The sequence below is a fragment of the Haliotis rubra genome, unplaced genomic scaffold, assembly GCF_003918875.1.
Source record: "Haliotis rubra isolate DU_JTF1 unplaced genomic scaffold, ASM391887v1 Scf108, whole genome shotgun sequence".
In the NCBI taxonomy this organism is placed as follows: Eukaryota; Metazoa; Mollusca; class Gastropoda; order Lepetellida; family Haliotidae; genus Haliotis; species Haliotis rubra.
In genome coordinates this window covers 23,862-76,859 of record NW_025764981.1, presented here as the reverse complement: position 1 = coordinate 76,859, position 52,998 = coordinate 23,862, and the positions used below count along the sequence as shown (strand labels likewise).

Here is a 52,998-nt window from a genome sequence, read left to right as displayed (position 1 = left end):
CCACCACCATAGGTAGACACCCATTTCCTCACAGAGTTGTGCCCTCACATGTCCAGCCACATATTTAATAATTACTCACGTAAAATATACTTTTCGCAACAGTCTAAGCATCACTCATGGCACATTAAATCGTTCGTCGCCTCCATTACCCCTGCCAGCTTCCGGATCACGGCTGCCTGTGCTTGACGACATAATCACGCCATGTACTGACGTTAATCGGGAAATGAACGACAGCTGGCTTGAGATTGTTTACCTGCAACTGTCAATACTGGAGGACGATCATGTTGAACGATAAAAAATAAAGTCATGTTTACTCAGCAGCCCATACTCCATTAAACCACCACAATGTGAAATTCATTTCTTAGGTAAGGTGAGGTGAAATTGGGTTTAACGTCGTGCTTGAGAATATTTCGCTCATGTGACGACGTGCATGCGTGTGTATGTGTATGTGCGGCTGCTTGTACTAGCCCAGACTTAAGCTGTGTTTATAGTGCTAGCCCACTGAGATACCATGCCGCAGTGAAACATGAATACCCCACTCAGACACATTATACTGACACCGAGCCGACCAGTCCTTGTTATAACCTATTAATGCCGAGCGCAAGGCAGGGACAGACAAGTACCATATTTTAACGTCTTTTGGTATAACGCGGTCGGGGATCCAACCCGCGACCTTCCGCTCTCCGGGCAGACACTCTAACCACTACACCACGGAGGGGCATATGGTTTACGATAATTACATACGTAACTACAACGTAATTACAAAGAGAAGATATTTAACCCGAACGTAAACCGTGTTCAAACTGTTTATCATTTGTTTTCACGGCAACCTGCGTCTTAACGTAGGGGGCAGACACGTCACTGGAAGAGCCTGTCAGTCAGCCCTGAACGAGGATTGGCAATTTAGGTCAACGACACCGTCGTTTTTCTGTTTCTTTACTGCCTTAGATTTATCGTCGTTAAGTATTGAATTTGGCACCTCAGAAAAGAATTACAGTTCCCTCTACCACCATGTTCTCACTGGTACATGTAACAGATGGTCGCCAGCTACCGCGTGTGTCAATGTCCTCCAGTCCCTCCCTCCACCTCACCCACAAGTTGATGTATGTTCTCACTGGTACATGTAACAGACGGTCGCCAGCTACCGCGTGTGTCAATGTCTTCCAGTCCCTCCCTCCACCTCACCCACAAGTTGATGTATGTTCTCACTGGTACATGTAACAGACGGTCGCCAGCTACCGCGTTGTGTCAATATCTTCCAGTACACCCTTCCACCTCACCCACAAGTTGATGTATGTTCTCACTGGTACATGTAACAGACGGTCACCATCTACCGCGTGTGTCAATGTCTTCCAGTCCCTCCCTCCACCTCACCCACAAGTTGATGTATGTTCTCACTGGTACATGTAACAGATGGTCGCCAGCTACCGCGTGTATCAATGTCTTCCAGTCCCTACCTCCACCTCACCCACAAGTTGATGTATGTTCTCACTGGTACATGTAACAGATGGTCGCCAGCTACCGCGTGTGTCAATGTCTTCCAGTCCCTCCTCCACCTCACCCACAAGTTGATGTATGTTCTCACTGGTACATGTAACAGATGGTCGCCAGCTACCGCGTTGTGTCAATGTCTTCCAGTCCCTACCTCCACCTCACCCACAAGTTGATGTATGTTCTCACTGGTACATGTAACAGATGGTCGCCAGCTACCGCGTTGTGTCAATGTCTTCCAGTCCCTCCCTCCACCTCACCCACAAGTTGATGTATGTTCTCACTGGTACATGTAACAGACGGTCGCCAGCTACCGCGTTGTGTCAATGTCTTCCAGTACACCCTTCCACCTCACCCACAAGTTGATGTATGTTCTCACTGGTACATGTAACAGATGGTCGCCAGCTACCGCGTTGTGTCAATGTCTTCCAGTCCCTCCTTCCACCTCACCCACAAGTTGATGTATGTTCTCACTGGTACATGTAACAGATGGTCGCCAGCTACCGCGTGTGTCAATGTCTTCCAGTCCCTACCTCCACCTCACCCACCTCACTGGTAATGTAACAGATTCGCCATGTGTGTCTCTTCCACTGGTACATGTAACAGATGGTCGCCAGCTACCGCGTGTGTCAATGTCTTCCAGTCCCTCCCTCCACCTCACCCACAAGTTGATGTATGTTCTCACTGGTACATGTAACAGATGGTCGCCAGCTACCGCGTTGTGTCAATGTCTTCCAGTCCCTTTCTCCACCTCACCCACAAGTTGATGTGTGTTCTCACTGGTATATGTAACAGATGGTCGCCAGCTGCCGCGTGTGTCAATGTCTTCCAGTCCCTCCCTCCACCTCACCCACAAGTTGATGTATGTTCTCACTGGTACATGTAACAGATGGTCGCCAGCTACCGCGTGTGTCAATGTCTTCCAGTCCCTCCCTCCACCTCACCCACAAGTTGATGTGTGTTCTCACTGGTACATGTAACAGATGGTCGCCAGCTACCGCGTGTGTCAATATCCCCCGGCTCTCCCTCCACCTCACCCACAAGTTGATGTATGTCCTCACTGGTACATGTAACAGATGGTCGCCAGCTACCGCGTGTGTCAATGTCTCCACCCTCCACCTCACCCACAAGTTGATGTATGTTCTCACTGGTACATGTAACAGATGGTCGCCAGCTACCGCGTGTGTCAATGTCTTCCAGTCCCTCCTCCACCTCACCCACAAGTTGATGTGTGTTCTCACTGGTACATGTAACAGATGGTCGCCAGCTACCGCGTGTGTCAATGTCTTCCAGTCCCTCCCTCCACCTCACCCACAAGTTGATGTATGTTCTCACTGGTACATGTAACAGATGTTCGCCAGCTACCGCGTGTGTCAATGTCTTCCAGTCCCTCCCTCCACCTCACCCACAAGTTGATGTATGTTCTCACTGGTACATGTAACAGATGGTCGCCAGCTACCGCGTGTGTCAATGTATCCCCAGTCCCTCCCTCCACCTCACCCACAAGTTGATGTATGTCCTCACTGGTACATGTACGCCATGTAACAGACGGTCACCATGTAACTGGTCGCCATCTACCGGACGGTCACCATCTACCGCGTGAACAGACGGTCACCATCTACCGCGTGTGTCAATGTCTTCCAGACCCTCCCTCCATCTCACCCACAAGTTGATGTATGTTCTCACTGGTACATGTAACAGATGGTCGCCAGCTACCGCGTGTGTCAATGTCTTCCAGTCCCTCCCTCCACCTCACCCACAAGTTGATGTATTTCCTCACTGGTACATGTAACAGATGGTCGCCAGCTACCGCGTGTGTCAATGTCTTCCAGACCCTACCTCCACCTCACCCACAAGTTGATGTATGTTCTCACTGGTACGTATAACAGATGGTCCTAACATCGATTCCGTCAATACTGAGTCCATGGTAACAGATTCCTGCTTGTTGCAAATATAACAAGATGGCAAAGTCATGAACTTCTTTGAGTTACTGTAGCGTTTTAGAAACTTGGAAGTACAGTATAGATAAACCTTACGGATAACAGCTTCTTCGTGTCATGAGTGCCATTACGTTTGTCTGTGTGGCAAAGTCATTGTTATCCTCTGACCTTGAAAATAAACCGAAGGGCATAATTAAATACTCAGAATCTTTTATGATGTCATTAAAAAAAAAGAACTTTTAATCAATTTGATTATATTCGCTTTTCCATCACTCATTATCGCTACAAACACTGGGGTAAGAACCGAACCTGTAACGACATGGCCATTGACCTATTTCAAAATGTTATTAAAATTTACTGGGGGGTTTTCAAGATAAGATATATAAAATACACATCAGCAGTTATAAACTACCTGACGTTTAGAACTTTCAATGTTAATTATTTGGACATTATATCCCTAACTGTTTTCCGACGAATCACATCATGATTTCTTTTTAAGTTTGATGGATTAAGGTGACACGTGTACTGAGCTGCACGTGCACTGAAAATACTTAGCAGTAGCACCGTCATACGTAAAACATATGTTACATTAACAGACATGATTTAGTACTTTTCTCGTAAACACTAATAGCGAGGCAACATGTGAGAAAAATATGCTTGCTGATAATGCTATTATGCTATTGTATTACCTAAAAATGGCAGTTAAACCTTAATGCAAATTATGCTTCAAATACAACACTGAGCACTATAACATGATATTGACATAACCTTCGTGAGTGAACCGATACCAATATCACGTGATGCGCCACTCTTCACGCTACAAAGTTACACCTACCTTATTCGCGCTTGTTGCACTTTGATGCATTGGAGTGAAAAGGTTTTCAAATGAGGATCAATATCATAGGAATTTAATAATGTTGCATTTTGAACCCGCTCTAGGACATCGTGAACACATCACTCAAAGATGATCTTGTCCCTGAATCTTTCAACGTGGCTGCAGTCACTACATTGCTGAAAATATCACGATTAAATGAACTTAATAGGTGGTAGGTGTAGCATGGTACGTGTAGCGTGATGGGTGTAGCATGCTAGATGAGCGTGGTAGGTGTTACATGGTAGGTGTAGCGTGGTAGGTGAGCCACGCTACACCTACCATGCTACACCTACCATGCTACACCTACCACGCTACACCTACCATGCTACACCAACAATCCTACACCTACCATGCTACACCTACAACGCTACACCAACCACCCTACACCTACCATGCTACACCAACAATGCTACACCTACTATGCTACACCTACCACCCTACACCTACCACACTACACCTACCACACTACACCTACCACACTACACCTACCACACTCCACCTACCACCCTACACCTACCACACTACACCTACCACACTACACCTACCACACTACACCTACCACACTACACCGACACCTACAACACTACACCTACCGCGTTACACCTACACCTACAACACTACACCTACCACACTACACCTACCACGCTACACCTACACCTACAACACTACACCTACCACACTACTACTACCACACTACACCCACCATACTACACCTACCACACTACACCCACCACACTACACCTACAACACTACACCCACCACACTACACCTACCACACTACACCTACCACACTACACCTACCACACTACACCTACCACACTACACCTATCACACTACACCTACACCTACCACACTACACCTACCACCCTACACCTACAACACTACAACTACCACACTACACCTACCACACTACACCTACCACACTACACCTACCACACTACACCTACCACACTACACCTACCACACTACACCTACACTACACCTACCACACTACACCTACCACACTACACCTACCACTACCACTACACCTACCACACTACACCTACCACACTACACCTACACCTACACCTACTACACCTACACACCTACCACTACACCTTCACCCTACCACCCTACACCTACCACACTACACCTACACCTACAACACTACACCTACCACACTACACCTACACACTACAACACCTACCACACTACACACACTACACCTACCACTACACCTACACTCTACACACTACACCTACACACCTACAACACTACACCTACCACACTACACCTACACCTACAACACTACACCTACACACTACACCTACAACACTACACCTACCACACTACACCTACCTACACTACACCTACAACACTACACCTACACCACTACACTACACCTACACTACACTCTACACACTACACCTACCTACACTACACCTACAACACTACACCTACACACTACACACTACACCTACCACACTACACCTACACCTACAACACTACACCCACCTACAACACTACACCTACCACACTACACCTACACCTACCACTACACTCACTACACCTACCACACTACACCTACAACACTACACCTACAACACTACACCTACCACACTACACCTACAACACTACACCTACCACACTACACCTACACCTACAACACTACACCTACCACACTACACCTACACCTACAACACTACACCTACCACACTACACCTACACCTACACCTACACACTACACCTACACACACTACACCTACAACACTACACCTACAACACTACACCTACCACACTACACTCTACACCTACTACACTACACTACACTACCACACACACACTACACCCACCTACACTACACCTACACCTACCACACTACACCTACCACACTACACCTACACCTACACCTACCCACACTACACCCACACCTACAACACTACACCTACCACACTACACAACTACTACACCTACCACACTACACCTACACCTACAACACTACACCTACTACACTACACCTACACCTACCACACACACCTACACCTACAACACTACACCTACACCTACAACACTACACCTACCACACTACACCTACCACACTACACCTACACCTACAACGCTACACCTACCACTACTACACCTACCATGCTACACCTACCACGCTACACCTACCACACTACACCCCACCACGCTACACCTACCACGCTACACACCTACCACGCTACACCTACACCTACACCTACAACACTACACCTACCATGCTACACCTACCACACTACACCTACCACGCTACACCTACCACGTTACACCTACCACGCTACACCTACCACGCTACACCTACCACGATACACCTACCACGCTACACCTACCACACTACACCTACACCTACAACACTACACCTACCACACTACACCAACCACACTACACCTACACCTACAACACTACACCTACCACGCTACACCTACACCTACAACACTACACCTACAACACTACACCTACCACGCTACATCTACACTTACAACACTACACCTACCACACTACACCTACACCTACCACACTACACCTACCACACTACACCTACACTTACTACACTACACACTACACCTACAACACTACACCTACAACACTACACCTACAAATACCACACTACACCTACAACACTACACCAACCACACTACACCTACCACACTACACCTACACCTACAACACTACACCTACAACACTACACCTACAACACTACACCTACCACACTACACCTACACCTACAACACTACACCTACAACACTACACCTACCACACTACACCTACACCTACAACACTACACCTAACACACTACACCTACACCTACAACACTACACCCTCCACACTACACCTACACCTACAACACTACACCTACAACACTACACTTGCCACAGTACACCTACCACACTACACCTACACTTACAACACTACTCCTACACCTACAACACTACACCTACCACATTACTCCTACCACACTACACCTACACCTACACCTACAACACTACACCTACCACACTACACCTACACCTACAGCACTACACCTACAACAGTACACCTACCGCACTACACCTACACCTACAACACTACACCTACCACACTACACCTACCACACTACACCTACACCTACACCTACAACACTACACCTACCACGCTACACCTACCACACTACACCTACCACACTACACCTACACCTACAACACTACACGTAACACGCTACACCTACACCTACAACACTACACCTACAACACTACACCTACCACACTACACCTACCACGCTACACCTACACCTACAACACTACACCTACAACACTACACCTACCACGCTACACCTATACCTACAACACTACACCTACCACACTACACCTACACCTACAACACTACACCTACCACACTACACCTACCACGCTACACCTACACCTACAACGCTACACCTACCACCCTTCACCTACCATGCTACACCTACCACGCTACACCTACCATGCCTACACTACACCTACTACGTTACACCTGCCACGCTACACCTACCACGCTACACCTACACCTACAACGCTACACCTACAACGCTACACCTACCACGATACACCTACCACGCTACACCTACCATGCTACACCTACCACTCTACACCTACCACGCTACACCTACCACGCTACATCTACCACGCTACACCTACCACGCTACACCTACCACGCTACACCTACCACACTACACCTACACCTACAACACTACCCCTACCACACTACACCTACCACACTACACCTACACCTACAACACTACACCTACCACGCTACACCTACACCTACAACACTACTCCTACAACACTACACCTACCACGCTACACCTACACCTACAACACTACACCTACCACACTACACCTACACCTACAACACTACACCTACCACACTACACCTACCACGCTACACCTACACCTACAACGCTACACCTACCACCTTTCACCTACCATGCTACACCTACCACGCTACACCTACCACCCTTCACCTACCATGCTACACCTACAACGCTACACCTACCACGCTACACCTACCACGCTACACCTACAACGCTACACCTACCACCCTTCACCTACCATGCTACACCTACCACGCTACATCTACCATGCTACACCTACCAAGCGACACATACCACGCTACACATGCCACGCTACACCTACCACGCTACACCTTCCACACTACACTTACCATGCAACACCTACCATTCGACACCTATCATGCTACACCTAAAACGCTACACCTACCACCCTACACCTACCACGCTACACCTACCACCCTACACCTACCACGCTACACCTACCACTCTACACCTACCATGCTACACCTACCACGTTACACCTACCATGCTACACCTACCACTACACCTACCACAGTTCACCTACCACGCTACACCTACCACCCTACACCTACCATGCTACACCTACCACGCTACACCTACCACGCTACACCTACCACCCTACACCTACCACGTTACACCTACCACGCTACACCTACCACCCTACACCTACCACGCTACACCTACCACACTACACCTACCACGCTACACCTACCACGCTACACCTACCACCCTACACCTACCACGCTACACCTACCACGCTACACCTACCACCCTACAACTACCACGCTACACCTACTACGTTACACCTACCACGCTACACCTACCACCCTACACCTACCACGCTACACCTACCACACTACACCTACCATGCTACACCTACCACGTTACACCTACCACGCTACACCTACCACCCTACACCTACCATGCTACACCTACCACGTTACACCTACCATGCTACACCTACCACAGTTCACCTACCATGCTACACCTACCACGCTACACCTACCACACTACACCTACCACGCTACACCTACCATGCTACACCTACCACCCTACACCTACCACCACCTACCACGCTACACCTACCACCCTACACCTACCACGCTAAACCTACCACCCTACACCTACCACCCTACACCTACCACCCTGCACCTACCACGCTACACCTATCACGCTACACCTACCGTGCGACACCTTCCATGGGACACCTACAACTCTGATTTAACAGAAAAAACTATGTGACGTTTTACAAGTTGATCGCTGTCTGTCGATTATTCACTGTATTAAGGAATATTGTTGACGAACGCAAAATGCCACGTCTAAGTGAAGCCAACCGTCATAAAGCCATTGGTTTGCTTGAAGCTGGCCAATCTCAACGTGCACTTGCCCGACGCATGAATGTTCACCAAAGCGCCATTTCATGGCTCTTGGAGAGATATCGCCGGCAGAATGGGGTAGCAGATGCCCCTCGTAGTGGGCGACCTCGAGCGACCACTGCGGCGCAAGATCGCTACATCCGGGTACATCACCTGCGTCATCAAACAGCTGCGGCGACCAGTACCGATCGACAAATACCCGGATTGAGGAGGGTTTCTGCACAGACCGTCAGGAACAGGTTGAGAGAGGCTGGTTTACGTGCCAGAAGACCTTATTTTGGCCCTGTGCTTCGACAACAACATCGTCGACATCGAGTTCAATGGTGCACCAACGTTCAGGCCTGGAACCTACCGAATTGGCGTAGAATCTGGTTCAGTGATGAATCACGATTTCTATTGGAACGACGCGGTGGAAGAATGCGGGTGTACAGACGTCGACGTGAACGTTTCGCCGACGCTTGCGTTCCCCAGGTGGCCAGATTCGGCCGGGGACAGTGTTATGATGTGGGGAGCGATCACCTGCCGTAGGAGAAGTGATTTGGTGATGATCCAACGGTACTCTGACGAAATCCTACGCCCACACCTCTTTCCAATCATTGATCGCCAGAGGGAGTTGTTTCAACAGGACAATGCGAGGCCCCACACAGCACGTCACACTAGAGACTTCCTCCAGAACCACAACATCAATGTGCTCCCCTGGCCCCTCAAGATCACCGGACCCGATCGAACATCTGTGGGATGCCCTGGACAGACGGGTGCGACGCCGTCACCCAGGCACTACAGGCAGAGTGGGCTGCGATTGGGCAACACGAGATTCTGAGACTTATTCGTTCGATGCCGAGGCGATGCCGTGCAGTTCTGGATGCCCACGGTGGTCACACGAGGTATTGACTTCAGCGCTACCACACGTCTCCATGTGACACTCAAACGGACATTTCTCGAATTGGTGCCAAAGACGGATAAGTCTGCATTCCCAGTGTGCAATTTCGCTATATTTCATTGACTCATAAAGCCTACGAGATGTTTCAAAATGAACATAAAAATACAGTTGAAATTCCTATATGCGTTTCTTTTTTGGGAGAGTATATTTGCGCTTGTTGAGTTCAATTCTCTGGGGTGAAATATGTCAGGGGTACATTTTCAGCTGAAGATCATTATCCTTGGACAGTTGATAGGCTTGCAGTAGTTTATATTCGAACTTTAACTCACACAGCTGGTGGTGATATCAGATATATTTTAAAATCCCATAGCATCGGCGATTACTCACTGTGTCACCAAGACAACGACAAATGATCTGGACATAGTCGCCAACGTGGCTTCAATCGTTATTTGTGATGATGATGGTGTTGTGTGGAGGGGCCGGAGTTTGTGAATGATGGGGAGGGACGTGGATGGACAGGATGAAAATGAGGGGGTACCTCGACGGTGAAGTGAGAGGATAAGGAAAAGCAGGTAGACGAAAAATAGGTATAAGGTATAGGAGAGAAGGATGAAGAGGAGAACGAAGAGGGCTGGAGTGGGGCCTGAGGATAACAAAAAGAAGCAAACATGAGAATATTGGAAGAAAGAAGGGAGGATGAGAATAAAGAGAAGGAAGAAGGGAGGGTGAGAATAATGAGAATAAAGAAGGAAGCGTGAGGATAAAGAGAAGGAAGGAGGGAGGGTGAGGATAAAGAGAAGGAAGGAGGGAGGTTGAGAATAAAGAGAAGGACGAAGGGAGGGTGAGAATAATGAGAATAAAGAAGGAGCGTGAGGATAAAGAGAAGGAAGAAGGGAGGATGAGAATAAAGAGAATGAAGAAGGGAGGGTGAGGATAAAGAGAAGGAAGGAGGGAGGGTGAGGATAAAGAGAAGGAAGAAGGATGAGGATAAAGAGAAGGACGAGAGCGGGATAAAAGAGAAGGAAGAGGGAGGGAGGTTGAAGGATAAAGAGAAGGACGAAGGGAGGGTGAGAATAAAGAGAAGGAAGAGGGAGGTTGAGGATAAAGAGAAGGAAGAAGGGAGGGTGAGGATAAAGAGAAGGAAGGAGGGAGGGTGAGGATAAAGAGAAGGAAGGAGGGAGGTTGAGGATAAAGAGAAGGAAGAAGGGAGGTTGAGGATAAAGAGAAGGACGAAGGGAGCGGGAGGATAAAGAGAAGGAAGGAGGGAGGGTGAGGAAAAAGAGAAGGAAGGAGGGAGGTTGAGGATAAAGAGAAGGACGAAGGGAGGGTGAGAATAATGAGAATAAAGAAGGGAGCGGGAGGATAAAGAGAAGGAAGGAGGGAGGGTGAGGAAAAAGAGAAGGAAGAGGGAGGTTGAGGATAAAGAGAAGGACGAAGGGAGGGTGAGAATAATGAGAATAAAGAAGGGAGCGGGAGGATAAAGAGAAGGAAGAATGGAGGATGATGAAAAGGAGAAGGAAGAGGAGGGTGAAAAGATGTTTGTTGTTTAACGCCGCATTCAGCAATATTCCAGTTATATTGCGGTAGTATGTAAATAATCGAATTTTAGATCGGAAAATCTAGTGATCAACAGCATGAGCATCAATCTACGCAATTGGGATACGATGAAATGTGTCAACCAAGTCAGAGAGTCTGACCACCAGATCCCGTTAGATTTATCACAAACATGGGTTGCTGAATACCAACTCTAACCCGGATCTTCACGGGTTGGATGCGGGAAAGAAGGATGTGAAGGAAGTATTAAGTGAGGAAGAGGACAAGGATGGTGAGAGGAAGAAGGGAAGAATGGGATAATAAAGTAGATAATGAAGAAAGGACAATGTTGACAATGAGCAACAGAGAATGTGAAGATGGATGGGGAGAAGGAGAAGTGGTGGTGAACATATGAAGGAAGGGGATAGGATGCGGTGAAGAAGGAGACGGTGAAGCAAGGGAAGGGACAAAGTTAACACTCTTGGCACGGTACACAACAGCGAACAGCCGTTACCTTGACTTAACAATCCCGCTGATACTGATATATTAGTGAGGTTTGATTTTTTTTTTTTTTTAAGGTTTTTACTTATGGTCATAAATGTCAAATCATAATTAATGTTGGGTAAAATTTTGAATGCATAACCTTGGTTAATAAACAAGAAACTCCAGAACACCCATGTGTTGCACGCCATCTTCAGCATATAAGGCCATTCCCTTACCGTCACATCATTCCCGGTGGAAGACTGGACAATGAAGGTAGGTTGTCTTTACATGTTATGACGGCTAAGATTCATTCTGTAGTATCAGGAATCCCAAGCCTAAACATTAAAGGGGGGTGAGTATAGGCTGCTTGAATTCAGAAGGGATACTGGTGCAGTGTTTCTTTGAATATATTTTTTAAATACTAATTATGTATTGCATAATGTATACGTTTCTTAAAAAAATATGTTCTGGGATTTGAGGATGAGACTATGATTCCTGATACCCACGTGCTTACAATATATACGTTTGTATTAATATAATGTTTTAGTTCTTATTCACTCAAAGAAAGTTCAGATGAATTTTAGCCATGGTCTCTAGCTTCTGATATTAATACTCAACGTTTGCTTAGCTTTACGTCTTCATGATGTTCCTAAATGAACCAACACAATTGAAATACCGCGGTTCACAATTGTTTGGTGACTCCTCTATCTACTTCGTGATGAACGAAAAGAGGCCAGCAACCATGGGCACGATTTGCATATGGTGCTGAGTGAGTGAGTTGAGTATAGACTGTTTGACTTCAGAAGGGATTAACGTGTGCAGTGTTTTGTTAAATATATTTAATGTATACGTTTCTTCAGACAGAAATGCATGTATGTTCTGGAGTTTGATGATGAAACTATGATTATTGATATTCTCGCGCTTACAATATATATGTTTGCTGTAGTATTAAGTATATTTTCTTATTCACTCAAAGAAAGTGCAGATGAATGTTAGCCAAGGTCTCCAGCTTCTAAAATCAATACTCAACATTGGCTTAGGTTTAAGTCTTCATGCTATCTTCTGTTGTTGGATATGATGAACCAATACGATTGAAATACCGCGGTTAACAATTGTTTGGTGAGCCCTTTATCTTTTTCACGATTAACGGAAAGAGGCAAGCAGCCATGGGCACGATTTGCAAATGGTGCTGATATTCTTTGTATTGACGTATTGTCCACATCATTATGAAACAACGCTACTACAATTACTAGTGAGGATTGCAGCAACCGAATACACTTATACCCCTCAGCGTCAAAGATGTAGTAGGGGATGCACAGGCGTGCTTAAAACTTCGTGAACACAACATTATGTTGAAAACGTCTTTGGTGCCAGTCAAAGTGTGATCAGCAGGACATATGGAATCGATATCAGACTTTTGGATCAGCTACCTAGCGACGCGCGGGTGGTCGACAGCGTTTCACCACGCACCCGGAAGACATGCATTCAACAAGACGACTTCACTTCACTGCTGCTCCACATTCCGATATGCCTTGTGGAACCGAAGTTCCGTAACCATTTCAACTCATACATTGCGTGTGGCATGGGACTGGTCTCCGGTCACGCATTCCAATGAACCGACGTCACAGGGAGGCACGTTTAGGATGGGCCGAGTCTGTTGTTTCAACTGACTAGGACTAGAATCCAGTGCTCTCCGCTGATCGATCGATTCTCTGACTACGCTTCGATTGGAGCGTAAACAAGGAGTCGAGTTACAAGAATCGTAAGTATGACCTTGGAAAGGGATCTCAATGTAAACAAACGTATTACACGTGATGTTCGTCTTTGATCGTAGCATCGTATATCTAAAATCAATGTATGGTACTATACAAGGGTCAAATTAATCATACAAACAAACATAATTGAAATATATAATAATAATAATGGATAGCATTTATATAGCCCAAATCTCCGCAAAGGACTCTTTGCGCTTGCTTTGTTTTTCCCTCGCTCACTGGATGTCAATCTCAACGGCACATCGTATTGTCAATCTCAACTCCCTGCGGAGTATACAACTCTTGCAGCAACTAGGCGCACCGAGTTATTGTGGCATTCCCATCCTTACGAGGTACCCATTCACAGCTGGGTGGACTGGGACACATAGTCACAGTACTTTGTCCAAGTTCACTGCACGTTGCTGTACCCGCAACTGGGCGTTTGCACGTATTTATATGGCCACCATCTGGTCATATACCAACGGATTCGTGGGTTCTGTTAAGTGCACAGGGTTGTGTACTGTACACTAGGGGTTGTGACAACACTGAAAGAGTCTGCACACAAAGTTGACGAGTTGAAGATTTTTTACACCCGGTCACAGGTGGGCTCGATCCCGTCACCTCAATCTCGCTGGATCACTAGCCTGGCGCTTTAGCTTTAGCCAGTTCGCCCACCGCGCCCCCGGCTATATATGGCTATATTTTGGTTGAATATTATAGGTGTTGCGATACTTAAACACATGTGTATATCTGGTTTGTGTGTTTCATGATCTTTGCTACTGCGAATTGGATTAATGAACACAAACGTCCACGGCTGGCAATCACCGGTTTGTCTGCCTTGATTGTAAGCTTTTTTTCACAAAACGTTTCGATTTTTCGATTCTTTCAGGAAACAACAATCGTTCTGCTTCTCCTGTTATTCTGTCATTTCTGCTACAGTCAGTCTGGGGATGGGGCTCGGTCAGGCAAACTGGGTAAGTCCGTTACAGTAGTTCAAACCTATTGAACCAATTATCTCTTGACCTACTGAAAAATTGCGTTTATTTTATGAAATACGAAACAACATTATTTTCCTCCGGTCCCGCAATGCCTGCACTGCAATCTCCGGACTACCAATCGTCAGAGTTCCATTTTGCAGAAGACGTGATGGCTGAGTTGGTTACCGGCGAACAGGTGCCTCACTCTGAAGGTGTGGGTTCGAATCCCGGATCCAACTCAACCCCCCAAACACTAGAATCTGTACTTTCTTGTTAAATTGCGACCACAAATATAGTATTTGCTACATGAGTGGATTTGTGTATTCAGAAATGATTCTTTGTTTGTGAGAAACATCCTGTTAGAAAACAATACTCCTGTTTCCTTTGCCATTCGTCTCACAAGTGCAGATGGCTATTTGTCACACAGGCAGCAGCTGACTGAGTTCTTTCTGTGGACCTGGATGGAGTTTAAATACAGTTTCGAAATCAAGGACCTTTCCGCTCACATTATTCTGATATGCAATGCTGAAAATTACATATTCATAATATGCCATGCATTTACAGAGCGCAATTCGTAATCATGATGTGTTCTGTGCACCAGCAGAAAGGTTAAGGCTGGAAATTGTAGGACTGATTAACCAAGTGAGACTTTAGCTATGATTTGAGTGAATGAGTGAGTTAAAATTTATAGTCACATCGCCAATATTTCAGCCACATTGTGACTTGAAAAGTTATAAATTAACACTAAACGCAATTAAATCATAAAAACTGTCGACAAAGGACAGTAAAATAACTAGCTTATCACAGAGAATAAAAACTAACAAGCAACCTTTAAAATTAGACAAATAATACAAACAATACAATATAAACACGGACTGGATATCACCAGTAACTTGAGGTAGATCACCATGCTAATGAGCATGTAGACTTACAGAACCTTTGCCACCTGCATGGACCCTAGCTGATTCACACAAATCCTTCAGCCGCCGGTGATTAGAGACAAATATAGATGACAAATTATAAACACACATATTCTACGACGAAAAACCCCGGTAAGTTTAAACTTACTCTAAACCATCCCTTCAGCCGCTGGCGTTTGTAGGAAAAATTTAGCCGAAATTTAAAAGAACAAAAATACTACGTTTAAAAATCTGGTAAGCTTAAATTTAACTTTGAAAGTTTTTGGGACTTACGTACCCTCTCAGGAAGACAATAATTTTACGATTCTTTAAATCCCTTTGAGGATACAGCCACTAACAATCGCAGTTGCTAATTTATACTACCATTTATAAAATAACATTTAGCTATATACAAAACATATTGTTCAATTGTTCATTTATCTAATAATTATATTTCTTTAAAAAACAAATCAATTATCAAATGATAATTTACATTATAAAGATCCTTAATTGTTTTGTTATCCCTTGTGATGGAAAAATCAATTAGGACATGCTTGACTGGGATTCTTTCATCACAAGGCATACAGAACAGAACAGAACAGAACAGAATTTTATTTCAGTAACAGGCCTCCGGCCCAAAATACATGTACATAAATTGATGATAAGTAGAGCACATATATATTTCATTTAGATTTGTGTTTCTTGTCAACAAAGTATAAAAATAGACATACATCCTTGATACTATTAACATTTTTACTCTGTAATATTGATATAAAATTAATAATTGACGGACATTTACTAAAATATTTTGATATGTACTTATTTCTGACATGAGAATATGCATCACAGATATAAAACACATGCCATTCATCTTCAACAACAAAGATACCATTTAATTTACAAAAACAGGCAATGCCTTTCATTATATGCAACATCAGTGTATCTGCCCGTTTCAACTGCTAGTTTAAAATTACAGCACCGAAATCGGGCATATATAGTTTTTAAATATTGAGGGATATCATTATTTATCAAGTAGCTCTCAACATTTAACAAAGATTTGAATTGCTTATAGTAAAGACATTTACGGTTACTGTCCAAAGATGAATACATACGAAAGGCATACGAAACGGAGGATCCTCACCTTTCACAGGTTATTATGAGTGTATCTAGTATGGCCAATACGACATCGCATAATGACCTCTTCAAATCTGGACTGACAACCCGAGTAGGTGTAACCGATATAGGGTTTTATAGATGGTATTTATTTATACCTACTTGGGTGTCCCACTTCTTCTGCATCAGATCACGGATGTAAGTTCTAATGCTAGCTTTGTAATCAGAGTATGGGATCAGAAGTGGTGTCAAAGATTTGTTGAGTGCTGCCTTAGCAGCAAGATCGGCCATTGTGTTACCAGAGATTCCAACATGGCTTGGTAACCAACAGAGGACGATGTCGCATTGGCCAGTAGCAAGATCATTATATAATTCAATAATTTCTATTAAAAGTGGATGTTTGCAAGAGAGATTTTTAATAGCATGAAGTCACGAAAGAGAGTGAGAAAAGATCATGTATTGTTCATATTTGGGGTGTCTATTAATATATAAGAGCTGTTAGTATTGCGTTAGCTATGATTTAAAAGAAGGGACAGTCGTAGCTGTTTTGATGATGTCTGAAAGACAGTTCCGTTTAGACGCGCTTTGAAACAAAAACATCTTCTTCTAAAAGTAGAAGAGTCAAATCTGTGCACAGAGAAGAGCTGATCATATTGTGAACGCATAGCTCTGTGAGGACAGCAGACTAGGATGCTGATCTTGTGAGTGGAGGGTTCTATGAGGGTAGCAGACTAAGATGTTGATCTTGTGAGTGGAGGGTTCTATGAGGGCAGCAGACTAAGATGTTGATCTTGTGAGTGGAGGGTTCTATGAGGGCAGCAGACTAAGATGTTGATCTTGTGAGTGGAGGGTTCTGTAAGGACAGCTGACTAGGATGTTGATCTTGTGAGTGGAGGGTTCTGTGAGGGCAGCAGAGTAAGAGGTTGATCTTGTGAGTGGAGGGTTCTGTGAGGGCAGCAGACTAAGATGTTGATCTTGTGAGTGGAGGGTTCTATGAGGGCAGCAGACTAAGGTGTTGATCTTGTGAGTGGATGGTTCTGTGAGGGCAGCAGAGTAAGAGGTTGATCTTGTGAGTGGAGGGTTCTGTGAGGACAGCAGACTAAGATGTTGATCTTGTGAGTGGAGGGTTCTGTGAGGGCAGCAGACTAAGAGGTTGATCTTGTGAGTGGAGGTCTCTGTAAGGACAGCTGACTAAGATGTTGATCTTGTGAGTGGAGGGTTCTATGAGGGCAGTAGACTAAGATGTTGATATTGTGATTGAAGGGTTCTGTGAGGGCAGTAGACTAAGAGGTTGATCTTGTGAGTGGAGGGTTCTGTAAGGACAGCAGACTAGGATGTTGATCTTGTGAGTGGAGGGTTCTGTGAGGACAGCAGACTAAGATGTTGATCTTGTGAGTGGAGGGTTCTATGAGGGCAGCAGACTAAGATGTTGATCTTGTGCGTGGAGGGTTCTATGAGGGCAGCAGACTAAGAGGTTGATCTTGTGAATGGAGGGTTCTGTAAGGACAGCTGACTAAGATGTTGATCTTGTGAGTGGAGGGTTCTATGAGGGCAGTAGACTAAAATGTTGATATTGTGATTGAAGGGTTCTGTGAGGGCAGTAGACTAAGATGTTGATATTGTGAGTGGAGGGTTCTGTGAGGGGTAGTAGACTGGTAGGAGTCCCCTAGGTATCATTCTGCAAGATGGTTGTATGATTTGTAAGCCACGGGAAGGATCTTGAAAACCACACGTGAAGCCACACAAACCACACGTAGCTTTCCAATACTGTGGAGATTGTAATTGGCACACTGGGTCAAGTGGAGTTTCATGTTCATATGCTGGTCAAATATCACTCCCAAGTTGTTAACTTTGTGAGATGTACAAAAGTTCAGCTGAATTCTAGCCAAATGTCCAACACATGTTGTTAAAAAAAAGTATACGTGCTAATTGCAGCGTTTGTGTTTGTTGTTTTCCGCAGTATTCTACCTGTGTGACGGTAGCACATGATGTGACTGTCTGCAAATTCAAAGTACATAATATGTGTTTACCAGTTATGCAATATACAAGTATATGAGGAGACAATGTCTGAGTGCTACACATGTTACAGCAGCTAGGCCTAATCTTGACATATTGCATGGTACACAGCTCCTTTACTGCAGGGTCCACAACTACAGGTCAGACAGATCCATGTAAGAGCTACACACCGCTTAAGAACATCGAGAATCGCGACCCCAACACACCAGGATTTCCACCCTTATCGACGACTACAAACTAAGGTCTGGTTGGTATGCGGCCCCGAGAAGTGGGAACTGCTGGACCGGGCTCCAAGCTTCTTTCGGTGTGGCACCCACATCCCAGTTTACAGAATCTGTAAGATCGTCGCCCCTCACTCTTCGCAACTGCATGTAGACACAGGGCGTTGTTACATTATAAGTTGTTCACTGGTCACGAGGGGGGTATGGGTTCGGGCTCAGGGAACATAAACAAACATCGAGGGTACATCAACCCATGGGCCCCGAGGGACCAGTGAACAACGTATTTATCTTACCGAACACCTCAATGTTAATTTTGAATTGTTTGAGGCACGGGTACAAATCTTTTTGTAGCAATCGCTAGATTTTGCTGACAAGAAAAACAGATTAGAGTTACCTCCCTTCCATCAATTGGCATTCGCAAAACATCGGCAATTTCCGTACACCATACGTGATTCAATGTTATTCGAAATAAAGAATTACTATCATGAAGTACCAAATGAGTTGCCATTTACAGCGGGGTACATTGAAATGTTACTCGCTTGTAAGCGGGGTACATTGAAAATAATAGAAGAGCGCTCAGCCAATCAGAAAGCGACATTTATGTGTAAGGTAAGATAATGTGTGATGGTGTGTGATATCAGAGGGTGATATATGGTTCCATGGTGTGTTGGTGTTTGTTAAGGAGGCATGTTGTGGCATTATGTGGGTGTCTGTGATATCACAGGGTTGCATGCAGTTACATGGTGTGATGGTGTCTAAGAACATGGGAAAATGTTGTGACATTGTGTGGTGTGTGATACCACAGGGTCACATGGTGTCATGGTGTGTGATAACATGGGGTCACGTCATTGCTGCTTGGTGTTATTGCGTGTGATTGTGTGTGATAACTTAGGGTTACATTATGGTTACGTGATGTGATGACGTGTGATAACACAGGGTCACTTGTTGTTGCATGTGTTCGTACTAGTGTGTAATCAACCTTAAACGTATTGTTAGCATTATCAAAACTTATGTTAACTCGCTCACTGGATGCATCTATTTCAAGTATTGTTCATCAAAATCTCATGAATTGAAACTGAAGAGTGTGCACAATTTAATGCTCCATCTTACTGTTGTCACATGCATTTTCATTTAATATGGTTTTCTTATTTGCTTTAAGCCAAAGGGAATCAAACATCCAAGATGTGTAATAGGGTCCGGACGAGTAAATGCTACAGGCCATTTTACATCAAGACGAGGATGTGTGGCAACAGAGAGATATATTACCTCAAGACGTACTACATAAGATCAGGATTCTGCTTTTGTAAGTTTTAGACTAATATTTTATTCTACCACATGTATACTGAATGGTGCAGGCAGTAACCAGACGAAGTATTCAATTACTGATTAGACACAACAGCGGATCCGTCATTGTATTTTCCCTGTCCGCTTTTATTTTCACTTTAATGGCATCAACGCCCCGAGAAGCTACTCTTAAAAAACCCGTGGCAAATTGCCCAAATTAGAAAAATGCAATGATCTGCCCTCTAACGTCTACTTTCCTGTGTTCGATACAAAGAGAAAACCAGATTTACTTGGTGGATTGGAAATACAGGGTAACTTGGCTACCCGGTCAAGTCCTCTAATATGATAAACTATGACTGTCATTCATACATACATTCAAATGTTTTTGTAGCGCTAATATTCAGCACCAACTGCTGCTCAAAAAGCACTTCAATTACTGGTTAGTTACAGTATGCGAGTCTCTTATAATGTGTCTTTAGTGTTGATTTAAATGTCTGTGATCGAACGTCAGATAGGAGGCTGTTCCACAAGTATGGTCCGGCCTTTTCAAATGATCTGTCCTCGAACATTGTTGTGCGCGTGCGTGTCAGTCTGAGACATCACCCGGCGCTGTTCCATGAACACACTGGAACACAAGAACAAGGATCTTGAACTATATCCGATACCTTACTTTTGAAGCCATGCAGTTCACATAACGGGTGTTTTTTCTTCGAACTTTCTTGTTCTTCTGACGACTCTTGCTGCTGCGTTTTGAACTTTTTGCAGTTTGTGAAGCAATAAGTCAGTAAGTCCAAATAAGAGAGAGTTGCAATAGTCTGTGTGTGAGGTCACACAGGCTTGAACCAAATCGGAAGCTGTCCTTTGATTGGGACATCTTCTGATGAGCCCAATGTTCCTCACATGTTAATATACCCGTTTGCATACAGTATTGACGTGCTCTTCAAGGTTGAGCTGCGAGTCAACGATGACGCTCAAATTGCGTGCAGTTGATGTTGGAGGGACCACGCAGTCGCCAACCTAAAACCGAGGGACTGGATGTTTCAGATCCAGAAACAATTTAGAACATACTATCAGAAGTTCGGTTTTATCCTCATTTGAGATGACGGCCTGAACCATGTGGATAGCAGTATCTGCTGACATGATTATGCATGATTTAAAAGCAAGAAATACTTGCGCATTATCAGCATATAATGGAATCCAAATTTTAAGATCTTGCAATGTCTCCAAGTGGGTAGATGTACAGAGTAGAAAGGACTGGAGCACAGATCCTTGGGAAACACCGAACAAGAGTTGTTCAGTCGTTGACAAGTTTCCATCGATACAGACAGGTAGGTGTTTACCAGCCATGTACGACTTGATCCACATCAGTGCTGTATCGCTGAAGCAGAATCACAGATTCATTCACGCAATACATATGACAGGTCAACCAATATCAAAATAATCTGATGATCCTATACATTTGTTAAACATGATGAGAAGTACTTATATAACTGAAGAAAACATGATTTTCGGTGAACAGTAGTCATTTAAAATTTAATGGGCTACCATGGCTACTGATTAACACATAGGACACATGTAAGCTTCCATCTACTATCCCCACCCTATAACTAGTTCCCACATAAAAGACAGCATCAATACGGTATGTGTCAATGCTCTAAGCATCAGGACTGTATTAACATATCAGGTGTCAATGTTGTAAGCATAAATACTTTATTGATCAATGTTGTAAAGCATCAGGACTGTAATGAAACGTTAGCTTTCAGTGCTCTATCATTGAAAATGTATTGGCCAAAGTTGTATGCATGAGGACTGTATCAATACATTAGGGTCAATGCTGTGAACTATACTACTGTATTGACCAACGCTGTTAGTATCAGGACTGTATTAACACATTAGGTGTCAATGCTGTGAACTATACTACTGTATTGACCAACGCTGTAAGTATCAGGACTGTGTTAGGCGTAAGTACTGTGAGCATCGATACTGTATTGACCAATGCTGTAAGTATCAGGACTGAGTTGCAAGTATTGAAGCTGTTTCAATAAAATCAACATTAAATAAAATAACCTAAAACAACTACCCCAACAAAACCGTAACAAAGAACTAATACAAACATATCACTTTTTCTTATGGGCTTTAGATACACATTTATGGATCAGGATGTTGAAACTGCCAACATGATTGTGTCGTTATTGTTAAAGTACACATATTCATCCTTCAAACAACAACATTTATATATTCAAGAATATCCAGTATCTGTTACTGTAAAAGAAATGAATCTGCCAAACCATTCAGATCAGTTTATCGTGATTTAACATCCATAAAACCTGTAAAAATCTGTATAATTCAGCAATGTATGTACGTCTTGTAGTAGCAATGTTGTAGAAAATGACGCATATGTTTCCGTCAATTTTGCTTCTGCAAAGCTGATGTTTCTACTGAATTTATTTTGTTTAACTCCGTTTGTTGTTTCCATATTGGGCAATCCTTAGAGGAAGATGAATGTGCTCCAGAACAGTTTGTGCACTTTTTTGTAGTTACTGTCACAATCTTCTGTCACATGCGTCTTCTCACTGCAGTGAGTGCATGTAACAGACAATGGGCAGGACATTCCAGGTATTCATACCGTGGAACTTCTGAGACTTAAAACATCTGAGAGGGTTTGGAATATATGTGTCAACCTTGATATTGCAGTAACCAGCCTTTATAGATTTGGGAGCAATAGAAGATGAAAACGAAAAAAAATAGGTGTTTGTCGGATGGGTTTTGAGTTTTACGAGTGGCAAATCGTTTTACAAAGGTGACACCTTGTTCATTCATTTCTGAGACAATATCAATTTCTGCAATGTCAGAAAACAATCGATCCTGATCTCTCACAATAACTCTGCTGGTATTTAGTGTTCGGTGTGCAGAGACTGTAACGGGAATACCGACAAATGAATCGGTTGACAGAAGATTAGATGCTTGCTGTCTCTTGGTACATTCAGTTAACAGTGCACCTGAGCGTAAGCGTTTCATATTCTTCACATCTCCTTCGATGCCTTGAATGCCCTTACATACTGCAAAGGGATCTAATTTCAGAGGCGTTTTCTCAAGAGTTTCTATCACAATGAAAGGTGACCAGTAGTCGATAGTTTGTGAGGGTCGCTGTTCATCGTCATTCTCAAGTTGACGTTTCGGTTTTTCTGGGGAGTTTCATAAGCCATTTTGAATGTATTATTTTTCATCATCCGAGCTCCCCACCCACCACGGAGTGCCATAAAGACGATGCTACTTACAACACTAAGGATACCCAGATGATATACTCCAGTAGAAAAATTGAGAGATTAAATTTTCCACCAAATTGGCCCATGAGCCACCGCCTTCTGGGCATAAGACTCTAGGCAAATTACAAAATAGAAGGTACATATCTGAAAGTCGTCAATACCAAAATATATTCAAAAGACTTTAACCTCCAATTACCGATGTGTTGTGTAAACTCGTGTAGGCATCACATTTACCCTGTAATACCGGTCACATTTTGATGGTCACCATACAATAAGCAAAACAGAAAGAACAATCTGAATATCACTTTTCACAATGATCATCAACAATTATTATTCACCTTTAACAACTCTCATACCTTGTCACACCCTGATCGTCACCATCCACAAACTTCCATACCGGTTAGCACTGGAATAGCCTGGTGAATAAAGCTTTTCCTCGTCACGCCGAAGACCAGGGCCCGATTCACCACATGGGTACAAATAGTGAAGCTCGTTTCTGGTGTCCCCGCCATGACATTGCTGGAATATTGCTAAAATTCACTCACTCCACTTACTCAATACCGGTCATATACTAATCGTCACCTTTCAAAATATGTAACCCGTGAAGGTCCTGGTTAGAATGAACCTTCAGTAAACCAATGCTTGTCGTAAGAGGTGACTAACGGGATCAGGTGGTCAGGCTCGCTGACTTGGTTGACACATGTCATCGGTTCCCATTTGTGCAGATCGATGCTCATGTTGTTGACCACTGGATTGTCTGGTCCAGACTGGATTATTTACAGACCGCCGCCATATAGCTGGAATATTGCTGAGTGCGGCGTAAAACTGAACTCACTCACTCACTCACTCAAAATATGTAAAGCTGGTCACAACCTGTTGTCTCGTTTCCAGATCTGAAAGACTGGCCAAACCTTATTGTCATCTTTCAAAGACTGCCATACCAGTCACATTCTGATTATCATACTTCAAGAACAATACCATGAGGGTGAAGCTTTTATCATCACGCTTCTCCCTGTGTATTTGCAGCGTGACCGTGATTATTTTCGAATATGTTATCTTTGGTTGTTTTCTTTTTTTAAAAGACCCGTGAAGATCCGGGGTAGAATAGGTCTTCAGCAACCCAAGAGCTTGCCGTAAAAGGCGACTATCTTGTCGTAAGAGGCGACTAACGGGATCGGGTGGTCAGTTTCGCTGACTTGGTTGACACATGTCATCGGTTCCCAATTGCGCAGATCGAGGCTCATGCTGTTGATCACTGGATTGTCTGGTCAGACTCGATTATTTACAGACCGCCGCCATATAGCTGGAATATTGCTGAGTGTGGCGTAAAACTAAACTCACTCACTCACTCTTTTTTTAAAGACAGTTTGGGAACTAACTTTGATATTCAATTTGCAGTCAACACTGACCCTTGTGCTCGTAATCCTTCTGCTAATGGAGGCACATACAGGCCAAGAGGTGGCAGCTACAGACAGTTTGGGAACTAACCTGATGTTTCATTTTTCAGACAACACTGATCCTTGTGCTCGTAATCCTTGTGCTAATGGAGGCAGATGCGAGTCAAAGGGCAGCACCTACAACTGCAACTGTCTTCCTGGTTTCACGGGTCGGAACTGTACAGGTAAGTTTAACACTGGCAGTAATGGAACATCTCGTTTCATTTTCACTCTCACTTTAGCATGTCGGCGTGAGGTAGGAAGATACCCAAAACGATGACTTTTCTCAGTTTGGGACACATATAAGCTGAAAACACAAAAATGAAAATCTGGGGTTAGGAGTTGAAGGATTTGGTACGCTTAAATTACGTTTGTTACGGATTAGAAATTACCGTGACAAAAGTCACCTCTAAACCACCTTGAGTTACCTTTAAACCAGCAAAATTAAGTTCAGACAAGTCTGTGATATTCCATGATATATTGAATAAACAATAAACAAGGTTACAGTGAATGACAGAACGGATTTCCAGGACAATACAACTGTGTCACAGATCTAAAATACTGGGTCACAAATATAAAATATTCGATCACAAATATAAAATATTAACTCACCAAAGTCTTGGTATTTCCGGTAAACAAACAAATGCATGGATTAATGATTGTTGACAGCCGTTGAAAGTTGAATGTAGACGACTTCTTGAAACGTCGATGTCAGACAGACGAGCGTAGATTCAGTGTAGTAGTCTCCATCTCAACAACCACCGCCTATATATAAATTTCTGGAGAAATCCAGCAAAATCTACCCCACAACACAATCATGTAGAAATTACTGGAATGAATCCAACAGTCTTACAACGAGAGCATGATATCAACCAAGAGGAGGTAACTCTAACCCCTCAGTTAACCATACTCAGCGTTATAAACTTTTGTGAGCCATTATAACCAAAAGCTTATTAATGTGACATTTTAATTAACAAAAACACATCCTCATAACCCTTTACTAAAACTGTAGACCCTACAATACCAATGAACCAAATGCTACTGCAAATGAAGCAAATAATGCAGTAACAGAAACGTACGTTGACTAAATGTCATTTCTGATGTTACACGCAATATACTTTTATTAAGAAATATTGAGTTGTATATTTATTTATGAAATAGAACTACTTTGTTTTGTTGAAATGTAAAGAATATACAGTCTATTGGGTCACATAAACCACCGAAAATGTGCGTTACAGTCGAACTACAAAATACGTATTTCTTGAAGGCAGCGCCTCCCTTGGGCATATGCGTGATGGGTTTGACTTGAAACGTATTGACTTGAAACGTATTGAATGTTCTGTAGCACTCCGCTCTGTTGACAACGTCATCAAACGATATACTGACTTTCATCTGGAAATGCACGACAGCTGGCTAGGTACTGTCAATTTGAGCCTGGTTACCTGCAGCTGTCAATACTGGAGGATGAATGTATTGAACGATACAAAATAAGGTCTTGTGGGCAGCCGGCCCAAAGAGTTCATGCTGAAGTAAACAGTCATAATGTTAAACGTATTGCTCAAATGTGTAAAACTGAATTAAGGGTTATCTTCTTTTGTGTAATATTATCGCAATCACTACGTCAAACACTTTAACAAAAAACAATCATAATCACTATCGACACACACACACACACACACACACACACACACACACACACACACACACACACACACACACACACACACACACACACACCTTCATCAACACACATGGAGCAACCTTTAAATTTTGCACGAGTTTTGTTGGGTTTTTTAGTTTTGTTTTGTTTTGTTTTTGCAGATTGCACTCAACAGCCACAAGACATCCTCATCATGGAAGATGTATCTCGCTCCGTCGGCAAAGAGTCCTTTGAAGAAGTGAGACGATTTGAACAAAGTTTGCTAAGTCCTTTCAAAATTAACGTTGATGCTGATAGCGTTGCATATATGGTGTTTTCTGCAAACGCCAGAGTGGTATTCAGTTTGAGTGAATACAGCAACAGTAAGTCAAGCGTTCTGGCAGCTCTCAAGAACGAGGCATACGAGAGCGGGACTGAGACGGACATTGTCGAGGCTATCAATGTGGCTGTTAATTCAGTTTTCACACTGTCAGAAGGCGACCGACCGAATGCTACCAACGTGGTCATCATGTTCACAGATGGGTTCGATACAGAAACGAAAAGGGAGGTTATCGATGACAATATTAGTCGACTGCATGCTAAAGCAGAGGTATTTGTTGTTGCTCTCTCTGATGTGAAGGCCAATTCCACTGTCTACAGCCTTGCTTCAAAACCTGGTAACATCTTCCAGATTGGTTCCAATGCTGGAGTTAGTTCAATCCAGACAAGGCTGAAGAGTTGCTAGAAGATCAATTATGACTAATCAGACATGACATCAATTAGAATATTATTTCGTCTCTAATAAAAGGTCTGCATATTGTCCGTGTGTTTGTTGAAGTCAGTATCGGACATGAGGTCTAAAATTCCCCAATCAAGATCCCGTTAGTCGCCTCTTACCCTACAAGCATGGGTTACTGAAGACTAATTCTAACACAGATCTTCACGTGTATGGGTGTATGAGTGATTCCATATGCTTCATATCAAACGAACAAACAAGACAACCATTATATATACTGAACCGCAAAAACGCCACACCGATAAAAGTCTCTTAAATCCCATGCTTTAATTCCTCTAATTAACAATCAAAACGGAGGACAGGGTTCAAACTTGACAATTATGGTTAAACATTTTCGGCAATCACATTTAGAGTTCACACAAGCAAATTCACCGTATATGGTACATGTACCACTAAGATACCTTAAAGTCAGTATCGTGTGTGGCCTCCATGGTCATTGATGATGGTGTTGCGTCGTCTGTACTTGGAATGAATTAGCCGGTTGATGAAGGCCATAGGCACTTGGGTGAAATGCCTGATCGAGTCCAGCAGTTGTCGGCCTTGGTTGGAAGTCATTCAGTATTCACTGAATCTCGTCCCAAAGGTGTTCTATTGGACTTTAATCCGGACTGAGTGCAGGCCATTGTAGGGTTTGCTCTGGCAGTGTGGGCACGAGCGTTGTCTTGCTGGAAGATGTGATTTCTGTGACGTTCAAAATGTGGTACAACGTGGGTTCTTATGTCTTGGTAAGTTTAGCGAGCAGGTGTCACGTCATTCCTTCGTCCTGGACCGTGATTCTGGAACATCACGGGGCCAACTCTCTGGTTCAGACTGATTGCACCCCGCACCATGATGCTTGGACCACCCCCACGAGTCTCTTTCAACAATACATGCATTGGAAGACCGTTCCCAACGCCTCCGCCATACTCTCACTCTGCCATCGGCTCTCGAAACACAATATCGACTTTCATTACAAATAAACACTGTTGTCCATTGTCGATAACGTCAGTTGCGATGCTGAGTTGCCCATTGCAGTCGGTGTTGGCGGTGAGGACGGGACCACGATATGGTCTCTGACTGAAGAGGTATCTTTTGCGCAAACGTCGACGCACTGTATCGGCACTAATGAGTCTGTTGTGATTCCCATTGGTCTGGCGAGCTGTTTCCGTCGCTCTGGGGAAGCGATCCTGCATATGGTTGCGCACAATTTGTCGGAATTGTGATGTTACTGCAGGTCGTACTCTGCGTGGTCGGTCTTTGATGCTGTTAGTGGTCTGTTACCGTTCCTGTAGTCGGTAGATTATCCTAACATTTACATTAAAATGATTAGCTACCCTCCGTGCAGTCTAGCCAACTTGCAATCGCCCCAAGACTTGGTTCCTCTGATCTCTCGTATGTCGTGGTATGGGGATTGTGTCAACAGAAGAATGATTTCAGGCGAGTTTAAGACTCGCTTTCATTGGAAGGGTCGTCACGATATGCACGTGCATTTTCATTTTCACGAATATCATACGGAAACTTTTACCACGTCTGTCATTTTAGGTACGTTTGGTCAATATGCTTTTTCATCAGAAAACACACTTATGTTTGTAATAACTGTCAATTTGGATTGAAAACATGTTAACAAAATGTGCAATCATAATAAAAACACCACATTATAAGAACAAAATTTTGCATTTCGTTTTGAAAAGTCGCGTTTCTTTTGCGGTGCAGTATATTAATTCTTAGATTAGATGGTAACATGTACAGCATCTTTAGCTTATAACGATGCATTTACATTTGCAAAATCACCTGTGGAAAGTCAGTGGCATAAACGCTACTACTCATGCAATGCGTAATCGTCGACGTGATTCTGTTCGTTCACGGCGGGCAGGCAGTTCCTTGCCAATGGTTGGTTTGTTGTTTAACGCCGCACTCAGCGATGTTCCAGCGATATGGCGGCAGTTAGTTGTCAACCAAGTCAGTGAGCCTGACCACCTGGTCGCCTTTTACGACAAGCATGCGTCACTGAAGATCAATTCTAACCCGAATCTTTACAAGTCTCCTTTCCAATGAACCGACGTCACAGGCAGGCACGTTAGGAAAAGGCAATATCCATCTCCGTGCAGAATTTATTTACCCGACTCAGCATAAACTGAAAAAAAACCCAACCTTATCCTCTTTTGATAACTGATCCTCAATTCACATCTTACTTCACAACTTAAACATACTGCACAAAATCGTTTAAAAGCTATCATGTAAAACAGAAAACGTCATAAATGTCCTTCTTGTGGATTAATTTATGTTGGAGAGACTCAACAGAAGCTATCCACATAAGTTAGCTGGCATAGGTCGAGCATCAACAGAAATGTTTGCAACTGTGTCTTCCAAACTTTTATATTTAACAATTTAAAAATTACTCAATCCTGTGCATGAACATTGGGATCTTAGAATGAAATATGCGACCATTCAAATAGCCTAATGTGGAGCCAACCATACAGAATGTCAACAGTAAATCACTGGATTCAACTGCTATGTACAGCAATGTCATATAGATGAAGTGACAAAGCAGAAAACGTTGGCAGTGTTTCTAACCAAACTACTGCCAAGGCCAGTGTATTGAGTCTGTTTCTGGCATCCCAAAGGAACCAATGGGACTGTATGTTGGGTCGTTATAAGGAATTAAATGATTCTAAATGTAGATCTTGATATTGCTTCAAAACTTCTGCTAAACCAAGAACAGATTCTTCTCAATCGGAAAAGAGCCCGTGTTACATAATTTGAAACTTGTAAACATGGGAATTGAAGCATTAAATCGAAGTTACATTCTGAGACAAAAGTCACTTTCTCAAACTGTACCGAAATATTTCAGATTTTAGGAAGTACCAACAATTTTCATTACCTATGGGAACACAAGTTCATCAACCTCGTTCGATTAGATGACCGTGTTGCAGAACGTATACAATATGGCGTAACAAACTGCTACATTATTCACAAGCTATTCAATATGGACATGATCCGTGAGCAGCATCCCACCAACTGGGATTAAAATATATTATGGATGCTGTCGAAGCATCTACCATAACATGGGCCAACAGAGGGGGAACGTGTAGAAGGTTCAAAGAGGGCCGTTCAAATGTTCAAGTCAGTGCATGATGTTGTTGGTAGAATGCACACACTCAAAAAAGGAGACAGAATTGGAATAAAGCCATTCTGGCTCAAGAACATCTGGCTGCCCTGCATGAAATGATTATAGTTGTTCTCACTGACGGACAGTACGATATCTGCCAAAACAATTCATCGGAATTATCGGCTTTTGGCTTGACTCTGTAACCTGAAGAAAGGTTATGCCCTACTATCGCAAGTGATACAGAGATTTTAGAAATTGTTAGGTACAATCCGTTATTCCCTTTTTACCAAGATTTCAAAGAGCGTCAAATACTCTTGCTGAGAAGTTGTTCCGTCAAGGTTACCTAATTCCGTAAAGCTTCAACACAATTGAGAAATGGGAGGGCATTTCAAAATCTGCTGCACCAATGACAAAACTGATGTCCGATGCAATTTCCTATTTTGACTTGTTCCATAGGTTCGCGATTTTTTAGTTGAACAATTGACTAGCCTTTGCATGTGTTTATGACGCATGCCACCGGCAGGGACGGATACGCTGAACTTTTCGTGAAGGCTTGGGATCATCACTATTTGAAAGTGATTCATAAATACATACTGAGTCGCTTTATATGAATCACAAGATTGCCTGGTCGAGACTAGATTATATAATAATTGCAATATTGATGAACGAGGCGTTAAGCAAGGAAGCAAATACACAAACAAACAGACGCATGCTCAGTAGTGGGAATTGTACAGTAATTGAAAATCAATGGCGTGTGGTATCTGTCCTCAATAAACATGCTAAATTCAAAACGTGGCAGTCGTTCGACACCATACGGTCTCTCACAGGCTTGGTGTTAAACGTGAAAATGCAAAACGACCTCGCCCAATGATTGCTAAGCTACATATGTCTGACGACAAAGTTCATGCCTTGAATACGTGACCCACATTCAAGGAAGAAGGACTTGGAATTCCGAGTGACCTTACTTCACGTCAACGTCAGCAGTTGCAGGCGCTTAAAGGGGACCAACAAGTTTGAGTATTTCAAGGATGGACGGTTGATAACAACGCCTCGCACATTAGAAACAACACCAACTTTGGCGATGTCTGTAACTACAGAAACATCAGGAGACAGACGATCATTACCAAGAAGATCGCTCGGAAAATCATCCGCAAATGTGTCTGCAAGCTAGGGAACTGGCCGAGACCCGGATATTACCCAACAAGCACATAACAAGGTTAACACCGGGGCTACATTAAACGCTGACTGTCCCGGCGAAACATTAGCTTTCCTCTGTTGGAACATTAACTGACTACGAAACAAAATTGTTGACGATGATTATATATCGTACTTAAAACAATTTCAAATAATATGTCTTGTGGAAACTTTTATCGACTGCGGATTTGGCAACGACTGGTTAGTTTCTTTTGACATATATTACACCCCAGCAATAGAGTTATCTGACTACGGCAGGCTTTACGACTGGTTAGTTGATTATGACACATATTACACCCCAGCAATAGAGTTATCTGACTACGGCAGGCTTTACGACTGGTTAGTTTATTTTGACACATATTACACCCCAGCAATAGAGTTATCTGACTACGGCAGGCTTTACGACTGGTTAGTTTATTTTGACACATATTACACCCCAGCAATAGAGTTATCTGACTACGGCAGGCTTTACGACTGGTTAGTTTATTTTGACACATATTACACCCCAGCAATAGAGTTATCTGACTACGGCAGGCTTTACGACTGGTTAGTTTATTTTGACACATATTACACCCCAGCAATAGAGTTATCTGACTACGGCAGGCTTTACGACTGGTTAGTTTATTTTGACACATATTACACCCCAGCAATAGAGTTATCTGACTACGGCAGGCTTTACGACTGGTTAGTTTATTTTGACACATATTACACCCCAGCAATAGAGTTATCTGACTACGGCAGGCTTTACGACTGGTTAGTTTATTTTGACACATATTACACCCCAGCAATAGAGTTATCTGACTACGGCAGGCTTTACGACTGGTTAGTTTATTTTGACACATATTACACCCCAGCAATAGAGTTATCTGACTACGGCAGGCTTTACGACTGGTTAGTTTATTTTGACACATATTACACCCCAGCAATAGAGTTATCTGACTACGGCAGGCTTTACGACTGGTTAGTTTATTTTGACACATATTACACCCCAGCAATAGAGTTATCTGACTACGGCAGGCTTTACGACTGGTTAGTTTATTTTGACACATATTACACCCCAGCAATAGAGTTATCTGACTACGGCAGGCTTTACGACTGGTTAGTTTATTTTGACACATATTACACCCCAGCAATAGAGTTATCTGACTACGGCAGGCTTTACGACTGGTTAGTTTATTTTGACACATATTACACCCCAGCAATAGAGTTATCTGACTACGGCAGGCTTTACGACTGGTTAGTTTATTTTGACACATATTACACCCCAGCAATAGAGTTATCTGACTACGGCAGGCTTTACGACTGGTTAGTTTATTTTGACACATATTACACCCCAGCAATAGAGTTATCTGACTACGGCAGGCTTTACGACTGGTTATTTTATTTTGACACATATTACACCCCAGCAATAGAGTTATCTGACTACGGCAGGCTTTCAGGTGGTGTGTGTGTATGTGTCCATCAATCAGTAAGATGATTGAATCAGAGGTTCATAACCTCCTGGAGATATGAATGCTCGTACAGGTGAACTGAATCATCCTCTCGTCGATTTACAAAACGATGTTGTTTATAGTAGTTGTCTATTTCATGAAGATGAAAACATATCTGTTAGAGATCGGAAATCTCATGATACTATTATTAAAACATTGGCCAGTTGCTGTTAGATATGGTGTATACATTCCAGCTGTTAATTGTCAATGGAGAGTGTATGGAGATACCCTGGGAGATTTACCTATTGTGGAAATCAAGGTGCCAGCGTTAATGATTACATTTTATGTTCATAACATTGATGAAAAGACCCTCACTTAATGCTGAATGTAGAACTGCAAGACTGAACGCCCGCAAGGCACTACGAAGATTTAGAATAACTCGTGCTAGTCTTGACCGAAAGAAATGTTGTGAAAGTAGGAAAAATATAAGAACTGTTGTCGGAAATTCAAAGTTGATTTGCGTAGGCGTACACAAGACAAACTAGTAAATTCTATGAACAACGCTTCATCATTCTGGAAAGAAATACGAACCCTCAAATATGGGTCCCATGATAACATATCAAAACACAGTGGCTGAGTCATGTTTTTTTCAAATGAAACAATATTAGACACGGAAATTGATGACATGCAAAATGATTTTACAGAATGCTATACGGATGTTGATGAATTTGTGCTAGCTTCACTCATTGTCGAAAGCGAAATACTTGGTGCAATAGATCACCTAAAAGGGAAAGCAGCAGGCCCAGATGATATAATTATTGAAATGGTGAAGTATTCCAGGTTTTTCTATGCAAATGCTTTAATAAGCTATTTGAAAAGGGTGACAAACAGTTGGTCATGTTCTATAATAATTCCCCTGCATAAAAAGGTGACCGGAGTGACCTAGACAGCTGCAGGGGTATTTCTTTGATGAGCATTCTAGGGAAAGTCTTTACAACAATACTAAATAATTCTAAATGGGCGAACAGGCGTGATAAAATTCCTGAATTTCAAACTGACTTTAGAAAGAATTATTTCACATCAGATCATATATATACTCTTTATGCACTTATCCAAATGACTTTGTCACGACGAAAGAATAAATTGTTTGTAGCATTTGTAGATTTCAAAAAAAGCTTTTGATTCAGTTGACCGCTCTAAGCTCTATGGACTTGTCTTCGGAAAGCTGGACTACGGGGAAAATGTAACGTATGTTATATTTAGATAACACTTTCTCAGTAAAGTACAGATTCTAGTAATACTTGTTTTGGCATTGTACTAAAATGGCATTGTGTAAATGGGTGTTGGTTCGAATCCCGGATGGTACTCAACCCCCAAAAAGTACTAGACTCTGTATTTTACTAAGAAAGTGTGTATTATGCATTGTGTATTTAAAACGGGGAAAAAATGTGTTTGCTATTATTAAAGCAATATATTGTAATGTGAGCAGGGGTTGAAACAGATTTCTTTGATTGTCCTTTGGGTTTAAGACAAGGCTGTCTTCTTAGTCCTGTGCTATTTTCACTTTTCATTATTGAATTATATATTGAAATAGCTTCAAATGGTTAATATGGTATCCAAATGTTTCCTGACCTAATAGAAGTTTTGATGTTACTTTTGCAGACGATGTCATTTTAGTGTCAGATACTGTAGTTTGTCTCCAAACTTCTAAATGCATACACAACAGAATGGAAATTATCAGTGAATCTAGATAAAACAAAAGTTGTGATCTTTAGGAAAGGTGGTCCAATAAAGTTGAAAGAAAGATGGTTATTTGATGGCCAGTTAGTCAATGTAGTGGATCATTATTCATATTTAGGAATCTGGTTTTCTAACAAAATGAACTTGAAAAAATGTACCAAAGATTTATCATGGCGTGCAAAGAAAGCTTTCATAAGTGTAATGTCTGTTGTCCACAAAGTTGGAACCATGTCACCTAGTATATTCTTTAAGGTCTTTGATACCCAGATACAACCAATTTTATCATATGGCTCGGAAGTATAAGAATTTCAGTGGTATGAATGTTTGAAGAAGGTACACTTATCAGCATGTAAACAAGTTTTTGTGTTGGATCCTCTGCACCAAATTGTATGGTATATGGTGAATGTGGTAGATACCTATTATATGTTAATTCCCAAATTAGATGTTAAAATACTGTTTCAAACTTCATCATATGGAAGAAACAACGTCTCCCCAAAATAGCTTATAACATGTTTTCACATTTAGATAACAAGGGGAAAATTACATGGGCATCGCATATAAGGAATCTTCTATTTTCCCATGGTTATGGATTTATATGGTTATGTCAGTCAGTTGGAAGTGCAGACATGTTTCTTAAAGAATTTAGAACTCGGTCTGTTAATATGTTTTACCAGGAATGGCATTCCACTTCTGAAGATAGTTCACGATATGCTTATTACAGAAACCTTCAAGACCTTACTTCAGCCAAATTTACTTATCGATAATCACGACGGCAAAAATGTAAGGAACATTTTATTAAATATCGGCTGGGTTTGTTAGACCTTTTTGTAAATGAAGGACGAAAACTTTCCATTGCAAAATCGAAAGGAATCTGTCAGTTATGCGATATAGAAATAGAAATGAAATTCACTTTGCGTTCGTCTGTCCATTTTATAGTCACCTTCGAAAGAAATATATTAAAGACTATTTGGTAGGGATGCCGCCATTTAAAGCTTTCGTATATATCTTAACGAATAAGAATGAATCCCATTTATTAAACCTTTCACTATATATCAAACATGCACTGTTTAAAGAACGTGTTACTCCCTGTGTGTAACAGTATGATATGTACATGCTCTCTTGTATATCGGTCGGAGGCCTTTTGTACAATAAACCTTTTGACTTTGACAGCAATTGTTGTTAGGAGAGATTTGTTACAGATGTGGAAAGGGTTTTGTTGCTCGATACTGTGGCTGGACTTCATAGATCGTCTGTGATATCCCTGCCACTGTGACAAAATGTATCCATAATCATTCATGAATTACTTATTCTAATCACTATATGGCTGAAATATCATAACTCGTTTCCATCAGACAATGATTCCAATAATAATCACTTATAATAATAATGCGCACTGCATGGCATCATAGATAAGTTAAACACGTGCAATGCTGGCGTTGCTAAATGAGTGTTCCTTCTGGGCATCATTTACACATCGTTCAAATTCAAAACTTGTAAACTGTACAAAGGTGACGATTTCTTCCAGTTTACTGTTAATAGAGAGCAGCCCAAAGTAACACGAATCGTAGACGTGTACCATTTTGTTGAAACATGTGTTGGATGTTTAACCCTGCACTAAGCAATATTCCAATTGTATGTCGGCGGTGTGAAATTATAATGTCTGGACCAGTTAATCCAATGAATTACATCATGAGCATCGATCCACGCAATTATGAGAGCCTGGCCACCCACCCTAAATACAATAAAATGGACCAAAAGAGAAGAGGATTCTGTTGGCTGTCTGTCAGAGTAGGTTAAGTCATTGTTCGATGTTGCCATTGCTTCAATGCACAGACTGCAAAGGAGGAAAAGAAGTGGAAGAAACCCATTCTGTTCCAGCCACCTGTTTACAAAAGTCTGGCTGCCCTTCATGAACAGTTTGTAGGTGTTCCCACTGACAATGCTTCAAATAACACAAGCATTGTATGAAAACATCACTACTGGAATTGTTCAATTAAAGAGCACAGTACAGGCACACGTGCAGGGTGAGTATGGTAACTGAGGAAGAAATCTGCACAAACCATTTGTCAGTACTCTCAGAAATGACATCATAAAAGAAACATATTCTCTTGTGAAGTTTAACTTACTTAACATTGTTGTTTGCGATTTATCATATTGTTAAAGATCAGTCACATCACTTCGTGTCAGTTCTATGTTTAAACAACCAAAGTACCCATACTGTAGGCGTTCACCTCACGGGTAGGAACTGAAGAACTAATGAATTTAATACTCGAACCTTATCAGCGGATCATTGCACTCCAAGTGACGTAACACTAGAGACCGGAAAAATGCAAAGGCGTTGTAATGGAGACATGGTGTTTTAAACTGTATACATATGCAGATTAATACAGTACGAGAAAAACTGTGTTTCGGAATGTTAAACTTCCAGATTAAATTTACGTATTCATGCATGTGTTCAAACTATACATTCAAAGTTTGTAAGCAAACAAAAAACAGTGGCCTGTAAATATAATCTAGTCTGGGGTAGATATAATCTTTATACTCCATGCTGATACTGACCATACAGTCAACACTAGGTCAGATATTACAACACCTATGATATAATGGGGACCTATTGTTCCCTCAAATGGAGACACTGTCCTTGAAATTGGTCCGTTAAACTTTTAATATTTAAGAATGTTTGATTAAACCATTGCCTCCATGAACTGGTTCATTGACAACATTCGTATCAACATTGACGTTGATCTGGGATCCAAGCGAAGTGACCTGAACGGTGATGGCCTTTCGTAGTGAAACCCTTTTCTGGCTGGGTTTGTACCTACGTTTCCAGTTAAAGCCCGAAGGAGCTCTAACAGTTTACTGGTAGATGCAGGGAACGGATCTTGTAGTCCGTTAAGAGTTACGGGTATTGGCAGTCCGTTGACATTGACAGGTGGTGTGAGGAAATGGTGGGGAAACGTTGATTGTAACGGGTTGGAAGGTAACGGTATTCTTGGTCCGTTGACATTGATAGGTGGTGTTATAGAAAGGTGGGGAAACGTTGATTGTAACGGGTTGGAAGGTAACGGTATTCTTGGTCCGTTGACATTGATAGGCGGTGTGAAAGAAAGTTGGGGAATCGTTGATTGTAACGGGTTGGAAGGTAACGGTATTCTTGGTCCGTTGACATTGATAGGTGCTGTGATAGAAAGTTGGGGAATCGTTGATTGTAACGGGTTGGAAGGTAACGGTATTCTTGGTCCGTTGACATTGATAGGTGGTGTGATAGAAAGGTGGGGAAACGTTGATTGTAACGGGTTTGGCGGTAAGGGTAAGGGCATTGGTGCTCCGTTTACACTGAGAGATGGTCTGATGGACAGTTGGGGAAACGTTGATTGTAACTGGATAGGAGGTAACGGTATTGGTGGTCCGTTGACATTGACGGGTGGGGCGATGGAAAGATTGGCAATTGTTGATGGTATGGGGTTGGGAGGTAAGGGTGTTGGTGGCCCATTAATGGCAAATGGAAATTGTGGTTTATTGAAGACTTCAGATGGTGTTCTGTGTGGTGCCGATTCCTGTCGAACAAAGCCAGAAGGGATTAGCAGCGGTGGAAGCTGTGTCTGGGTGGTTGCTTGCTGGCCTGTATGCAGGGTATGAGGGAACGATGATGTGCTCTGCCCGTCACCTTCGGGGTTTAGTGGGAGTCTGTTGGGCGTTGATGCAGATGGAGACGTGGAGCGGCCAGTTTCATTTCCTGAAGGAAACACAGTAAATTACATTTTAAGACAAATGAAGAATAAAAATATAGAATACAGATATGTTGTAATGAACTCAAAGTATCACTATTTTAATTCGTTGCAACCGTGGTACGTTATATGCATTTCGACAAGCTCAAGATGTTTCATTGTACACAAGGCCTCCGGCCCGTATACATAGTGTTATAGTGACAGGCAAGTTATGGACATTGCAAATAGTGGAAAGCATCATGACATTGTGAAATTAGTTGACAGGAGATATCAGACTCTTCCTTAACGACGGCAAATGTGTTAAAACAGGGCTAATTTTACATGGACATATTCGTCTTCTGATGATAACATTCTTATTAGTGTTTCCCTTGTAGGGTGACCCAAATGTTTGTAGGGTGACTCAAATGTTTGTAGGGTGACCCAAATGTTTGTAGGGTGACTCAAATATATCTCAAGTGGCCGGGACCAATAGATAGTTCGAAACAACCGTCAATTCGTCATACGCGTGTTCGTTAAAAGCATAGTCTTTAGAGAACGAATGACAACCTGACAGAAATCCTAAAATGGATTTACCTATGATTCATTTTGTCAACGTAAATGAAACAATTCATTCATTCCTTATTGATATGAACTATAGATTTCTTGGGTATATATCAGGATGGGACATCTAAAGAAATTCGTGATATTTTTTTCATTTTTTATGAAAAGCAATTTGGAAAGCCATGCTTACCTGTACCAGCTACTGAAACACAGATAGTGTTGTTGTCAGGATGGTTCCTGTACCCAACTTGACAGTGGCACACTTCTTGCTGACTCTGCAGTTTCGCACACTGTCCATTCTCACATCGTAACGTGCAATCATCTATGTAAAACAAAATCAAAGGCATTAACCGTATACCCTCTGCGAAAAGCATTAAGATACAGGGTTGTTTGACTTCCTCTTCTACAACCACAACCTTCATTTAAGTAGAGTTCAAGGAAGACATTGATGCCCTCCGCAATCTTTGACAGAACAATAGACACATTACACACCATGAGTTAAACCCACACACCTTTCGTATGGGGGCGGTGGGGTAGTCTAGTGGTTAAAGCGTTAGCTCGTCACGCTGAAAACCCGGGTTCGATTCCCCACTAATGGGTACAATGAGTGAAGACATTTCTGGTGTCCCCGCCGTGATATTGCTGGAATATTGCTAAAGGATGTGTAAAACCAAACTCACTCACTCACTTTCGTATGGTCAGTATAAACAATACCTCATGAATATCTATTATGTAAACGGTTTGTGTTCGATGGGATATAAGTATTGAGTGAGTGAGTTTAGTTTCACACCGCATTTTGCAATATTCCAGCTGTAAATAATTGAGTCTGGACCAGACAATCCAGTGATCAACAGCATAAACATTGTATCAGTTGGGTTACAGTGACATGTGTCAACCAAGTCTGACCACCCGATCCTGTTAGTCGCATATTACGACAAGCATGGGTTAATTCTAACCCGTATCTCCACGGGTGAGAATGCTGGTTAATGAATGCCATGTTAACCAAATATGATTGCAACGCATAAGATTTTCATTTTAGGCTGGGATATGTATTAATTCAAAGGAAAAAGATAAAAAGTCCACTATGATTATTCTGGGTACGATTCTCACCCACGTTTGATCCGGCAGCTGACGGACGCAGTCGTGATATATATGTTGCAGTGAGTGAATGAGTGTGGTTTTACGCCGCTTTTAGGAACATTCCACAAATGTCACGGCAAGGGACACGAAAAATGTACTTCACTCATTGTACCAATTTGGGGAATCGAACCGGGGACTTCGGCGTGATAAGTACTAGGCTAACCCCGTTCGCCCTAGTGATTTAACGGACAATGCTGAGACACTAACTGCAGTACTTACTTGAGACAGCACATCCACCTTGCACATTCTTCTCGAAGCCAGGTTTACAGACACACTCCTGTGTGTTCGGGTCACAGTCGCCATTAACACATGTTTCCGGAACACAGGTAGCTGCAGGCATAGAACAGTCAAGGTCAATATTGAAACCAAAACATGTATTTAATGTTTATCTACAAACGCAGATTGGATCCACAATCAAAGGTTTCTTTGTGCGTGTTATGGACGAAACTCTGGATATTGAGTCGTAGCGCCTCACACAACTGGGCCAATCATAAGCCAAGGACGTGCAGTTCCTTTAGAGGAAACATACACAAGAAAACAAGGTTTCTTTGCGTTGCAAGCGATAGTCAGGTCATACACAGAGGCCATCGGCACATTCATTAGGGAAATGTCTTTTCTATATCAAATAACTCATTTACTGTATACACATGAGAGACCTTATTTTGGATTATTAATATGTAAGTATTTACACCCTGCCATTTATCGATGTCAAGGACGCTTTAAAACTTTTCAGTTACATAACAACGTCTTGGCTTTATTTGGAGGCACGTCCGGCTAGTGTAACACTTTGGTGAAATCTGAGAGCACTGGTATGGTTCTGTGAATACTAGAAACATGATCGGGCCGAACCAAAAAATTGTTGCCCAAGGACCGCAACTCGGCACATCGAATTCTGACTTCATGGACGACTGGGCCACCCGTGTTCCCCTATTTTGTTAGCATTCTATAGAATTCAGCAATTTCAGCAATTAAGACAGTTGGGGAAGATTATATGAGATCTCACCAATGGCCAGACAAACGCCGTTTGGTCCTTTGAAATACCCAGATTTGCAGAAACACTGTCCTGACCGTGAGCAGAAACCGTTTGGGCAAGAATCCACTGCACACCGTACTGTGGAGGAACGCTTCATCATAATAAGAACACAAAAACAGTTTGCTTTAATGAATACAGGTCTCATAGTAGTGAAGGGCCGAGGTTTAAACTTGGGCACTACCGACGAGAGGAGGAAATACGGTATTCAACATCTGTAATACCGCTCTGTATTCATGGGAGATATTGAAATTATAATGATCCACACAAACCATTATTCACTGTTATTAGATCTTAACCATTTGAGCAAATGTCTGTAGAGACAGAATGTGCTGTCCTTCTGAAGATCGTTTGATGTGTTCCACTGATACTCTCATATTGCAGATTATATGATAAGCATGTGTTTATGAATCACAATCAGCATGATAGGGCCAGGTGTTTGTAAAATGGGGATCGTATCCCCGTTACAAACACAAGCAAATGCATGCCAAGTGTTCACCAAAAATACGACGTATTGTCTAAGTCTAAGTCATTTAGCCCCTAAAGCGTAAATCTGGAAATGACTCAATATATCTACCATAAAACCTTTTAAAGCTTGCCGAGGAATTGGGACTTGTAGACATAGTTGGGGTCCTTGGTATATCCACCTTGACAGGTGCAAACAAGAGTTATTTGGGGAGCAAATGCCATATCGACATTGATCTTGAGTACAGCGCAGTGTCATAAAGACACTCGCTGGCATAGTAACTCATGGTGTCAATAACTGGATTGTCTGGTCCAGACAGGGTTGTCTACTGACCGTTTCGTCCAGCTGCACTGCTGTTCAAGAAACACACACTCATGATATAGTCACAATTGTACAATCGTCTCTGCTTGGATGTGGAATGGGTTTTGATGTTTCTGTTTAGATAATACTTTCCAAAATGGGTTACCCAACGGGAGGGGGGGGGGGGGGTGGGGGTGTGTCCCATTTGTGTGTTCAAAACATAACAACTCATAAAGTACACAAAATATAGCGTATTGCGTGTTTAAAACGAACTTTTCCGGAATAGAAAGCAGTTAAACAAAAGAATAGCGTATCGTTTTGTGGCAGGTACAAGCTACAGTTCTCTCTGCAATGTATTTCAGGTACAATTACAGTTTCATATGATATAGTGACCGTTTGATGCTGAGATCAGTTTAAGCAGTGGTTGTTGAGGAGCGTATTTATTATTATTCCTATGTCCATGTAAATTCAGTTATAACGTCAATACAGAGTATTAAGTTGAGTTGTGGCTAATACATTACGGATTAGGTAGAGTTATATACAGTTTATACAAAGTAAATTCAGTTATAACGTCAATACAGAGTATTAAGTTGAGTTGTGGATAATACATTACGGATTAGGTAGAGTAAGATACGGTTTATACAAAGTAAACTCAGTTATAAAGTCAATACAGAGTATTAAGTTGAGTTGTGGCTAATACATTACGGATTAGGTAGAGTTATATACAGTTTATACAATGTAAATTCAGTTATAACGTCAATACAGAGTATTAAGTTGAGTTGTGGCTAATACATTACGGATTAGGTAGAGTAAGATACGGTTTATACAAAGTAAACTCAGTTATAAAGTCAATACAGAGTATTAAGTTGAGTTGTGGCTAATACATTACGGATTAGGTAGAGTTATATACAGTTTATACAATGTAAATTCAGTTATAACGTCAATACAGAGTATTAAGTTGAGTTGTGGCTAATACATTACGGATTAGGTAGAGTTATATACAGTTTATACAAAGTAAATTCAGTTATAACGTCAATACAGAGTATTAAGTTGAGTTGTGGCTAATACATTACGGATTAGGTAGAGTAAGATACGGTTTATACAAAGTAAACTCAGTTATAACGTCAATACAGAGTATTAAGTTGAGTTGTGGCTAATACATTACGGATTAGGTAGAGTTATATACAGTTTATACAATGTAAATTCAGTTATAACGTCAATACAGAGTATTAAGTTGAGTTGTGGCTAATACATTTACGGATTAGGTAGAGTTATATACAGTTTATACAAAGTAAATTCCAGTTATAACGTCAATACAGAGTATTAAGTTGAGTTGTGGCTAATACATTACGGATTAGGTAGAGTTATATACAGTTTATACAAAGTAAATTCAGTTATAACGTCATTACAGAGTATTAAGTTGAGTTGTGGCTAATACATTACGGATTAGGTAGAGTAAGATACGGTTTATACAAAGTAAACTCATGTATAACGTCAACACAGAGTATTAAGTTGAGTTACTTCTGTGGTTATTACATTACGGATTAGGTAGAGTTATATACAGTTTATACAATGTAAATTCAGTAATAACGTCAATACAGAGTATTAAGTTGAGTTGTGGCTAATACATTACGGATTAGGTAGAGTAAGATACGGTTTATACAAAGTAAACTCATTTATAACGTCAACACAGAGTATTAAGTTGAGTTACTTCTGTGGTTATTACATTACGGATTAGGTAGAGTTATATACAGTTTATACAATGTAAATTCAGTTATAACGTCAATACAGAGTATTAAGTTGAGTTGTGGCTAATACATTACGGATTAGGTAGAGTTATATACAGTTTATACAATGTAAATTCAGTTATAACGTCAATACAGAATATTAAGTTGAGTTGTGGCTAATACATTACGGATTAGGTAGAGTTATATACAGTTTATACAATGTAAATTCAGTTATAACGTCAATACAGAGTATTAAGTTGAGTTGTGGCTAATACATTACGGATTAGGTAGAGTTAGATACGGTTTATACAATGTAAACTCAGTTATAACGTCAATACAGAGTGTTAAGTTGAGTTACATCTGTGGTTATTACATTACGGATTAACTAGAGTTATATACGGTTTATACAATGTAAATTCAGTTTTGTAATGTCACCAAGAAGTATATCAGCTGTAAGTATATATTACCAATATAATGTGTGTTAAGTGAAGTTTACCAAAGGGAACACAGATGCCGTTAGGATCCATCGTGAAACCTTGATGGCACCTGCAGCCGGTGTTGTCGTTGCAGTATCCGTTCACACATGATTGGTCCGTGCAGGAGGCTGCAAACAGAGAGCAACGCTCAAAGGCTTAGCGAGAAAAAATTGGTCCTGACACTTCAGGTATTACCTTAGCGGCAAATGGATCTCCACACATTCACACAAGTTGGAAGTTAGTTAAACGTTCGGGATTTGTGTGCGCTTCAAACCACTATGTTTCTATTTACATATACTTTAGGCAACCAAAATCTCCGACCACTATGTTCTACTTACACAGTAGGACAACCAATATCTCCAACCACTATGTTCTACTTGGCACAGTAGAACAACCAACATCTCCAACCACTATGTTCTACTTACATCAATTACACTTAAGACAACCAACATATCCAAAAACTATGTCTACTAACATATACATTAAACAAACACCATCTCAATTGCTATGTTCTACTTACACAGTAGAACAACCAACATCTCCAACCACAATGTTCTATTTACACAGAAGAACAGCCAACATATCCAACCACTACGTTCTACTTACACAGAAGAACAGCCAACATATCCAACCTCTAAGTTCTACTTTTACACACTAGAACAACCAACATCTCCAACCACTGTGTTCTACTTACACACTAGAACAACCAACATCTCCAACCACTGTGTTCTACTTACACAGAATAACAACCAACATAAAACCACAATGTTCTACTTTACACAGAATAACAACCAACATCTCCAACCACAATGTTCTACTTACACACTATAACAACTGACATCTCCAACCACAATGTTCTACTTACACACTAGGAACAACCAACTTCTCCAACCACTGTGTTCTACTTACACAGTAGGACAACCAACATCTCCAACCACTATGTTCTACTTACACACTAGAACAACTGACATCTCCAACCACAATGTTCTACTTACACACTAGAACAACTGACATCTCCAAACCACTATGTTCTACTTACACAGAATAACAACCAACATCTCCAACCACTGTGTTCTACTTACACACTAGAACAACCAACATCTCCAACCACTATGTTCTACTTACACACTAGAACAACCAACATCTCCCAGCCACAATGTTCTACTTACACACTAGAACAACCAACTTCTCAAACCACTGTGTTCTACTTACACACTATAACAACTGACATCTCCAACCACAATGTTCTGCTTACACACTAGAACAACTGACATCTCCAACCACTATGTTCTACTTACACAGAAGAACAAACAACATCTCCAACTACTATGTTCTACTTACAAAGTGGGACAACCCACATCTCCAACCACTATGTTCTACTTACACAGTAGGACAACCAACATCTCCAACCACTATGTTCTACTTACACAGAATAACAACCAACATATCCAACCACAATGTTCTACTTACACAGAATAACAACCAACATATCCAACCACAATGTTCTACTTACACAGAATAACAACCAACATATCCAACCACAATGTTCTACTTACACAGAATAACAACCAACATCTCCAACCACAATGTTCTACTTACACACTATAACAACTGACATCTCCAACCACAATGTTCTACTTACACACTAGAACAACCAACTTCCAACCACTATGTTCTACTTACACAGTAGGACAACCAACATCTCCAACCACTATGTTCTACTTACACACACTAGAACAACTGACATCTCCAACCACAATGTTCTACTTACACACACTAGAACAACTGACATCTCCAACCACTATGTTCTACTTACACAGAATAACAACCAACATCTCCAACCACTGTGTTCTACTTACACACTAGAACAACCAACATCTCCAACCACTATGTTCTACTTACACACTAGAACAACCAACATCTCCAGCCACAATGTTCTACTTTACACACTAGAACAACCAACTTCTCAAACCACTGTGTTCTACTTACACACTATAACAACTGACATCTCCAACCACAATGTTCTGCTTACACACTAGAACAACTGACATCTCCAACCACTATGTTCTACTTACACAGAAGAACAACTAACATCTCCAACTACTATGTTCTACTTACAAAGTGGGACAACCCACATCTCCAACCACTATGTTCTACTTACACAGTAGGACAACCAACATCTCCAACCACTGTGTTCTACTTACACAGAATAACAACCAACATATCCAACCACAATGTTCTACTTACACAGAATAACAACCAACATATCCAACCACTATGTTCTACTTACACAGAATACCAACCAACATCTCCAACCACTGTGTTCTACTTACACACTAGAACAACCAACATCTCCAACCACAATGTTCTACTTACACAGAATAACAACCAACATATCCAACCACAATGTTCTACTTACACAGAATAACAACCAACATCTCCAACCACAATGTTCTACTTACACACTATAACAACTGACATCTCCAACCACAATGTTCTACTTACACACTAGAACAACCAACTTCTCCAACCACTATGTTCTACTTACACAGTAGGACAACCAACATCTCCAACCACAATGTTCTACTTACACACTAGAACAACTGACATCTCCAACCACAATGTTCTACTTACACACTAGAACAACTGACATCTCCAACCACTATGTTCTACTTACACAGAATAACAACCAACATCTCCAACCACTGTGTTCTACTTGCACACTAGAACAACCAACATCTCCAACCACTATGTTCTACTTACACACTAGAACAACCAACATCTCCAGCCACAATGTTCTACTTACACACTAGAACAACCAACTTCTCAAACCACTGTGTTCTACTTACACACTATAACAACTGACATCTCCAACCACAATGTTCTGCTTTACACACTAGAACAACTGACATCTCCAACCACTACGTTCTACTTACACAGAAGAACAACCAACATCTCCAACTACTATGTTCTAGTTACAAAGTGGGACAACCCACATCTCCAACCACTATGTTCTACTTACACAGTAGGACAACCAACATCTCCAACCACTGTGTTCTACTTTACACAGAATAACAACCAACATATCCAACCACAATGTTTCTACTTACACAGAATAACAACCAACATATCCAACCACAATGTTCTACTCTTACACAGAATAACAACCAACATCTCCAACCACTGTGTTCTACTTACACACTAGAACAACCATCATCTCCAACCACAATGTTCTACTTACACAGTAGGACAACCAACATCTCCAACCACTATGTTCTACTTACACACTAGAACAACTGACATCTCCAACCACAATGTTCTACTTACACACTAGAACAACCAACATCTCCAGCCACAATGTTCTACTTACACACTAGAACAACCAACTTCTCAAACCACTGTGTTCTACTTACACACTATAACAACTGACATCTCCAACCACAATGTTCTGCTTACACACTAGAACAACTGACATCTCCAACCACTACGTTCTGCTTACACACAGAAGAACAACCAACATCTCCAACTACTATGTTCTAGTTACAAAGTGGGACAACCCACATCTCCAACCACTATGTTCTACTTACACAGTAGGACAACCAACATCTCCAACCACTGTGTTCTACTTACACAGAATAACAACCAACATATCCAACCACAATGTTCTACTTACACAGAATAACAACCAACATATCCAACCACAATGTTCTACTTACACAGAATAACAAACCAACATCTCCAACCACTGTGTTCTACTTACACACTAGAACAACCATCATCTCCAACCACAATGTTCTACTTACACAGTAGGACAACCAACATCTCCAACCACTATGTTCTACTTACACAGTAGGACAACCAACATCTCCAACCACTGTGTTTCTACTTACACAGGAGAACAACCAACATCTCCAACCACTATGTTCTACTTACACAGTAGGACAAACCAACATCTCCAACCACTATGTTCTACTTACACAGTAGGACGACATTTAACAACCAGCATACTCCTCTACAATTTGCGTTCTACAAACATTCACTGAAGACAACAAAATACTCTTCATCCTCTGTTCTGCATACTATTCAAGAAGTAACGACATGCGCTTCAAACAATATTTTCTTCTTGAAAACCCTTAAAACAGCTTCTTCTACCATTATGTCTAGCGTATATATTATACATGAGAAACCAACAGGCGTTTTAAACGTTGTGTTCTGCATACAACACCTAGACATTCAACATACGTTTCAACAAATACATCTTCATACACATGCGGGGCGGTGGGGTAGCCTAGTGGTTAAAGCGTTCGCTCGTCACGCAGAAGCCCTGGGCTCGATTCCCCACATGAGTACAATATATGAAGCCTATTTCTGGTGTTCCCCGAGTTGATGTTGCTGGAATATTGCTAAAAGCGACGTTAAACCGAACTCACACACTCACATACATATGCATACATTACGTTTTCGTGAGAGGTCATATTTGTCAAAAGAATGAATACGAGTGTGTGTGAATTTATGTTTATAACAGCAAGCGTTAAGTACATGAGTCATAATGAAAGAATGACAATAACGCAGAGTACCTACCATTTGCAGCCACGGCCATAGACAGTGTCAAGCCCAGCAACATCTTCCATCCCATTACTTGAAAGCGCTGAGGCCTGAAATGTCATACATGACAACTACTTGCATGTCCAAAGCACAGCCGTCACGTTTTAGCAAGTTCGCTACAGATACACCTGTTGTTTGTACATGGGTATCCATCTTGGATTGAAGACACTGTACATAAAACAATACATCTCCTTGAGGGATCTTGAAGACAAATTGTTTTTGTCACATTTTAGAATCTGATTATTACTGAAGGAAGAAAATATGGGAACGTTACAGTCTTTCATATCTGGTTTGATTATTAATATTTATGAAGAAACAACAAACGTGTTCAGTGTTTCAGATTAGGTATAATTGTAATTGTTCCATTTGTTAAACTTTTCAGAGTTAAGAGATACGTAATTCCAGATGTGGTTGAATGTTAAATGCTCATATGATAAATATAAGTTTCAAATTCAAATTTTGGTATTAATGGAATCTTCTAATTTCCACACAATCTTCTGATCACCTCACACAAGGATCTTACAATGATAAGCAGATATTTTCATTTATCTTGCCTCACGCATAAATGTCGTTTTCTAATTGGCGGAGCACTCTTCTATTATTTTCAATGTACCCCGCTTACAAGCGAGAAACATTTTCTATGTACCCTCTGGAAATGCCGAACTCATTTGGTACTTCGTAGTGGTAATTCTTTATCTCGAATAACATTGAATCACGTATGTTGTACGGAAATTACCGATATTTTGCGAATGCAAATCGATGGAAGTGAGATCACTCTAAATTTGTTTTTCTTGTCGTCTGGTACTTTACTACAATCCGATACCCGTGCTCCAAACAGTTCAAAATTACCATTGAGGTGTTTGGTAAGATAAATACGTTGTTCACTGGTCCCTCGGAGCACATGGGTTGATGTACCCTCGATGTTCCTTTATGTTCGGGCTCAGGGAACATAAACAAACATCGAGGGTACATCAGCCCATGTCCCCTCGAGACAAGTGAACAACGTATATTGTCTTGCCTACATTCTACATTAATCAGTATTTTGAATGAGCATATATCCCAGTTGAGTGGGTCGCTGTGCATATTGTTGATCACTGGATTGTCTGGTCCTGATTCGAATAGTTTAAAACCGCCGCTATATACTATGTAGTTGGACTTTTGCTGAGTGCGGCCTAAAACAACACAGAAACAAACAGCATATCACCAATTGTCATTTTACCACGTCTCGAGTATAGGCCTCGATGATTCAACATTACACCATTTACCTCGAAAGCTTTCGAACTCGTGTTTGCTTAAATTCATTCATGCCGTACACGGGGATACGGGATACAGGGATCAGACGTCGCAGTTTGCTGTGAAGAGCTGTCTCCGTTGTCCGCTAAATCCATGTTCACTTGGTGATTCAGTGAAAGTGGTAAACGTGAAATACATGCATTTTCCCCAAACCTACACGACACGCCGTGAAGGGGCGGCGTGAGTGTGGGAGATGAAGCATTATTACTTTTGTGAGCATTTTGGGGACAGTTTATCCATTTTGATCATTTCAGATAAAGTACCATAGAGTGAGAGAGTGAGAATGGTTTTACGCCGCTTTTAGTAATATTCCAGCAATATCACGGCGTGGGACACCAGAAATGAGCTTCACACAATGTACCCATGTGGGAATCGAACCCGGTCTTCAGCGTGGCGAGCGAACGTTTTAACCACTAGGCTACCCCACCGCCCCAGAATGGACGGAAGTACACTGTAAAAATGACTGTTTATGTATTAAATGCAAAATTAGTTTGAGTACCATCTTTTTGGTCAAGTTTTACCCATATTGCTGTAAATATACCTGTTAAAAGCAAAGGTTTGCAATGGTGGAGCTATGTGTACTGTCTGATATGCTATGGCTGATAGCACTAGGTAGATATAATATAAGTACAGAGATGCATTGTAAACACCATGTTTATTTCGTCTTAGCAATACATGAATATTACCAATACTGTGACATAGCTGTAGAACACAGCCTCCTCTATTCACAGTGAATGTAAACTGTGGTTGTAGCAATATGCTACACACTCTGTATAGCCAGAACTATAAAAAACACTGTATGATAAGGGATTCACAAAGTGTCAAAGTCCTTTCGTTAGCCCACTGAAAGTGACACGATGTGAGCAAACTGCACACTCTAAATGAATTACTGTTCAGAAAACAGTCCACCAAAACTCAATCTCTGACCGAGGCCACGATCCTGTTGTGAACAGCTGAAACTGTTACAAAATGAATAGCTAGAACTATTGACATATATAATATTCAACAATCAATATAACACTAATCGTCTGTCAGAAAATAGAAAGTCTAATTTCTCAGTCACTGAATGACATGGTATTCATATGCAGACTTGAACACTTCTTGTACAGCCTTGTCCAGGCCTACTTCGTCAGGTGAAAACCCTGAAAAAAATAAAATCCCAATGAGACCGAATTGTATAGTGTAAATTGTAAAAAATAATAAGTAACAAAGACATGTTTTCATTACTGTGACCCTTAAATATGAGAGAACATGGGTACCCTTCGTGTCTAAAAGTGCCTTAATTTGAAACGTTTTGTCCCAGGAACTACAGAAACCGCACGCTTACTGGATGGGCATAACGATGGGGCATAACAATGAGCTATTATATTAATCTTACTTATGTTGATATGGAACCTGTTAGTCTACCATTTCCTCTGTCGGATCCAGTTTCTTTTTCCGTGCACATAAAGGATGAAATATCTGCATCAAGTCCCTGTGACTTTAGGGTATTCAACTTTACACAAGAGGCTAACCACACCACACGATAACATTCACTGCCACGTTGTACCATTACCCATCAGAAAGGTAGCATAACTAGAATGTTGCGATCCGAAAATCACAGACACAAAGACAGATTTTCCTTGTACTATCAGGTTCATTATTACTTTTACCTTTGAGAGATGCTACTATCATACTACTTTATGAGTAGATGTCAAACAAACAGTCAATGGCCATTAATTTCCGTGATATCATACTTCACATTCCACACTTTCCGATACATTTGACATACCTCCTTTTCTTGCGTCTCCTTTCTTCAGCGACCTGGTGATGTCAAACAAACAGTCAATGTTTCTCCTGGGCACTGGTCCGTAGATCTTTGCCTTATGAGCTTTTAACTCTTCACCAGGAACACTTCCGAGATTCTATTCCGCCTCAAAAGGGGTATTATGAGCCATTTCACCAGACGTCTGGATGGCGAAACAAAATACCCAGAGTTCCTTGGCTATTTTCAAACGCCGTATGTATAGACAGCGAAGGGTAGTTCTAACCACCTGTGTTTAGTATATGCATATTTTATGTTAATATTTAACTTAAAGGGCTATATACGTCCTTAATCAGTAAGTCATTAGAAGTCTTTATTACTTTGAGATATTGTACTCATGCCAATAATGGTTGTCATCCCCTGCCCACCCCATATACACACACCTCACACACCTCACCCCACACCCTCCAATTAAAAAATTGAAAGGGGATGACAACCATTATTGGCATGAGTATAGCAAAACTCCGCAATATGTTTTGACGTTGTTTATTTCAGCAGAACAATCACAATAAACATATACATTACGTAATTACCTAGTGTTCATAAAGGTTAAATCATCGTCCCAGGAGACTACTTTTACCAGGCAGGCTCCTCACATTATATGTTTTAGCA

The 52,998-nt window shown here is 41.6% G+C and overlaps 2 protein-coding genes across 2 annotated transcripts; one reads left to right on the top strand and one right to left on the bottom strand.

The window, feature by feature from the left end:
• The first annotated feature begins 11,076 nt into the window (after window positions 1-11,076).
• On the top strand, window positions 11,077-27,774 carry LOC124281606 (matrilin-2-like). The gene is made up of 5 exons (XM_046717543.1): window positions 11,077-11,162; window positions 11,331-11,561; window positions 15,118-15,152; window positions 25,462-25,575; window positions 27,212-27,774. The coding sequence occupies exons 1-5, from the start codon at window positions 11,077-11,079 to the stop codon at window positions 27,772-27,774; spliced, it is 1,029 nt and encodes a 342-aa protein (XP_046573499.1).
• A 9,844-nt stretch (window positions 27,775-37,618) lies between these two features.
• LOC124281431 (WAS/WASL-interacting protein family member 1-like) lies at window positions 37,619-49,318 on the bottom strand. The gene is made up of 6 exons (XM_046717484.1): window positions 49,266-49,318; window positions 44,705-44,812; window positions 41,689-41,796; window positions 40,905-41,015; window positions 39,736-39,867; window positions 37,619-39,013 (listed from the first exon to the last, which is right to left on the bottom strand). The coding sequence occupies exons 1-6, from the start codon at window positions 49,306-49,308 to the stop codon at window positions 37,962-37,964; spliced, it is 1,554 nt and encodes a 517-aa protein (XP_046573440.1). The 5' UTR covers window positions 49,309-49,318; the 3' UTR covers window positions 37,619-37,961.
• Window positions 49,319-52,998: the final 3,680 nt, after the last annotated feature.

Bases quoted from the DNA above. Each gene is read 5' to 3' on its own strand.
- LOC124281606 (XM_046717543.1), top strand. From the start codon at position 11,077: ATGAGAATATTGGAAGAAAGAAGGGAGGATGAGAATAAAGAGAAGGAA. The intron at 15,153-25,461 runs GTAAGTCCGTTA...TTCATTTTTCAG, and splicing joins GGCTCGGTCAGGCAAACTGG to ACAACACTGATCCTTGTGCT. The intron at 25,576-27,211 runs GTAAGTTTAACA...TTGTTTTTGCAG, and splicing joins CACGGGTCGGAACTGTACAG to ATTGCACTCAACAGCCACAA.
- LOC124281431 (XM_046717484.1), bottom strand. From the start codon at position 49,308: ATGTTGCTGGGCTTGACACTGTCTATGGCCGTGGCTGCAAATG. The intron at 39,868-40,904 runs GTAAGTACTGCA...TGTTTTACATAG, and splicing joins AGGTGGATGTGCTGTCTCAA to ATGATTGCACGTTACGATGT. The intron at 39,014-39,735 runs GTAAGCATGGCT...TGTTTCCTTCAG, and splicing joins TGTTTCAGTAGCTGGTACAG to GAAATGAAACTGGCCGCTCC.